The following is a 72,089-nucleotide window of genomic DNA, read 5'->3' as shown; positions in this document are numbered from 1 at the left end:
ATAAGAAAAGTGTAGTTCGAATATTCTAAATAATAGGACAGTAATATAATTATATTTTTCTACTTGAGCGATTTTATATAATAAAGTACTGAGCTACTAATGTGTGGCAATCAAATACTTAACTCAATTTAAACTCGGTTCTATATTTCCATTTGTATTTATTACTGTATAAAAGCATATTTGAATGTTAAATTAGAAAAAAGTTTACAAAGAACTTGAATAAACTCGTTCCATAAAACATGTCAATATTCTTAATGTAGAATTTTAACTTAATAGCAAAGTCCCAACCTTAACTTTTTACCTTGACCTTGACAAATGGTGAGCAACATCCCTTGGTTAGACACCATTATCATACCAGGTTTGGTCACGATCGGCCCAATAGTGTGGGCTGTAAGAGAGTATATATACATAGACTATGGCCTTGAACTTTGATCTTAATCTTGAAAAATGGTGTGCACCATCCCTAGGTGGGTGAAACCATCATAATGCAAGGTTTGGTCGTAATCGTTCCACTCATGTGGTCTGTAAGAGAATATGTATACATAAGCTATGATCTGGACCTTTGACCGCAATCTTGAAATATTGTGCGCACTATCACTAGGTGGGGGACCATCATCATGCCAGGCTTGGTCATGATCAGTCCATTGATGTAGGCTGTAGGAGAGCTATACACACAGACACACATACACGAACTCTACTACTTTACATACATATATATATATACATGCATATATATATTTATGATGAGTTAAGGGCATAATAGATTCACTAATTGATATAATAATTAAGTGATTGCTTTTGTGCTACGAAACAGATACTGTCAAGAACTGTACAAATCAATTGATGTAAAGGAATAAAATAAAAAATTATCAACATCATGGATTTTGGAATAAAATTTTTGTAATTTATTCTCTGTCTCTCTCTTTATATATATATATATATATATATATATATATATATATATATATACATAAATATATACGTTTTATTTTTTTGTTACCGTATCTTTCTGTTAAGTTACATTATTGTTTCGGTTACACGGCCGTTTTTTTTGGCCGTCTGTAGCGTCCTCAGACTTTTACAGAAATGTTCGCTATTTTGGGATGAAAGAGTGGAAGAGTAAATGAGGTCAAGTGGGGTTTGCCGTGTAGCCGAAACAATAATTTAACTTAACAGAAAGATACGGTAACACAAAATAAAACGCATATTTGCTCTACAACAGTATTGAGCATTTTCTTCAGTTTTTATTAATTACCATCTCCACTATATATATATATATATATATATATATATATATATATATATATATATATATATATATATATTTGTACAACAATGTATGAAGCTTAAAAAAGGAATATAAACTGAATGTAAAAAATTTTAATTTAAATTTAGGATAAAATCATTGAATCAATCTGCGTTTACAGATAAGATTTGCACTCAAATATCTGACGAAATAAAACCGGAAGAGATGAATGGTAACTGTAACACGTTGCATTCTACTGCTTGTGTATATCGCCGTTTATATATCACATCTATATGTAAATATTTATGTGCGCCTGTGATCGTGTATAGTGTTTGTGATTGGATACTACGTGTCAATAGGTGTGATAATCTAGTGTGTATAATGTTTATTGCGAGTGCGTGTGTGCATCGGTGTTTTAGACATTCAAATGACAGTTGACATGTAAAATTTATTGTGCGTCAACGAACACGGTTCTTTACAAGGACGAATAACATTTTTGCAGATGTACAATGAAAAGGGTTTATATATTCTTTTTTCTGTTTGGTTCTCCCTGACGAGTCTGTAAAAGCTGCAATGAAAACTTCTTCTACCCGAAGGAATTACAGTCGGTACTTGGGATTATATTTTATACAACTTTATTTCATGATGTTTCTCGTCACGTAGTTACACGCATTTTCCTCTTCTACATTTTCTATAATGTCCACCATTAGTGTTTGCATGGACTTCAGCGACAAAATCTCTTCCGAGCCGACTCCCGTCCGTTCTCTGTCTAACTTCCCATCTGAATAATTCTCCTTTCTTTGTCTGCTTACGTATATATATATATATATATATATATATATATATATATATATATATATATATATATATATATATATCTTTGTTTGCTAACTGATGTCGCAGGTCAATTTTATGATTATTCTGAATTAACTTTTGTTTTGCTAAACACACATTTCACTCCCCCTTATATAAATAAACCCTGCAACATTTTATTGATTAAAATGTCTATCTTGCTTAATTATTTATGTTAAATTATTTAAATTTCACGACTTAGAATTTAATTATTTTATTTTTCCAAAAATGTTTATTTGCTATCGAAATATTTTAAGAACACACACACACACACACACACACACACAAACGCGCGCGCGCACACACACACACACACACACACACATATATATATGTATATGTATATACACAAATAATATGTAAATATATATTAGTTAAGCACCGTTTGGCAGCAATCTTACAGTAAGCGGATGATCTGGACAAGTTAATTAGTTTAAATTCCAGCAAAGTTTGATTTACATTTATATTCTCTTTAAAATACGTCAACAATATTTTAATGAATATCTACAGGTATGTCGCCCTTAAGTTTTGGTATTGATTTAGTATCTGAGCCAAGACGCTTAGAAATCTTCCGGCAGTTCACGATAACCTACCTGAAAGCTTGCCCGAAAAAGGCGACGCAACTACTGTCAGACGATGAATTCAAAATGCTGAAAACAAAACATTGACACAAGTAGATATAAATTTCCTCAATTATATTTATATGAAACGAATTTTAATTAAATCGTTTTTTTCAACGTAGGTTTTAAATAAATAAGTTTTTGTTTAAAACAGCTATTAACGAAAAGAATATACTTTTTTATTTTCATGAAAAATATCTGTAATATCTACGCTTATTTATTGTAATGATACTATTTCAATTAAATGTCTTTTTTTTCCAACGTCGATTTTTCATAGGAAAAACCATCATCAAAATATTTTTTTCTATTAAAGAAAATACCAAAAAGATATTTTTCTTATGAATGAAAACATCGGAATATTAATGTGCCTTCGCCTTTCCGGATTACTCTTTCGGCAGCTTACAGTAAACTGTCGGATCATGCCGATGCAACCTTGGGTCAAGACTGGATCCGTACCCAAGTTTTAAATATTATCTTCATCGGAAGGGGAGAACAAGCGTAACTAAATTATTAAATGTGTTCAGGCATTTTTATTATAGGCTGTGTCTGTGAATCGTTCAGACAGTTGATCTGTGACGATCTGCGATGAAGTAGAATTTGATCGATTCTTCCGCCAGAAAACCTTTTTATTAATAAACATTTTTTTATTTTTTTGTTATTGCTTTAATTAGATTTCTCGAAAATTTCTTCGGCACAAAATAATAGTTGGATAAGTTGTGAACAGTTGCAAAATAGTGATTAATCCCAAATCTGTCACAGTATAAATATTAACATTTGTTTAAAACGTTGTTTCTTAGAACAACTAAAACTATAGCAATCTTCAGAATTCTAAAAGAACTGCACAAAATAGAGAAATACTCATTAAATATTCATTAAATAAACAATTGCCCATCAGATGCCCATCGGATTATCCATCAATTTGTCTGTAACGCTGGAATTTAAAATAATATTTTATCTGTGCCACGAAACTGCTTCTGAACATAGTATTCAAGTCGAATATAAATAAATACTTGGATAATAAATTCCTCTTAACATTGTCTTCTTGTAATAAACCTGTGTGTTTCAACGAATGCTATAATACATACTTCGATTTACTTTATAACAAATATCCATACACAATATCAACCATATCGATCCAGTAGTTTCCAGACAAAGAGAACGGTCGTACTTTTCGGTATGATAAAATAATAACCGCCTTCGCCTCTTTTTTTCGCCAGCCTAGAGCAGAATCGGCGAATAATTTTTGTTCGCTCATTTGTCTGGAAAATTAATCTAATTAAACAACTCTAAGGTCAATCTAAACATTATTAGATTTATCCAACAGGAAAGGTTAGAGAGAGAAAGCGAAAGAGAGAGAGAGAGAGAGAGAGAGAAAGAAAGAAAGGGAGAGAGAGAGTGAGGGAGAACGAGAGGGAAACAGAAGACTCAACAAGCTAATTTAGAAGACTTAATGAACACATGTACCGTTTTATTTCCAACCTGGTTTTCTCTTTATATATTTTCGGCTATTCCTCATGGTACTTCCATTTCTGTCTATTACATATTCCCACTAGCATTTAATCATTTTACTCATTGTTTTCCGATCTCACGTCTATTACAGAATTCTTATATAATAACGTGTAGATAAATCTGACACATCTGAAGAATATTCGTTCCTATTTATATAAATGACAGAAATATTACATTTGTTCGAGCCAATCAAATATAAAAATAGCCAAATATCAGGAAGACACGATGTTTATCGGAATTTAATAAAGCGCCCCATCACTGTTTTCACTAGGATCAAAGCACAGCATTCTTCTTTGTTTTGTCCATAAATCCCGATGTGTATCCCCACTTGACATAGACTTAGTTTGGGTGAAGACTATTTTTAAATGGAGGAAAGTATCTGTCCATGGCATTTATGACCCCCGCTTTGCTTACTTGCCAGTAACTTCTAATGTAAAGGCAATTTTCGCAACTGTGCTGTCTCGGCCCTCAGTGCCTGTTCAAAATAACCCGAGCCACCATTTCTTCATTTTGTTCTTTATCAGCGGATGCTGTTGCGCTTTCGGATGTCATTACTGCAGTTCCGGCGTGGTATTTCTCTTTTGTTTTTATGTAGTATTCCTACTTTTTATTATGTCCTTCGTTTATTACTTTTAATATTTAATAATGGAAGAGATGATACGATGGAAAAAGGTGAGGCTGAGTAATAGGTACAGTATAAAACAAGAGTGAGACCTAACGCAATATAGAATGGGAGGCAAATATTGATGGAGACATACTTAGTAAAAGGTGAGTTATAGCATTGGTTATACTACTACTACTACTACTACTACTAGTAGTAGTAGTAGTAGTAGTAGCAGTATTTAGAAGTGAATTACATACAACTGTTGTGATGGTGCAAATCTATTTACCAAGGTTACCGACAGGGGTGGAGAATACTGGAAATCTGAGGAGACTTCATATCACTCGGACTCCAGGGGAAAACCACCGGTTGTCATCTGTGAACAATCTCTGATGATGACCTTTGTGAGAATTACTAGTGAGTGATTAAAAAAAAATAATAATAAGTAAAATGGTTGCCATATTGCCCGGGGAGAAAGTGGGAACGAGCCCCCACTCTTCCACAAAGTACCCCCAAGACATACTCATAATTATCAATTATTGATAATCAAGTGTTACTCCTGGCCATCTCGTATGGCTTAGTCCCTAAGCCCGGCGGACCTGTGTTACTGATAGGAGGGGGTCAATAACTGAGCTCTAAAAACCAGTAATTCTGGGCAGTTGGTGCTCGATAGTTTGACCATTTAGGAGAATGAAAACTATGATGTCAAACACGTATGATGTCTCCCAAAAAATAACGTAAAGGTGGTTTTATAACGTAAAATTCACTAAACTTCTTATGAAATTAAAATTTAAATAAAAATATTGAGAATAACAGCATGAATGGAAGTAAGATTCAAAGTGAAAAGCTCGGCAAGTGTATCTTGCGACTGATAGAAAGAAGTGGAGTAAGAGATTAAAAAGGCGATCATTGAGTGCACTTTTAGAAGCAGTCCTCAGAGCTGGAATTGGAGACGATTAAAAGACATGTGACCTTAAAAGCAATGATAGGTGATACGGCAAACGAAAGAGATGTTTAGATTGATGAGGAAATAGCAGAAAATAAAGTGAGAGATGTTGATCAAGCAACAGGAAATGAAGGAGAAACAAGGGGTGAATTAATTTGTAATAATAGAGAAACTGAATATAGTGGAAGGAAAATGAAGGGATAGAATCATGTTTAAGAAACTAAAGTTAATGACGCAATGAAGTATGTGAAATGCAGGACGATCACAGGAAAAATAACTCATCACTTGTGTGGAAACTGCTGACATACATTTTGGAAGATGATATTTACCGATATCTTGAACAGCAAAAGATTTTACCTGGGGAACAAAAGAAATGTAGACCAGGTAGTATAAGGACTAAGGATCAATAGCTTATTGATGTGACAATACTTCGACATTGTATATCTACAAATATATGCATATGATGGATATATTACTGCTGAGCATATGATCTGATTCCACATAGCTAGATTAAGGAATGCATGGAACTGTTTAGAATGAATCTGCGAATTTCTTGGAAAGACGTATGAAACAATAGAATGTGTCAAATAGAGAAGATCCTGGAGAAGTTCACATGAATAGAGGGAGTTTTTACATCATTTAAGTATGCCACTCAATTCGTTCATATTACGAAAGGTAAATGCGCATATAAGTGGGGAAAGAAGGAGTACTGGATGAAACATTTATGGATGATTTAAAGTTGTATGCAAAGAACAAAGAGCAGCGAGTGAGTACTCTTCAAATGTTCAGTAATGGCATAAGTATGGACTTTGCTAAAACGCAATGCAGTGCTTTGCAATTAAAAAGAGAGATACGGTGTTTTTTTTTTAGAAACTCGTCCATTTTTTATTTGGACGTATTTTTTATTTCTTTCTTTATTATTTTTTAATGTGTACATAGTTTACTGTTTTTAAAAAATAATAAATAATAAAATAAAAAATACGTCCAAATAAAAAATGGGCGACTATCTAAAACAAAAACAAAAACAAAAAAACACCGGATCTCCAAGGTGGAGACGTTAACCTTAATATCGTTTAAAAATAATCAACAACAAAAACTACGTAAATAGATAAACGATAAAAACTGAACAGTAAATTGTCTATGGCATCATAGCGTAATGGATTAAGACACTGGATTGAAATACCTATGGTCCGCGGTTCGAATCATAACAACAGTCAAGCTACGCTGAAGAGGGTTAGGGCCCCGAAACACGCATGTATGTAGATTACTGTTAAAAAAAAAATAAACAAAGAAAAAATACGTCCAAATAAAAAATGAGCGATTTCTAAAAAAAAAAAAAAGAAAAAAAACACCGGATCTCCAAGGTGGAGACGTTAACCTTAATATCATTTAAAAATCAACAACAAAAACTATATAATAGATAAACGATAAAAACTAAAATGTAAATTGTCTATGGCATCATAGCGTAACGGATTAAGACGCTGGACTGAAATATATAAGTTCCGGGGTCCGCATCCTAATAAATAAATAAAAAATACGTCCAAATAAAAAATTGGCGACTTTCTAAAAAAACAAAAAAAAAAAAAAAAAACAGAAACAAAAATCACCGGATCTCCAAGGTGGAGACGTTAATCTTAATATCGCTTAAAAAATCAACAACAAACACTATATATATATATATATATATATATATATATATATATATATATATATATATATATATATATATATATATATTCAGGAAGAATACCCTTAGGTCCATATGCCATTTTGTTGTTTTTTATGTATGTACTTTATTTTAAAAACATATATGCGAGGAACTATATATCAAAATATTAGTGGGAACTGTAATTTTTTTAAAATGAAGTAGCCTATATATATATATAATGTTAAAAGTCCACGTATGCTTCTAGGATAATAATTTAAAGGTTATGAGGGTTTTTTGAAACATGAAAAACGAAGTTACGTTTTGTATTTGATATTTTTATTGCTATTTTTTTATATTTCAAGCGGACCTCCGCTCTTGGTCACAAAAAAGTATCGAAATAAAAAAGAAAAAGAAAACCGTTAAAAGAATTGGAGATTTGTAGCGTGGACAGCGTTCATTCCTAGCAATCATGTTCGAAAAAGTTCACGTGAATTATTTTAACCGTTTGTTGAAGAAGATTGTGTTTTTTAATATTTTTTTTAATGTTGCAACATAAAAGCGTTTAATTCAAACGGCAAAAATGAGATGCAATTGATTCAATATGTATAATGGAATAGAAATGAAATTGTTAAACGGTAAAAATAATGTAATTAGTTATGAATAATAATAATAATAATAATAATAATAATAATAATAATAATAATAATAAGAAGAAGAAGAAGAAGAAGAAAACTACTGAAGATTGCAGAGTTAGAGAAAATGTCGGCTTTTTTAATGGTGAGTAAGAGATAAAACTAATAATAATAATAATAATAATAATAATAATAATAATAATAATAATAATAATAATAATAATAAAACTACTGAAGAGGGCTGTGTTAGAAACGATGTCGGCTTTTTTAATGGTGAGTAAATTACGTCCCTCCCTCAATAAAGATGGGACGAACATAGATAAATAAATAAATAAATAAATGAATAATAATAATAATAATAATAATAATAATAAAAAATTAATATTAGCAAATAATTAAATGAGATTACAAATAGTCTCGGTCCTGAAGGAAAATTCTCATACACAGACCGAGGATAATATCAGAGCAGGTACTTAAATGTATGTGCTTTTGGCTCGAAAGTCACTCTGTGTGTATTGATAATAATGACAATATTTATATAATAATAATAATAATAATAATAATAATAATAATAATAATAATAATAATGACAATAATAATAGTATAAATAATAATATTTATATTCAAACCATAAACCAATAGTAGCTTTTACATAAAAAAACATGTGCATAAGCGTGCAGGTATATATATATATATATATATATATATATATATATATATATATATATATATATATATGCACAATTAACACCCATATATACGCATACACACCAATACACAGTCATATTCAAGGACCAAATTTATAGAATATATGCACCCCCATACATATAATGCATATATAAATAATAATATGCATAAACAGATACGCACGCATGCACACACATACACTCATATATATCCATACACATGTATATGCATACAATGACATGTACAGGTCCAGGCATGCATACGTGCACCCATATGCATACATACATGCATGCACACATACCCATATGCAAACATGTACACACATACCATATACACACATAAGCACATACACGTGAATATATATATATACATATACATATAGAATATACAAATACACATACACGTAAATACACATATATACATATATATACACACATAGAGAAAATAAAAAGGAACAAACCGTATCGTGTGTTCATCGACGTTTCGTCTTTATTTCGAGACTTCCTCTGGATGAATGAGATTAAGAAACAAAAAATACCAGTACAAAATATTTGAAAATGTTTCACGTGCACAGTGTGACGCAGTTCTATTTTAGAGAAACGGAAAAAAAGACGTTGGAAATTCAAAAAGGAGGGGAAGGGCTGGCGCTGTTAAAGAGAAGAAATTTTAGTGACGTCATATAGTCGTAGAAGCTCTATAAAGTCATCACGTTATGTGGTACTGGAATGTTCCTAATTGCTATCGCTCTTTCTGGATCAGGGCGTCGACTATCTTTACTTATTATTTGTCCTACATACTTGATTTCATCTAGACAAAACTCACATTTGTTTTCTTTCACCTTGAATCCGTACTCGTTTATTCTTGTGAACACTTGTTTTAAATGCTCTATATGTTCACTTATGGACGCGCTCCTTATGATTATGTCATCCAGGTATGCACAAGCACAATCTAAACAGTTCAGCATTGTGTCCATTTCTTGCTGGAATATCGCCGGCGCGACTTTTATCCCGAACGGTAATCGGTTATACTTGAATAACCCTGTGTGTGTATTAATGCATAAAATCTTTGAGCATTTTTATTCTATCGGTATTTGCAAATAGGCGTCGGATAAATCTACTTTTGAAAAATTTTTCCCACCATTTAGTTTGGCAAAAACCTCTTCCGGGCTTGGTAAAGGGTAATGGTGATCTTGTAGCATATTATTTAACCCGCTTGAAAAGTCTCCGCAAACTCGAATTTGTTCCGATTTCTTCTTTACGTACACCGTAGGCGCTGCCCAAACGCTAGTTTCGATTTTCGATAAAATGCTCGTTCTTTCAAGTCTGTCTAATTCGCTATCTATTTTGTCTAATCCAGCGAACGGCACGTTCCGTTTTTTCTTAAATACTGGTGTTGCATCCTTTTTTAGCTCGAACGAAGCTTTAAATTTATTACATCTTCCCAGTCGCATAGTTAATATTTCTGGGAATTCGTTCTTTAGTTCATTTTTAATATTTTCTGACGTTGTGGTGCAGCTGGTTATTTTTTTACAAAAAGCGTTCATCGGTTTATCCCAAAAGTTGAATGTTTCAATAAAATCTGTGCCCAATAAATTCTCGCTTTCTTTAATTACGAAGATTTTCAATTTCTCCGTCGTGCCATTTAATTTAATGGGCAGGACGACTTCTCCTTCGAATTTGATTTCGTCTCCTGTCACCGTTCTTGCACCCTTACTTGACTTTTTCAGAGTCGGTTTATCCAGTTTTTTCCAAGTGCTAACGTTTATTACCGACATATCTGCTCCAGAATCAAGTTGAAATTTTATTTGTTTGCCGAAAATATTAACCAACACATATTTTCGTAAATTGTCTTTCTCTTTGTCGTTTGTTCTCATTTGGTGTACTCTATCTTTTGTTCTGCCACAAATCCTCTTATGTCCGACTTTGTCGCAATTGAAGCATCTGATATTTTTGTAAGGACAATCCTTTCCCCAATGTTTTTCATCACATCTTCCGCAATTATTACTTGGTCCCGATTTTCTATAGTTCCTTTGACTTGAATCGTAATTTCGTTTTCTGTAATTAGAGTTTGAGTATTTATAACTCGTGTAATCTTTTGGATTTTGACGAGTCTCACACTTTCTTTGCCCTGCGTTTTTGCCAGATTTTTTAATCTTTCTTATGTACGACACTCCTGCTTCCTCTATATCTCTGGAGTCTTTTTTTAGTGATACTGCCATTTGACAATCGTCTGCTAACTTTTGCAGTGTCAGACCTTGTTCTGTCTCTAATTTGGAGAGAACGCGTCTTCGGATCTCTGATTTTTTTTAGAAACTAGCTCCTGTGAAAATATTAAACAGTTGAAGTCGTCTACCGTAAGTTCTGATAATTTAAAATTGTCGCAGTGTTTATTCACTACTGACGCATATGTCAGGTAGTCCTGCTCCTCCGTTTTCTTAAGGTTCATACACGATCATCTCTTGTGAAAAAGAGACATGTTCTACGGTCTCAGCGAAGTCTAACTGATTCGTTCTCCTTGGCAATATGAAATCAACAAATTTGCAATGTTCACTGGTACCAAGCTTTCGAAGTAATAAACTTTGCGTTTGACTAGCTTTCTTCATACCTCTTGAATTATGCCTCAAAAGTTTTATCCTCTTCCGGTAGGTACGTGAACACATCTATGCTATTCACAATTGTTGCGTTGGAAAAAGTCGTATTGCTTTCCTGTGCAGAATTAGTCGTTAATCTTTCCAACAAATCTTTTTGACCAAGTTGCATTTGCTCTATACATTTAAGAAGCCGTTCATTCTGTCTTTCGTCTCTTTCTTGTAGTTCTTTTTTCTGTAATTCGTCTCTTTTTTTGTTGTCTTTCGTATCTTTCTTGTAGTTCTTTTTTCTGTAATTCGTCTCTTTCTTGTTGACGCCTCCTCTCTACTTCGTCTCTTTCTTGTTGACGCATTTGTATTTCCGCGAATAACTAGATAAGATCCTCCATTTTGATTTTGTTTTTCAAATTAGTAAATCAGTCACTTTTACAATTTCCTTTCTTTAATAACTACGAACAACCGATTCCTTTTGTTACATTATTAATTACGTACAAGAAAGAAAAAATCCCTTCTTAGTACACTGAGAAAAAATACTTTTTTTTTCAAAACAATCTACCTAATTATTTCACGGTATCCTAGCGAAACACTTTTTTTGTGCACTTTGCAGAAAGGGTTCCTGTAACTTTCAAGTTTTTTTTCTCGTAAGCCCTTGTTAAATAAAGTGCTTGCTGTTTTTTTTTTAAGTGTCCCGGGTTTTGAATTTCCTTTTCAAGTAGTCGCAAAAAAATCTTGGTATTTTGCAAGTATCGAGCGCTTGAATATAGCGTTCGATAATTTCGTAGTTGCTGCGTTTTAAACATTGAATTCCCGAGTGAATTTTTTTCCAAATCTTTGACGAGTAAGTATTTCCCGAATACCACTGTTGAGTTTGATAGAGTAAAACTTTTTTTTCGAAATCCCGTCGCCACTGTTGTGTCTGTATCAATAACAACACGAACGCAGAAAGTAAAGGTAAAACAAATATATTAAGAGGAAAATAAAATACATATTTACAAAGGTGCAGTTGGACTGCAGTTGGAAGATTGTCCGGCAGAGGGCGTGTTAAAGTCTTTCATGGAGCAACCGGCACATGCGTCTTGCCTATCCGGCGTTGGAACACAGCTCCCCGGTCTTGCTGACTTGATACCTTTATCTATATCTTGTTCACTCACGTATGCTAATTAGTGGGCGTCTCCACAACAATAACTATATGAGGACATCTTATCCTCTTAGATTATTAAGAAATTACAATTCGTACACAAAAATAACATAATTAACCAAACATAATGATTTATGAATGTAATAGAAATAAAAAAATTGTTCTTTTATGCAGTAGCTACGACTTCATTACTCAATAGTCTGCGAGTAACATTTTGTTTCGCCGAGAAGTTACTTACCCCACTAATATAATGAAAATATTTATCTATATAATTAAATATTATAATAAAATACTAATACTTGAAATATTATATAATAAAATGGAATATAAAATATAATGCAAAAATAAATATTAATAACGCATAAAGTAAAATAATATATAATATAACATAAAAATATTACTTTAATATTAGAAAATACATAAGTCCAGTTCAAACAGACAAAAGTACATAGAAGCTAGAAGTAACGTTAAGAAAGAAATAGCGACAGCTAAGAGGGAATTTACGGAAACCACTAAAAAACGCATCGAAGCACAAAAATTAGGAACTCGTGACTTCTGGAAAATCTACAACAGTGTAGTAAATAATGGGCAATCAACGATTCCCCCACTAACCAACAATCACGAGGTTCTTTGCTCAGCAACCGAGAAGGCTAACATGCTTGCCAGTCGGTTTGCCTCCAACTCTACACTGGACCCTTTAAACCACCCCCTACCTGACTTTCCTATGCGGGCAGACGCCAAGCTAGACGATCTGGAAATCACCCCTGCTCAGGTGCATGCTATCATAAAAAACCTTGACACTTCCAAAGCATGTGGACCCGACCTCATCCCAGCTGTGCTATTAAAAAAGTGCTCAGCCGAAGTAGCTCCAGTTCTCTCCAAACTCTACAACAAATGCCTTAATGAATCTTGCTTTCCGAGCTGCTGGAAAACTGCTTCTGTGGTACCAGTATTCAAGAATTCTGGCGAAAGAACTGACCCATTAAATTATCGCCCTATTAGCCTCCTCCCACTTTTTGCCAAAATATTTGAGACCTTAATTAACCATGCTCTAGTCCAGCACCTTACAGATGCTAAACTTCTGACCGACCATCAATATGGATTTAGACAAGCCCGTTCCACGGCAGACATCCTCACTGTAATCTCTGAACGCATATACCATTCACTGGACAAAGCGGGAGAGGGCAGAGCGGTAGCTCTAGATATATCTAAGGCTTTTGACAGGGTATGGCATGAGGGTCTCCTCAGGAATATTAGATCTTACGGTATCACTGGTAGAATACTTAACATAATTAAATCCTTCTTAGATAAGAGAAAAATCCAGGTTGTCCTCGACGGTCGTACGTCTAAACAATATAATATAAATGCCGGAGTGCCCCAGGGATCTATCCTTGGTCCCCTGCTGTTCCTGATATTCATAAATGACCTCCCCGACAAAACTGCCTCTGAGATGGGTATATATGCTGATGACACCACACTCTATAGCAGGCACGACAGGAAAACAAATGAACATATATCTAAAGTAATGGCAGAAATACTAGAGGATGACCTCAAATCAGTAGTGGAATGGGGACAAAAATGGATGGTAACGTTCAATGCCACCAAGACAAAACTGGTTTCATTCAATAATTACAGGAAACCTTCTCTACCACCTATAGCAATGGCCAACAACTCTTTAGCTGAGAGTACGTCTTTCAAGCTCCTTGGCCTAACGTTCACAGGAAACATGAGCTGGAACAATTACATCGAGGGCATTGCCAGGGCCACTGCGAGGAAGGTGGGCTCTCTCTACCGTGCTAGAAAACTTCTAACACCCGAAAGTATCCTGTACCTCTATAAGGCCACTATTCGCCCATGTATGGAGTATTGCTGTCATATTTGGGCCGGTGCATCGGCTACTAGTCTCTCTCTCTCCTTGACAGGGTTCAAAAGAGAGTCGCAAATCTGATAGGCCCTAAACTGGCATCAAAACTTCAGCCTCTGTCCCATCGTCGAAACGTTGCATCCCTCTGCCTGTTCTACAAGTATTATAATGGTGAATGCTCTGAAGAACTGCAAGCACTTGTGCCCCCACGACGTGAACACCCTCGACAGACTCGACAAGCTACAAAATCCCACCCCCACACTGTAGAGATCCCTAGATGTAAAAGATCTTTCTACTCCAGTAGTTTCTTCCCCAGAACTGCTAGACTTTGGAATTCCATTCCAGGTCACTGCTTCCCCAACTGTACTGACATGCATAAGTTCAAGTGCAACGTGAACAAACATCTCGCTGCCCTAATCCCTACATAGTGCCCCAGTAGATGTTTCCCCTGATAGTAGCCCCCTACACCAAAGTGGCAATGTGCCTTGTTTGGGGTGAAAATGTAAAAAAAAAAAAAAAAAAAAAAAAAAAATGAATATATCTTTTAAGCGTTTCTAGAGACTTTAAAAATATAACTGAAAAGTATTCTCTTTTCATTGGTTCGAGAAGGTCCTGGAGCATTCTCCAGCGATTACTATAAATAGAAGACTATATAAAAACCAGTTACTGATTAATACACCAAATGAAAATGGGACATAAACTTGGGACAGCCTTCTTGCTAAAAATCATTAACTCCAGCCACTAACAAGAAATGGAGGAAATCTTGGTCGTATATAAGCATCCTGAACGTTCAGCCTAATAACCACTCTTTAAAAAAGCCACAACAGAAAACATATTGGTAAATATAGATTTTCCTGAATTTTGATATTGACAAAAGTAAATCTATCTGTAAATGGTATTTAAGTATTTTTGACTCATGGCGATTGTTAGAAAAAAAAAACAAAAAAAACTAATCCTCCTCCTTAAATTATTTTGTTTACTGTAAAATAGTTTTTGTTATTTTCTTTACAATAAATCTATTTTCTATATAACTCCATTCTCTGTTTTTTTTTTCACTATTTTTACTTAATAATATAAATGTTGTCGGGAATATCTCTAGACACACAAAAACGTAACAATATATATATATATATATATATATATATATATATATATATATAAGTTTTGATCTTGAACAATAAGATTTTTCACATCCTGTTGTTCCATTTATAGAGTACTTGGAAACATTTCATACTGGAGATCTTAAGGTTCCAGTATCGATTTTGGATTTTATCTTTTTGGGAATCTCTACTATTATATAAAAGTAATTTTGTGTCTGTACGAATTTCTTCCGCATAGGTCCGAAACAACTGAGCCTCTATTTTGAAAATTTCATAGAAAGGTAATTTATGTCTGGCAGTGATCTTAGATAGGTTTTGTACAGAAGTTTATCCGATAAATATCAAAAATCGACAAATATCCGATTATAAAAATAGTCTTTCTCTCTTATAATTAAAAAAATAATTTTTACAGGGGAATGTTTCACGTGACACCGACTAAGAGAAATAATAAAATCTCAGCAAATAATTTCTAAAACAAAAACAAAAACAAACAAAAAACACAGGTTTATTGTCATCGGGAGATATAGCTCAGTAGTAGAGCATTCGACTACAGACCGAACGAGCCTATGTTTAAGTCTGGACGTATTTCACCATTTTATTTTCATTTTGTCTTATTAATGATCAATTTACGATGAAAGAAGTACGATTTTAAATCGCCGTAAATCATTTACTCATTTGCATATTTAAAAAATTATATATTAATCAGAAGAACTTTTCAAGGGCATACATCGTCAAGCCCAAATATCAACTGAATTCATATTGTAAACAAAAACAGACGGAATTTGAGGAACGAAACTATCATTATTATAGTTTTAATTTTATTTTTTTTGCGAATTAGTCCACCAGGCAAATTATACTTCGTAATATATAATAATCAATAGAGGATTGATTCTATAGTAATACATACGCAATCTGCATCAATGAAATATAACGTATAAGCTTATTGTACGACCGGACAACACCGGACATCCAACTAGTAATGCAATATTCTCTATTCTAAAGATAGTTTGATAAGAAAAAAATCACGCTGTAAGTATTACATTCCAAAATGAATAGACGAGCAGAATCACTACTTATATAAAACTAGCCTGTGTGCTCGGCGTTGACAGAGTGTTTGTAGGTGTGTGTTGAGCGAAAAAAAAGTTGTTGTAGGTAGGCTCGAACCCGTGACGAGAAGGCAGAAAAGAAAGTGGAGGTGTGTGTATTACACAATGTGTTAGTGTGTTGGTTGAGTTAAAGAAAAAAAAGAAGGAAAATTGCGAACGCAAAAAAGTAGTAAGTGGGCTCGAATCCGTAACGCGCCAGAAGAGAAAAAGGTGAAAAAACAAACAAACAAACTGTCTTACCGAAGGTGCCTATGGTAGTTGCAACTTCATGAGCGATCGAAATAACGCCTTTTAAGCGACGTCGTGGACGCAGTGGTTAAATAACTCGCAAAAAAATGTCAGCGAAAAAAACGACTCTTTCCTGTACAAAAGTGCCCAGTTAAGAGTAAAAGAATTAATATTTTTGGCCAATTCTTCGGTATTTGTCGTCCGTATAGTCGAGCTTTAAAATGGTACCAATCACGTGAAAATCCATTGCGTCTGTCGAAAGTTTTAGGCAGACAGTAAACATACATACATACATTTAAACAGACAGATGAGATTTTTATTATAGATGTCGCCCAATCTGCATATGAGCCTGAAGAATTGTCTATTTATGATGCCTAAGACAGACAAGGTTAAGTAATCTGGATTAAATTGCCTCTAACTCGTTTGTTATAAACAATCGAAGAAGATCGATAGGAACATCGTAAACACAAATTGCTCCGATTTCCAAACGGAGAAACTATGATGCAGCTCAGAAAGTTATTGATCGATATCGCTACCAAGTTGCTTTTGTAAAACGAAACAATCGATGCTTAATAAATAAACCTCGGTTCTGGAAACAAAAAAAAAAACAATTATGACAAAATACAGCTTCAAAAAAATGAGCATGACTGACCGTTTGGTATAACATGAAACATAAATGATAGAATCAAACACATAAACAATATCTGAAGGTCGTCACCTTCTACAGAAGAAGCACGAGATTATGTTGAAGGTTATGAACGATATTCACAAATTCGTCAAAGAGACAAAATGCCAATCCTTATTAGATTTACAAAAACTTATCAAAAATGTATAGCATTTATCTAGTCCAATATTGTAAAGTAATAAGGAATTTCGACTGTAAGTGGCATGTCGATAACATTGTTCAGCAGAAAACTGGACTATATAATAAATTGCTTCAATCTAACGATTTCCTGCACCATACATTTAATAACAAGTATATGTACATCACAGAGAAAGGAAGTTGCAACAATGCATACAAAGATTGACAAAAATGTAACTTCATGAAATGGGTTTAAAAATGTTAAAACACTAAAAACGTCAATTACATATAGTCTGCTGTTATACGTACACATTCAGAAAATTTCATACAAGTTCCCGCGAGTAACTTACGCCATAAAGTTATTAAAAAAACCTTTATTTAAAAAGCTCAAGACAATATATACGAATCCTTATGCGTGATAGTTAATGCGGTTTAATTTCGTTTCATTTGTTTTAAGGCATATCAACCATCTATGCCTTATAAAGTTGTCAAATATAATTCTATAGGTATGATGATTATATCATCATAGATCGCATCTTCTCTCTCTCTCTCTCTCTCTCTCTCTCTCTCTCTCTCTCTCTCTATATATATATATATATATATATATATATAGATATATATATAATTATTCGTAATTGGAAAAATTAAATTCCTCTAAGTTAGACGTTTGGGTGTATCAAAACCAAAGCAAAATATGATGAAAGTAGAAATAAAATAGATAAACAGCATAATTTATCATATGCTATCTCTTCACACTGAAACACTTATCACAATATTCTGTAGATCTATATTAAAAAAAACCTTGTTAAACTTTGTGACATATTTTCATTCTATGGAGATCAGGCGCGAACGAACGCCCCATAATTTTATTATACCTTATTTTTTCAAACTGAAACATAATTATCAAAGTATACTTCCGCAGATAAATATGAAAAGTCGTTATTAAAGTTTGTGCCTATTTCTATTCTATGGAGGACAAGCGCGAACGCAGACCCCAGAATTTTATTATACCATCCCTATTTAAGTTAAAACATACTTATCAAAGTATTCTTATGTACATCTATATCAAAAACACTTGTAAACGTTTTTTTTTTTTAATTTTTTAAACTTTTTATTTCCATACTTTGTGGACCAGATGCGTACGCAGACTCCACAATTTTAATGAATCATCATTATGCCAGATAAAATATTACCCATTCCTGTGTCTCGATACATCTTCTATCATTATATGTGATCAGTTTTCTATAATAGTCAACCATATAGGAGCCTATTCGTGACCAAACACACACACAGACGTTCAGCTTTATATTATAGATATATATGAGAATGTGTGAGGACACTTCTCAACCTATATACTCAACGAATTTTTGATCTACAGATTTGAAATTTGGTATTCAGCATATTCAGACATGTAGAAAACTTTTTAATCCGTTTTCCTCCGGAAATAAGGGCTGCTAAGAGGTCAAAATTGAAAAATTGTTACGTTGTAGTTTAATTTCTAATCTGTTTGCAAACCGTTTCAAATATGAGCTTGCATTAATAGTTTTAACATCAACAGATTATTTCTGTTAAAAATGAGTAACTTGAAAACACCTTAGGAAGTTCATGTCACGCTGGTCTAATAGTTACCTCACTGGTAATAGGTTTTGATTTCGATCTCAGTTCGAGTATACTTTTTTTCTTTTTACAGTGTTGGGCAGTTAAGAAAAAACCCATAATACTCGCACGCACATGTCTCAATATCTGTATAATTAATAATATGATATTTACGCGTATTTTACGACAAGCGGCCAGCTAGTCTACATATCTATGAAAGTGATAATGTGTGTGCATGTGAGGACACTTCTATATAACGTATTTTTAATCTACAAAATTGCAATTTGGTACATAGGATATTCAGACATATGGAAGACGTATTAATTCGTTCTCATCCGGAATAAAATGGCTGCTAAGTGGTCAAAATTTTTAAAAAATTGGTACATAGATGTGATAGTGTTTCATCTGTTTGTCAACTGTTTTACGAATGCGCATGTGCAGCCGGAAAACATTACAGCTTTTTTATGTTAAGAATAAGGAGATTTAGAAAACAATTTTTGCAATTCATGTACAGGCGGGTGTAATGGTTATCATACATGACTCACTGTTTTTATGTTTTGGTTTCGATCTCAGCTCGAGTTTTTTTTTTACTTACAAAAAGCGAACTTATTAGGAAAAACATAAAACTCAGCTTTCCGGTTTTTAAATTTTTTCAAAAAGGTATTTATCATTAAGTATAATACCTATGGTGTTTCTCTTTATGATAAATAAGAATTCTGCATGAATTTAAATATAATATTTATACGTATTTTACAACCGGACGGCTTGCTAGTATTTAATAAATAAATGGGTTTTGATAAAGCTCATATTTTGTTTGGATGCCGAAAAAATAGCTCTTTGGACAGACAAACCAATAACACACAGCGGATATCAATTTATTAACATTTTTATGAAAATAGTGTCCATTATATTTTAAAATAGGGAATAAATACAAAGTCACGTGGAGCGAGGTCTAGACTATAAGAAGGGCGAGGAACTGTCTTGATGCCCATCTTGGTCAAAGTCTGTGAAAAGGATACAATTATGGAAAGGTGCACTGTCTTGGTGAAAATGCTACTGATCCGATTTGAAGAATGATAGCCTCTTTTGACAGAAAATATTCTTGAACTCCCTTAAAACCTCATCATAGTATTTCTTGTTGACTGTCTGTCCAGTGGGAACCCAGTGCATAAAAATCATAACGTGCTGGTAAAAAAAGGAGTATCATAAGTTTCTTAGTGGATTTGTCCTGTCTGTTCTTCTTACGTCTGGGAGAACCAGCATGCTTCTACTGGAAACTTTATATCTTAGTCTTTGCGTCATAGATCTAGTTTTGATTTGAGGCTACCAGATCATCAAGAACTACGTGATCTGAATTGATCAGCTCGACAATCTCCCTGCCGTCATGACAAAGTCTTTCTTTCTGATCTCCTCTGAGCACCCTTAAAGCCATACTTCATGTAAATCTTCCGTATCTTCAGTTTCTCGCGTATAATTGTGTGTAAGTTCCCACACTGACATCAAACTAACAGAAAATAATATATCTAACTACACCTAGGTTTAAAGTAGGCCAGCTTATCACAACAAAAGAATATCTACCCTTCCCATAAAGCACACAAAGAGAAGGGGTGAACCGGAGGTCAACTGCGCCTTTGTCCAGTAAGTGACCGCCCATTGGCTGATTAGGATGGACACGTTGGCAACTAGGAAGCTGATTGGCTGACTAGAAAATTCAATAGCATGTGTGCATGTATAAACGTACAAAAACCGCATATTTTCGCATTAGCCTGACGAATTCTCATGAGAATGCAACGCGAAATATTCTGTGTAGCTTAATTACCATATATATTTTCATATTTTACTACCTTGCTCTAACTATATATTGAGCACTGTTTAAGTAAATACTGAAAATTTACGCAAAAAATTATATCCTCGTATAGAATTTATGAGATTAAATTAAGTGTATATATATATATATATATATATATATATATATATATATATATATATATATAAATGTAATCGACTCTCTCATCGATTTCGAGGTATGACTAAATTGCTCGGAAATCTATACAGATGGTTTGTTTATAGTGGTGAAGGTTTCGTGTAGAACTATCCACACTTTTGGGAATTACTGCTAACCTCCATCGGTACAGATGACTGCCACATGAGAGAGTACACAGTAGACCACAAGTTTTTACATCAGAGTTTCCTTCTCCCAGATACATGCCTTAACGAAAACTGGGGGTAAATCTTTGCCAGTGAATTAATGCGCCTCCAGATACCAACCTGGAAATTTCTACGACTCGGCGCGGTATATACAGCGCCTAACTTTCCCAAATGGTCACACATCTGGTACTGTCCAGTCTAAACGTTGCTTAACTTCGGTGATCTGACGGGAACCGGTGTGTCAACGTGATTGTGCCGTATATAAAATTTTATTTATGTATTTTTGTCTTTAATTCAAGCCATTATATAAAATAAATTTATAAAACCAAAAGAAGGTTATTTTGAGGTGCATTTGTAAACTACAATTTTTTGTGGACTAAGTCACTGCGGGGCCAAATGATGCGGTCGACCCTAGCGCAACGTGAATCGCTTAATAATACCTACCAGTTTAATTTTAGTGGTCCCTAATCGGTATATATATATATATATATAATTAGATAGATTGATAGAAATAAAACAGATAACAGCCATTAATACTTCTACACGATTATTATCTAAATGTATACAACTATCAATTTGCAATACTTATCAGAGGTATTCCGATACAAAATCTATGTAAGAACACTCCCAAACATTTAAGTGCATTTGTGTGAAATTTAAAAAAATAATCCGTCCTGCTGTTTTCGAGTGTATAGGGAACGAATTCTCACACGCACATACATAAAATCGAAGTACCTTTTATATATAATTAAAAATAGACATGACTATGTTTTACAATAAGTATTTTTACAATTTGATTTAATAACCACATTTTATAAAAATGTTTTCATTATGTCATAGAATTACTTTTTTACGTTGCTTTTACCCTTAATCTTTAATACTTTTTATAGAGTAAGCTTTGTCTCTCATACAGTTTAATCCAATACATTCTTTAACAACGCATTTACTTCTATTTTTGTTGCAACTTATGAACCTAAATAGTATATTTGTGTCTAACAAATGTCGTGTTTATTATTACAAAGTTAATTCTCTATTGGATATAATACTGAACCTAAAATATAGTAGGGATAAAAAAGTGACTTTGGTGCCATAAGCTAGAATCGAAATCACAACATCTAGCGTACCAAACGTGCCCTCTAACGATGAATATATTCACAGGCCATGGAAATAACCAAATTGTAGAAATGAATTGAATTTGGTCATATCCAGAATGAAGTCGGCAACATGAAATGAATAGCTTGCATTTCAACTTACCGATAGATGTCTATACGCGTTATTATCCATCCAAATAACCATTTTACTTGCTATAACCCATATTTGATGCATGGTTACTGGTTTCTACTTGTACGGCATAATCACGTTGACACACCGATTCTCGCCAGATCACCGAAGTTAAGAAACGTTGAGCCTGGCGAGTACTAGATGGGTGATCATTTGGGGATTCTAGGCGCTATATGTGCTCTCCGCTTATCTCGGCATTGTTTCCCGTCGTCCTGTGCCTAAACTTGCCACTGGTATGCAATAATATTGACTCAGGAGAGGCGTGGTTGAGGACTGCTCAACTCTTGCCACATAAATTTCACGTGCAGGCAGCCTTACAGTGGGTATCCATATTCTGTCAAGACTGAAGGAAGCCACTATTTCATACTTATTTCAGTCATGTTAACAGTAATTTATGAGTTTATCGGTTAAATGTTACACATTGACTGAAACATACACACATATACTGTTTTATTTATATACACTTTTCTGACTCTTAATAAACATCCAGAGAAAGTGCAACGCATTGTATTAGTACATATATAAGAATGTTTTTTAATTCACGGCTTTTATATCTGTCAGCGTGTTTCGCAGCAACAGGATGGTGCGAAGTTATTTGATATATACACAGATCAGAAGAAACCTTTATATAAACGTCGGATACTAAACGAATTGTTTCCATACTAAGAATACAGCTACTTGAATTTGGTCGCATAAACAACAATAATAATAAGAAAAATAACGACAAAAGCATGATGAAGTTAAAGCAGACATGTGATTGAAAGCGTCAACCACAAAACTTAATGGCTCAGATTATTTATCTATTTATTTCTCTACTTGTGTTTGCATCGGGCCCGAACAGAATGAGGACAGCCGGTTTTGTCGCAGCATTGGGTTTCATGTTGTTTCAAAAACAAGACTCGCAAAAGTCGACTTTCTCATGGGGATCAGATTTCACTCCTGCTAACTCCCTACACCCACAACAAAACAGAACTTATAACTTATGTCATCATGCATGTTCATATATATATATATATATATATATCACTTGACTAAACGAAATCAAAATTAGCAATAAAAACGAATATTTTCTTAAATACGGATTGACGAGTCAGTTATTTAAGGACAGTTTGAGTTAAATGGTACATTATTTTTCAGTTTAATCGTCGGCAGCGGAGAAGACTGTCTCAAAACGCTTTAGCGACCATATTCTAGTCTGTAACGCCAAACGTCTCAACGATGGCAGCCTTTAGAGAGTCGACCGTATTGTGATGGTGCTTGTTAGTCTTGTCTTAGATCTCGCCCCAGAAAAAGTAGTCGAGGGGATTATAGACAGATGAGGACGGCCGCCACATCTTCTGATAAGGAACTTTGCTGAGTAGCTGAACTTTAGTCGTATTCGCCTTATAAACAAAAGCGAGGTTATGTTGGAAGATTAAGTGCATTCGACAGCGGCTTCATTGACAAGGCTTCACCCCGACTTGCAGCACATATTTTTTTACGTTTTATCACGTGATGGTTTTTGCTGCAGCACCCTTTATATATATACTAGCAGGACCCTACGTTGCCCGGTCGTAGCGTGACCGCTCCGTCATATGAAATTAAAGTACGCCTGTTGTTTATTGTTGTTATCCGTGCGTACTAATCTGTCGGGCAAGGTATGGTTCAGGGTAGGATATTTATGTTGGCAAGACTGGAGTTTAGGTGGCAAAATACTCTCAAACCTTATATCATTGAAAACGAACTAAATTTGTGTAGTCACCTTTACGTTACCATGGAAATATGTAAGCGGTAGTGTAAAAAAACAAAAAACACATTAAAAACAGAATGCTTTCTTTAAATAATAAACAATTATTAGACATTTTAAACAATACATACATAATTTTATATATATTATACACAATAGAAATAGAACAGTTTATAATTTGAAACAATGTGAACCTCTTTAGAGTTTTATCTTAACAGATACAGGCATTTTATTTATGTAAGAAATATTGTTTACAGAAAGTAAGTTTCTTACCTACTTGCGTTTCAATTTATTTCAAAGTATTTAAACTACACACAAATATTTTTCAATATACAGTAAAACTCCTTTAATTTGAACTTCCTCTAAAGTTGGACTTCCTCTCATTTGGACTTCTTCTAAACCTGGACATTCTCTAAACTTGAACTACCTCGTCATTGAAATTGTATTAGCATATTTGATGCGGAGTCGCAGTAAAACTGTTTACATGGTTTAGTCAGATATTGCGCAGAAATGTTAATATTGGTACTATGTAATTAATGTAGATTAGCTATTGATAATTGATTTACACTAACTGTATTTTTTATCAGATTGCTATATTTAAAATAGTGTAAAACAACCCATCAGAATAGCTTGCAGCTGACTTTACTCGAAAAACGTCAAATTATAGAAAAATTAGATGCTGGAGTTGACAATAGCGTTTTATTCAGAGATTATAAGATTGGAAGAAGTACGCTGTTTTACATCAAAAAGAAAAAGGAGGAAATATTGAAGGCTGTTCCTTTCTCTCCAAATAAAAGACATATCAAAAGAAGGACTATTCGCAGACCAAAGCAAGTTGAATTCGATCGAATATTGCATGAGTGGTTTGTAGCAAAACGGAATGAAGGTGTAGCAATATCTGAGCCCATGTTAATTGCTAAAGCAAAATATTTTAAGGAAGAGTTGAATATCGCAGAAGATATAAAATTCAGTGAAGGCTGGCTTAGGAGCTTTAAGAGTAGACAATGGTATAAGACAATTAACAATGTCAGGCGAACAATGGTCTGCTGATACACACGCAGCATCAAATTATTGTGACAAATTCAAGACGGTAATTGCCGATTATGGTTTAACCCCAGAGGATGTTTACAACGCCGATGAAAGTGGCGTAAATTGGAAGTGATTACCTACAAAAACATTAGCCGGATCCAAGGAGTAGAAAATAAAAGGATTCAAATTAAATAAAGGAAGATTAACAGTGATGGTATGCGCTAATGCTTCTGGGACTCATAAACTTAAGCTTCTTGTCATCGGCAAATCGAAGTGTCTCCAAGCATTAAAAGGAGTTTCGCTTTTGCCAGTATCCTATTATTCTTCACAAAATGAATGGATGAATCAACAGTTGTTTAAAAAATGTTTTTTGCAAGAATTTGTGTCGGTTGTCCAGAGGCGTTTTCTTGAATTAGGTAAACCTGATTCAAAGTCCTTGCTTCTGTTGGACAATTGTAGAGCACATCCTCCTGAGTCAGACCTAGTGCCATCTTGCGGGAATATTTTTGTGTGTTACTTACCACTTAATGTGATTTCTCTCATCCAACCTATGGATCAAGGGATTATTTCAAAACGCGGATTTCATGAGCAAAGCTTCTTTCTTAGAACTGCACGCCTGTGGAACTCTCTTCCGTCTGCCTGCTTCCCTCCGGACTACAACTTGGATGTCTTCAAGTCTAATGTTAACAAATTCCTAATGAACCACCCCCCTAATTAAACACTTCATAAAATCTCCTCACTAACGTGATGTACTTGCAATAACCCTTATCCCTGAGTGGCTTCCGGGCCTTGATAAGTGGTGATCACTGTGTAAAAAAAAAAAAAAAAAAAAAAAACTTAAAATGTTTCTACAGAAATGATTTCATAATGAATATGATAAATAGTACCGTGAGTATAAGCGATTTTCTTCGCCATTTTACTATCAAAGATTCCATATTTTCTCTCACAAGTGCATGGAATCAAGTTCGAGCAATCACATTAACAAAAGCATGTGGTAAATTATGCCCAGCGTCAAAGGCTTCTGAACTGAAAGAATCAGAGAATAGATCTGGTCTAGAAAAAATTCTTGAAACCAAACGGTTACTGACCAACCACGCTGTTCTTAAATCACTTAATGCAAATGATGTTAAAATATGGGTGCAAAAAGATGAGGAAACTACTGATCAATATCCTGAAGGCAGTAATGGTGATGAAAATAGGGACGGCTCACATTCTTTTGACTCTAATGTAAATAACCAAGAACACTCTGATGAAGTAATATCATGAAATAATGCAGAAAAGTCTATGGAGACGGTTATAACATTTCTAGAAAAAAGTCCTTACTTTAGTGACAACTATGTTTTGCAAGCAATGCCACTCCGAAGAGATATAATCATAAAGAAGCTACAGAACCAAGAAATTGTAGATTTTCGTGATCGCTTACGGAATACAATGGCAGAGCCCGAGAGCTAAATCGATGAAAATAGAAACTTCAATGAGACTCATTCAATGAATAAAAAAAACTATATTTTACATAAATGTATGATTTCTGTAGCTGATAACTTAGGTAATAAATACCTAACAAGTAAGAGTAGATTTAATTTATTTTCAATGTTTTTGTTCCTGGTAATGATATTTAACAATTCTTACTTGCAATATATGGTAAACTCAACTTAATATATACTTGAAGTATCATATAGCAATGAATTTAATTGACTATTTCTTAATTCTTAGAAAATTAAAGTTAACTGCAGCACATTTTTTTATCACGAAACTTGAACAGCATTCTCTAATTTGAACGAAGCGGATGTTCAAATTATAGGAGTTATACTGTATATACATAAAATAACAACTGAATATTTCTTTGTGACATATTTGCGTTAAAAATAGAAAAAACATCTAATATTAGTTATTACCTGTGCGAGCTCCCAGAAAAAATGTAAAAAAAAAATTAAGCAACTCTCCTATAAAAATTGAAAATAGCATCGAGTACCCTTTCGAGCGCAAAAAAAATGAAGTTGTGACGTTAAGGGTCTTCCCAATAACGCGTTTAAAATGTATCTGTAGGCGTGAATAACTTTGCAACCCAAGTAAAATGAGTACGAAAGTGTAGCACACTCGATAACGACGTTTTTTTTACATCAGTTTCATTCTTCTAGATGCATGTCTTAATGAAGACTGGGGGTACATCTTTTCCACTTTTCCAGTGAATTAATACGCCCCTCAGATACCAATCTGGGAATTTCTACATACAATGCTTAACCTTACCAAATGATCACCCATCTGATACTTACAAGGCTCAACGTTGCTTAACTTTGTTGATCTGGCGAGAACCGGTGTGTCAACGTGATTGTGCCGTGATTGTATACCAAATAACTGTTACTATATTAGTACTGAGACCACCTTCAAAGTTTTTTTAAATCTCTGATAATGATTGCTGGGTCTGTCTTTTATCTTAGGAACAATGGGGTTATTTTAATATTTCATTACTTTCCAAATACTTGCACTCAAATTATCGATAATAATATTTTCCTCGACCCGTCCATGTTTTACCGTGATCAATTTCATGAAATAGTTTATGCTTTTTAAATATTTGTTGTCTGATTTTTTTTTCTATTTTCCGTTGGTACTTTCCCATTCTTTTGATGATCTCGAGTATCAGTCTCTTTTTTACATGTATTGATTTATTTACGCCGTCTACATTAATTATTGAGTAGAGAAAGATTAGCAACATCTTCTTCTGTAAGAAAAGGGTGTGGAAAGGGGGAAACTTTGCTAATTCAAACTTAGACGGAAACACACGAACGACATTATGATTTTGAGAACTAAAAATACAAAATGACGTAAATGTTGTGTATGCATAGCAACGAAAGTATCTCGACTGATAGTATTGTTTCCACATATGGCCCGGTGCATCTACCACAATCCTATCCCTCTCAGATAGCGTCCAAAAAAGAGTTTCCAATCTAACAGGTCCCACTTTGTCAATTTTTCTCAACCCCTGTCCTATCGCCCCAGTCTGGCATTTCTATTCCTGTTTTACAAATATTTTAATGGAAATACTCTGATGAACTCGTTGCATTTGTGCCCCCTCGGTGTACATATCGCCAACAAACCCGTTTATCAACAAATCACACCCCTTCACTGTTGAAGTCCCTAAATGTCAGAAAGTTTTCTACTCCAAAAGTTTATTTCCTCGAACAGCTAGACTTTTGAATTCCCTTCCAGCTACCTGCTTCCCTCACTGTACTGATATGCAAAAGTTTGAATGTTATGTAGACTTACATCTTGTTCAATCTTTCCTAGGTATGGTCCAAACTAGTAGCCGCTTACGTTCACGTGACGATATGCCGTGTTAGGGGTCAATGTAAGCAAAAAAAACAAAACAAAACAAACAACGCTTCCGGTAGAAAATGCTTGGCTGCATCTTATTTTTGTTGCTCGATTCAAACTATGCGTTTGGCCATAGCAGTTTTTATTTCGAATCGAAGCGGTAGGCACCGACAGACGGAACCTTTTATAATTATGAGAGGTCGTATGGAAAACAAAACGATAACAAATAAAAAAAAAAGCAACTTCAAGTTATATAACATTTTCCATGTGACTCATGAATGTATTTAACGAAAAAGTATTCACCCACGTGGCGATGGAAAAGGGATTATTTTATGACAAGTTCAAGGAACACTTGCTGTATATTTGGTAACATGATAGGTTTAACGAGTAACACACGAGCACAAACATGTGACATGTTATTTCATCTCTCTTCTTTTTCTTTCCCCAGCCCCATTTCTCTTTACTTCTTCCTCTCTCTCACTTTCTCTCTCTCTCTCTCATATATATATATATATATATATATATATATATATATATTATATATCTCAATATATATATATCTCAATATATATATATATCTCAATATATATATATATATATATATATCTCAATATATATATAGTCTTGGAAGTTTTTAACTTTTAAAACTATACAAAAAAATATTTTTTATCATTCGTTAGAAAACCATCTAGTCAGTAAGTCATTTAATCACCTGCAATCACTGCATCAACTCGCTCTCGAATTTACTATAATACCAATTATTTATTTTTCAAGGGATCATCAGTTGTTTACCATGAAACACTGTTTCGAGGATATATATATATATATATATATATATATATATATATATATATATATATATATCCCTGAGATGAGTATTAGCTTAAGAGAGCTTGATATGGATATCTTAAACGGTCCTAATCATCGGGCTTGAAACCGACGGTAGCAATGACTTGTCTCATCTAACAACTTTCTGTACACAAGATACAATATATAACTACGCTCTTATATTCTTATATTTCGGATTTTCCTTTTAATTGAGCACTTTGCTGGATTTCTTGTTCCAAAAAAACTAATCATATATATATATATATATATATATATATATATATATAATCATTTGCTTGAAACGTACTCCGTATATATATATATATATATATATATATTAAATTGTAATTCAATGAATTTCAAAAAACTCTCATTGAAATGAAATGAAGTGGTTGAGTTTCATATCAAAGAATTTTTATTATTCTAAGCAAGACAAAGAATGCTTTAGAAAGTTTATCTCCTTAACCTATAGGGTTTCGATGTCTACCATCTCATCAGAGGAGTGAAAATATTAGCAAATAGTTATAAAGGTATGCACCCTATTTGCTAAAGTCAGTGAGACATGGAAAGTCAAAGTGAAAACATTATATTTATCAGAAGTTCTGTGGCAGGAGTATTTGTAGAAAAAGGATATGGATATGACTGTTTTTGTTGATCCAACTTGTTTGGTAAAATCCATATTATATGTTCTTTACATCCGTTTGGTAATAGTTTCCAAGTTATATCCTGGGTAATCCGCATAGCTGTGTATATATCCGAATCGGGCTAGTGCTTGTTTAAATTTGTCTTGGGTCCAGCCGAAAATAATTTTGAAATTATTTTCGGCTGGACCCAAGACAAATTAGCTACGAGGCTACGAAGTCTATTTTGAACTCTATCAAGGCAGGCCAAGTCCTTTCTAGCAGCTCCTGCCCAGATGTGGCAACAGTATTCCATCCTTGGACGTACCTGGCTCTTATATAGATAGAGAATAGCATCAGCAGTGAGATATCTACTGGATCGATAGAAAGATCCCACCATTTTTCCAGCGGCCTTGGCAACAGATTTGATATACGTGTTCCATTTAAGATCAGGAGTAATTGTCAAGCCCAGAAGCTTGTCAAAACTTGAGGCCTCCTGAAGACGAGAGCCATTCATTTCAATTGATGCCAGATGTGGATCAAAATGTTGATGATGTAAAGAGAGAAGCTTGGTTTTAGATGCATTAAAAGTAACCAGCCACCCCTTTCCCCATTGTACCACATGTTCAAGATCAGAGGAGAGAGAATCGGAGAGAACTTGGTCGTTTACTGTCTTAGATGTGCTACATAAATGGTAGTGTCGTCAGCATAGATGTCTACAAATGATGTAAGGATGTGATTTGGAAGATCATTAATGTAGATCAGGAAAAGAGTTGGGCCTAGGATGGATCCCAGAGGGACACCGGCATTAATACTACGAGCTTCTGATTTTTGCCCCTCAACTACTACTCTTATGAATCTATCAGAAAGAAATGATTTAATAACTGAGAAGACATTTCCAGCTATACCATAGCTAGTGATCTTATGAAGTAAACCTTTATGCCATACCCTATCAAAGGCCTTAGATATATCAAGAGCAATTGCTCTAGAAATGTGGCCTCCGTTGAGAGATTTGCTAATCCTATGAGATATAACTGTAAGCACATCTGCTGTAGATCTAGCAGAACGGAAACCATATTGAGTGTCACTAAGAAGGTTATTTTTGTTGAGATGGTTGATTACTTCTGTATTTAACACAGATTCCAGCAACTTACTCATGACGCACAGGAGACTTATTGGCCTGTACTGAGAGGGGGATGAGCGATCACCTGAATTCTTAAATACAAGGCATACTGATGAAATTTTCCAGGGAGATTGGAAACTATTCTCCTTAAGACAACGTTTAAACAGTTTTGTAAGTATGGGCGCTAGTTCAGGTTGAAGTTTTTTTAATACTATAATTGGAATACCGTCAGGGCCAGTTGTTTACTGGAATCAGGGTTTTTGATTAGCTTGGCAACATCACGTACATATATTTATGCCAATCGTGATGGATTAGAAAATCTTTCTCATAATATAATTATTTTTTATATTTAAAAGATTTAAAAAAAATAATTTTTGTATATTGTGAAAAAAAGCCAAGCTGAATTACGATTCCAGAACATACATAGTTTAGTAACTGGGAAAGAACGGCAGGGTGTGTCGATTACATAAACAATGTTATTTGACCAAAATAGTTTATTCATAAGTTTTTATTTTTAAGGAAACCTTCTAATGAGTATGTGACTAAATATGCAGCAATAACATCATTTTACAGACTAATGTAATGGATACCTTTTGAAAGGTAACAAATGACTAATTGGGAGAACTTAGGGAATTATTAGACAACACTATATATATACACACCTATCTATCTATATGTGTGTGCGCGCGCGCGTGTGTGTCTGCTTCTGTATATATATATATATATATATATATATATATATATATATATATATATACTAGCTGTACCCTGCCACGCGTTCCTGTGGCTCAAATTGGCGCAATGGAAAAAGTTCCAAAATGAGAAAAAGCATGTTTCTTATAGGTTTAAATTTCCATTTTGCATGGGTACACTTTTTTTGTTGTTCCATTTTCTTAGCTGATATAGAGATTTTCCGGTTTGGTGACTCTTGAATATGTAACATAAATTGTCCATGTGAAAAAAACAGTCAGTGTGTAACTGTAAGGCCCATAATTGTAAAGATTGTTCCCTGTGCTTTGTTGATGGTTATTGCAAATGACAATAAAATTGGAAAGTGCAATTTGCTAAAGTGTAATGATGTATCCGGTGGAATCATAGGAATGCATGGAATGAAGATATATTCATCTGTGAAAGTTCCTGTTAAGATTGCTGTTTCTATGATATTGTTTGTTATTTTTTTTACTGCAAGCTATGTGCCATTGCAAAGCTTGGATTGGTTTATATTTCCCAACATCATAATTAGTACACCAAATTTCAGTTACAATACATGCGGTGGCATCCCTGGCAAATATAACTGTTGGATAATTAACCACTTTATCTGCTTTCACAACAGTGTCGATGGATTTGTATTTGACTACCTCACTTGGAATTTTACATTTAATTATAGCGTTAAGTTCATGGACATCTTTGTATTGACCTGCAAGAATAGCTCATTCACTCAGTCAAATTGAATTCTTATATTTTGAATATCTGCAAAAACCTTTTAAACTAACTATTCTTTTGATGAAATAAAATTACAGAAATTACAAAAGTTAAAAGTCAAAAAATTTTGCCCTTAACTCTGATCAGCTGGCACTTTTTCGTACCCAATTTCCCACAAGTGATGCAAAAGTTTTTGTGCGGATCGAACAGTCTGCAACTGTACATGCATATTTTGAGTTAAGTTTAATGTCTTCACATGGAACAAAAAAGTAGAGTATTTGAGGCAAGCATTTATTTCATCTGCTAATGTTGATTGAAGAATAACAGGTAACATTTGTCTGAAATCTCCTGCAAGCAATATTACTGCATTCCCAAATGGTCTGACATTGCCACGCAAATCTTGCAAGGATCGACCAAGAGCCTCAAGTGATTTTTTGCGTACCATTGTGCATTCATCCTAAACAATAAGTTTGCATTTCTGCAATATTTTTCCCCATATTGGATGTTTTGGAGATGTCGAAGATGAGATTTTTGAAAAGCTGAATGTTTTAAAGTAGAATAAATAATTCTTCTACTTGGCAGCAAGGTCGCAGGTATTCCTCATGCAGCAAGGGCTAAGGCTATGTCATTTTGTTACCAAATGGCTGCCAAAATCAATTTAATTAGAAAGGTTTTACCAGTTACTTCTGGTGCTGTTCAAGGTAGCAGTAATTTCCAAATAACTTCTATTCTCACAGTCAGTAAATTAGGTGACTAAAATAGGATTTATCCATGTTTTGACAATGCCTTATTCACTGTAATTAATTTAGGAGACTAAAATAGGATGAGGGATTAGAGATGGACAGATAGAGAGGAAGATATATAGATAGAAAAGAGACAGTGAGAGGAAAATAGAGAAAGAGAAGGAGATAGAGAGATAAAGAGATTGATAGATAAACAGAGAGAGAGAGAGAGAGAGGTGGAGTGTTAGAAACAGAGAGGGATTAAACAGAGGAAAGGAGAGAGATAGAGGGAGTTAGAGAGAGAAAGGGGCTCAAAGAGAGATGGAGAGGGTGATATAGAGAGAAAGATAGATTGAGAGAGGGGAAGGGAGAGATGGATAGAGATAGATATTGAGAGAGGGGGAGAGAAACAGAAGGTGAACTACACTTCACCGTTTTTTTCCTCGTTCAGTAGAGAAGAAATTTTTCGAGACTGAGGCAATTTTAATGTTTTGTTATTATCCAGAGTACCCCTTTTTTTGGGGGGGGGGCTAGATTTTCCTCGCATTAGAAACCGACCGGGTTATCTGTACTTTCACTTAACAAATTAATAAAAGAAAAACATATTGTAAAATTTGAATTTAACAGGAAAATACTATTTGAAAAAATAGCACGGTAACATAAGTGCATAAGTGCCACTTTAGGTACTCCTTGGGCGTTGAGTTCCATGGCGACCAGCATAATTATTTAATGGTCGATCCCTTAGCCCCCCTCCCAGTCAAGGCTAATGCATGCGCATGTAACATTTTTTTTATTTACTGACGTTGGCTTAGTAACTAAACGATTTATTGATAATTTCGTAACCCTTAAACGCATGCCGGAAGATTTAAATTGGTTCATTATTGTTGTAATGAAAAAAAAAAGTTTCATTCAACACAAAACCAAAAACACATATTAATGATAAATGATTTATTATTCTATTCATTGAAATTTACTAATTTTTAAATTAAAAATTAAAAGAAAAAAGTTAATAAAAAAATAGTTGCTTATGTGCGCATAAACAACTTGTTTTTTTTTTTTAGATTAGGTCCACCTTATAATCACCCCCCTCCCCAACCTCCTCATATTAAGAACAGCTTCCGGAATAAACACCACTTTTGGAGGGGGGGCTATTTGAAAAATTTAACTGATATTTGTTGTCAGCATACCCACCCGAAAATACTATTAAAAAAAAAAGAGGAGGGGTTCAGTGCCCGTGGCAGAGAAGTAGATTTATTTATCAATAAAAGTTGCGGAGAAGTAAATTTATTTATCAATAAAAGTCGTCATTTAAAAAAGAAAATTGTGGAGGTGGACCTAAATGTTTTGTTTTCGCACTATTCAACAATTTGTTCATCTGCGCATGTAAATTAAAAAATATTTGTAAAAGTGAGAAGTTATTAGTAAATGATTTAGTTTTTTTTTTAATTTATTATTTTTTTTTTACATTAGATCCACCTCCACAAATGTTAAGAACGGCTTTCAGAATAAACACCCCCAACCTCTCCATGTTAACAACGGATTTCGGAATAAACACCATTGGGGGGGGATATTTAAAAAAAAAGTCGATAAAAGTCGTCATTTAAAAAGAAATTTAAAATCAAATGTTTGTAAAAAGTGAGAAATTATTAATAAATGTTTAGTAACATTTTTCGGTGCTAATGCAGAGAGTGATCTGCGCTATTTTTTAAATCGTGTTTTTTTTTAATCAATTGTAAGGTTAAAGTACAGAATAGGTACAAAACACCCTCCCCCATGTTAAGAATGGCTTTTTAAATAATAACGTTATTATTTCAGCATGGATCACTCTCTGCATGAGTATCCATTTTTCTTTTAATATTCATAAAAAGTAAAACTTTTTTCAAAATAAATAAATAAATAAATGTTTGTAAATGTGACAGATAATCGTTTAGTTACGGCAACGTCAGTAAATAAAATATGTTACGCGCGGGGTGAGGTGGGAGACTAAGGGAGCGACTATTATTTTTTTCTACTGGTCGCCATGGAACTCAACGCCCAAGGAGTACCAAAATTTAATTTTTTTGTCAAATAAATAAATTTCAAGCAATTTTTGCAATAAATAATAGATAGCAACTTCGTTAATTTTTCGACTCGCCCCAGCATATTATAAACACCCTAACTTCCCCATTTTAAGAACGGCTTTCGAGGTTTATGGAAGGGCGTTTTTTTTGTTTTTTTTAACATGGGGGGTAGGGTGTTTATAATACGTTGAGGCATGTCGTAAAAATGAAACAATTTAGAAAAAGTTAAAACAAACTTTTTTATGTAAACAATGCCGTGAAAATAAACTAAACAATTAAAACGTAATGTTTCATGAGTGAAGCCTTAACATAAATAAAATTTAAAAAACATAAGTACATAAATGAATTTAAAGTTTTAAAATATGGGATTATTATTATTTGTGTGTGTGTGTGTGTGTGTGTGTGTGCTAATGCAGAGAGTAATCCGCGCTATTTTTTTTAAATCGTTTTCCACGTTTATAGTTTTATGATATGTTTTTATTCAATTGTAAGGTTAAAGTACAGAATAGGTACAAAACACCCTCCCTTCCCCATGTTAAGAATGGCTTTTTAAATAATAACATTATTATTTCAGCACGGATCACTCTCTGCATGAGTAATTTTTTTTGTTTTTTTTTTACTTATCGAATTAACAGAAAATGAAATCTTTCGTCAATTCGTGGCTGTGAAATGAATCGAACCGGAAGTTCAGTTTTATCAACAGAACAGATTCGCAGTAAAAAAAAAATATATTTATTTTATTTAATATTCTAATTTTAATAAATCGCGAGGTAAATTTATTTCAATAACATAAAAACATACCTCGACTCTAAAGATGGGTTGTCTGAAAATTTCAAATAAATTGGTAACTTAGAAATAGGGTTTTATTTGTTTAGAACGAACCAACTTTACATTTTTATATATATAGATAAAAATTTAGTAATTTAAATTTTATGACGTGAAATGGTTAAATTACAAATCTTGAAATTTTTATTATATGCAAGACAAAGTATACATTTCTATTAGTATATTTCCTTAACCTATATGTTTCGATGTTTATCCATCTCCTCAGAGGCGAAAATATTAGAAAATAATATAATGGTTTGTACCTAATTTGCTAAAAACAATATAAATAGAAAATCATAATTAAAAGTTTTTTTAAAAAGTTTTTAAATATCATAGAGTAAGGAACATTATATATTGGTTCAAAATAATAAAGAAAATTGATTTCATATCCGTGTTGATGGGTAGACATCGAAAACCTATAAGTTAAGGAGATACACAAATTGAAATGTATTGTTTGTCTTGCATATAATAAAAATTTCAAGATTTGAAATTTAACCATTTCACGTCATAAATCTAAATTACTAAATTTTGATTTATTTGCTCTATCTGGTATATTGAGCAATTTTTATTTAGCTGGGATTGTTCAACCAATAAGATTTTGTAACACTGGGGAACACTATGTTTTAAACTTTCTGTTGCAGTTGATTTTTTAACTGATTCTGTAGGATTTTTAGGCGCTGATTCCAAATCTTGAATTAGTTTTTCTTCATAAGCACTAGTGCTCATGCAATTTGAGATAGATGAAATAGTCTAAATATGAACTTTCGTAACCCAAATCTAAGCATTTTGAGATTATATACATAGATAGATTCTAATATTTTATCTGTCTTCTTTTTTCCAGATCAAACATGGCTTCCTCATCGAGACATCACTGTAGAAACAAGCCTGATGCCTTCTGTTACATCTGTGGTTGCTACACACTCCATCATCAGAGACGTAACATATCCTTGTTTGTGGAGCGAGCCTACAAGGCTTATTTTGAAGTTCATCTTGGTGACCAAGACAAGCAATGGGCTCCTCATGTTGTGTTTCACGATTGTGAGGAAATGCTCCGAAGCTGGACCAAAGGAAAACGCAATGGTCTGCCTTTTGGAGTTCCAATGATTTGGCGAGAACCCACCAACCATGTAACTGATTGCTACTTCTGCATGGTAAATACAGCGGGTGTAGGCAAGAAAAACAGACATGAGATCGTATATCCGAACATTTCCTCAGCTATTCGGCCTGCTCCGCACTCTGAAGAAGTTCCTGTTTTTTTTCTTTTTTAATAAAAATCAAAGATTGCATAAAATCTGTAGCTTGCAGAATAAAACTAACTTCAGAATTGAACTCAGCACACTTCAATTGACTAAAAACAAGTCTTTTTTTAAATGCAACATATTGAGTGTTCCCTTGTGTAATCACTGGATTTGCATTCCAGTAAATCTATTGCATTGCTTTATTCTGAAGTGTATATATATATATATATATATATATATATATATATATATATATATATAAGATGAGGTTCACCACTTACCAAGGCCCAATGGCCACTCGGGGATAATGGTTATTGCATGTACAACAATCAATGGGATAGTGTAGTAATAGTATTGGAGAATTGATAAAGTGTCATTACTTAAGGGAGCGGTTCATAAGGAATTTGTTTACGTTGGACTTGAAGAAATCCAGGTTGAAGTCGGGAGAGAAACAGGTAAGCGATACAGAGTTCCACAGGCGAGTAATTCTAAGAAAGAAGCTTTATTCATGGAATCTACGTTTTGATTTAGGCACAGATAAGGGGTGGGGGAAATTATAGACGGTGGTTTTAGCTAGTCGGGTGTTTTTTGAAAAAGATTGGCGAGGGGGGGACTAGAGAATGGAGTTCAGACGAGCACTTGCCATGGAAATTACGATAAAACAAAGATAGGCTCGCTACGTCTCTTCTGTGGGAAAAAGATTGCAAGGAAGAGAAAAGGGCATCTCCCACCAAGCCACGAAGTCTATTTTGTACTCTGTCAAGGCAGGATAGGCTGTTTTTAGCAGCTCCTGCCCAGATGTGGCAGCAGTACTCCATCCTTGGACGTACTTGGCTTTTATATAGATAGAGAATTGCATCAGTAGTGAGATATAATCTGGAGCGGTAGAAGGATCCCACCATTTTCCCAGCGACCTTGGCCATAGACTTGATGTATGTGTTCCATTTAAATCAGGAGTAAAGGTCAAACCCAGAAGCTCATCAAAACATGGGCCCTTCCCTAGACGAGATCCATCCATTTCAATTGATGCCAGATGGGGATCAGAGCGTTTATGATGTAGAGATAGGAACTTGGTCTTGGATGCATTAAAGGTAACTAGCCACCACTTCCCTCACTGTACCACGCGCTCAAGATCAGAGGACAGAGAATCAGAGAGAACATCATCATTTACGGCCTTTGGTGTGTTGCCATAGATAGTCGTGTCATCAGCATAGATGTCAACGAAAGATTTTAGTATGTGTTTAGGAAGATCATTGATGTAGATCAGGAAGAGAGTTGGACCCAGTATGGACACCTGAGGGACTCCAGCATTAATACTGTGGGCCTTTGATTTCTGCCCATCAACCACTACTCTTCTGAGTCTATCAGAGAGAAATGATTTAATGATTGAGAAAACATTTCCAGTTATACCGTAGCTGGAAATGTTAACATATCCAAGGCCTTATCGAAGCAATTGCCCTAGAAATGTAGCCTTTGTCGAGAGATTCGCTAATCCTATGAGATATAACCGTTAGCACATCTGCTGTAGATCTAGCAGAACGGAAACCAAATTGCGTGTTTCTAAGAAGGTTATTTTTGTTGAGGTGGTTTACTACTTCTCTATTTATTGTGGATTCCAGCAACTTACACATGACACCCAGGGGACTTATTGGTCTGTACTGAGAGGGAGATGACTTTTCACCTGAATTCTTAAATACATGGCATACTGATGATGTTTTCCAGGGTGTTGGGAAGCACTTCTCCTTAAGGCAACGCTTAAACAGTTTGATAAGTATGGGGGCAAGTTCTGGTTGTAATTTTTTTAACACTATAATTGGAATACCGTCAGGACCAGTTGCTTTACTGGAGTCAAGGTTCTTGATTAGCTTGGCGACCTCACGCACAGATATTTGTATGTTGCATAGCGTGTTGTCTGTTATAGGAGGAATATGGGGAGTTGATGGCCTTCGTCGCACAGGGTAGAATTTGCTGCAAAGTTTTTGGCAAATAGTTTGGCCTTGTCGGATGCTGTCGAGATGACCTGTGTTCCATTACATGTGCTTAGCTACTTTGGATTTACGGATTGAGCATATAGTTCTCTTGCATTTTTTATTACTCTTTTACAGTGGTTGCTGGCGGTCTTGAAAGCAGCTTTAGTTTCAGTGCATCTATTACGTTGGTAGCTATGGAAAAAGTCATTTCTGTGCACGATGGCAGCAGCACATTCAGGAGAGAACCATGGCTGGCTGTTAGGTTTTTGTTGGAATTTTTTGGGTGGTATGCCTACAATTAACCATTCGATCACGTCTGATAACATAGAGGACGCATCGCACACACACACACACACACACACACACACACATATATATATATATATATATATATATATATATATATATATAAGGTACATCATGTATATATATATATATATATATATATATATATATATATATATATATATGATGTACCTTAATTCCACGGAGACGGATAACAGATACAACAACTTCTTATGTCTATTACCGCTGAAGTAAAATGAGAGGAGCGAGACTGCTTTTATTCTCGCATGTGACGTTATAAGAATTTTTCTAACAAGTCTAACTCTTATAAAAACAAGTAGAACAAGTTACAAAGAAATCTCCTCGGCTTAATCTCATTATTGACAGATAATAAACATCTCTATCGCTTTTGAATGTAAAGCTAAATATACATTTAACTCGTGCACATTAACCCACAGCCACCATGAAATGAGCGAATGGCGCTTAGTGTGTGCACAGAAAAAAGAACTTATTTGACGATAATATGATCATATTATAATCATCGTTAACAATTCTACTCGTATGCTTTTTATCACACGATTCAAGACAGAAAATGACAGTTTCACATAATTAATGAAATAAATACGTTTTACCACAGTAAAGGAAAACAATATGGTCATATACGAGGTGCCTTAAATAAGTTTCCAGACTTTTTTCATATGCGCACTTTTATTGATAGTACACACATGAAACTTTTATTGATAGTACACACATGAAACTTTTATTGATAGTACACACATGAAACTTTTATTGATAGTGCACACATGAAAGTCTAGTTCCTTTCGAAGTAATCACCTCCGGCTACAATGCAGTTGCTGTGCCGTTCCAACATATTATTAGAGCCCCAATCAGTCCTCTCGTGTGAACGTGTCAATGACTCTCGTCACAAGGTCTTTCATCACCTTAATTATCTCATAACGACGGCCTCTAAGGTTTTTCTTGAGCTTACAAGAAACAAGGTCTGGACTATAGGGAGGGTGAATGTTTTGATGCAATTCTTTATCAAATTGTTTCTGACAAAGATGGAGTTGTGGGCTTGTGCATTCGCGCAAATCTTCCGCATCTTCAGTTCCTCGCGAATAATTGTGTGTACAGTCCCCACACTGACATCAAACTGAGCACTTATTATCTCTATAGACACACGAAGGCCCTTATTCATGAAATTCTTTATTTGACCGATCAACTCTAGTGTTCTGACTTCTTTACTCCTCTCACACCTCTCATCATCCTTTACAAATTTCCTGCATTCATTGAATCTCTTATGTCACTCAAAACTGAAGCGTGATTCATGCAAGGTATCTCAAACATTCCATTTTTCCAAGCTTAAAAGAGTTTTATTGCATATTTTTCTTCTGAAGTGTCCGCACGTCGAGATAACATTTTTGAAATTAACCAGATGTGGCACTCAAGTTTTAGTAGGGTGTATTCTAATTTTTGCTGTAGCTGTTTATATGAGCTTGAAATCATAAAAATTGGTCTGTTATTTTAAATGCCTTTACAAAAATGTCTGCAAACTTATTGAAGGCACTTAGTTTGAGGATAGGTTCTCAAACTTGGGCATGAGGAGAACATTTTCCTTCATTGTTAAATATTCGACAAAGATAGACGAGAGATGAGAGCTTCTATAGGCTGCCCAACTAACTGGGAGGTATTTTGTTAGTAAATATTTCGATTACTAATATTAAAGATTTGTCTAACTTGTTCTTTTTGGAAATTCCGACACTGACCTGGCGGCCATTATTCAACTATTTCTTTTATTATTCTCTACTTTGCGTCCATCTCATTGAAATGACGTCTGGTGATAGTTTGTTGGCACTTGTACATCTCAATTATAACATTTGTAACAGTCTCGAACGATTCTGAAGTCTTTAACTACATCCGGAAGAGACAGACATTAATCACATCTTTATAATCACAAAGAACTGCTTACGAACACAAATAACGATCTTCAGACGACAGTATTTCGATTGATGCTCTGCGAAGAGAGTGCGGCCATTTTCGCTGAGTTGCTTAAAAGGAGACGACATTTTAGGAAATAATGCAACTTTGTGTGAAATTATGAACTTATATAGTCCGAACGATTGCATTATTTGAAATAAGTGTTCATGTAACTGATTAAATGAACAGAGAATCGAAGTAAAAAGGAGACAATAAAGAGGGAAGGGTGAACGTACAAAATAGATGAGTGAAATAATATAAACATTAGAAAGCCCTCTCTGGATCGACGAAATATTGATTTCTACATAATTATATATCTTTTACTATATATATATATATATATATATATATATATATATATATATATATATATATATATAATTTTTTTAAATTACATTTTTACCCCAAACAAGGCACATTGCCACTTTGATGTATGTGGGGAGTTGGGCAACAAGATGTCGGTTCACGTTACACTTGAACTTCTCAATGTCAGTACAGTTGGGGCAGCAGGAACCCGGAAGAAAATTCCAAAGTCTAGCGGTTCTGGGGAAGAAACTACTGGAGTAGAAGGTTTTAGTACATCTAGGGATATCAAATGTGAAGGGGTGAGATTTTGCTGCTTGTCAGGTTTGTCGGGAGTATTTACGTCGAGGGGGTACAAGCGCTTGCAGTTCGTCGGATAATTCACCGTTAAAGTACTTGTAGAACAGGCAGAGGGATGCTACATTTCGTGGATGGGACAGAGGCTGAAGCTTAGATAACAGTTCAGGACCTATTAGATTGGCGACTCTCTTTTGAACCATGTCTAGGAGTGAGAGACTAATAGCAGATGCACCAGCCCAAATATGAAAACAATATTCCATACATGGGCGAATGGTGGCCTTATAGAGGTACAGGATACTTTCAGGCGTTAGTAGCTTTCTAGCACGGTAGAGAGAACCTACCTTTTTCACAGTGGTCCTGGCAATGCTCTCAATGCAATTTTTCCAACTCATGTTTCCTGTAAACATTAGGCCGAGGAGTTTAAAATATGTACTTTCAGATAAAGAGTCTTTGGTCATTGCTATTGGTGGTAGAGAAGGATTCTTGTGGTGATTGAAGGAAACAAGTTTAGTCTTGGCAGCATTAAATGTGATCATCCATTTTTGTCCCCATTCCGCTACAGATTGGAGGTCGTCATCTAGTGTTTCTGCCATTTCTTTAGATATGTGTTCATTTGTTTTCCTGTCGTGTCTGTTATAGAACGTGGTATCATCAGCATATATACCCATCTCACAGACAATTTTGTCAGGGAGGTAATTTATGAATATTAGGAATAATAGAGGTCCGATGATAGGCCCCTGAGGCACTCCTGCATTTATGTCATATTGTTTAGATGTACGGCCATCGAGGACAACCTGGATTTTTCTCTTATCTAAGAAGGATTTAATTATGTTAAGTATTCTTCCAGTGATACCGTATGATCTGATTTTCCTGAGAAGACCTTTGTGCCATACACTCCCCTGCTTTGTCAAGTGAATGATATATACGCTCGGAGATTACAGTTTGAATGTCTGCTGTGGAACGGGCTTGCCTAAATCCATATTGTTGGTCAGTCAGAAGTTTAGCGTCAGTAAGGTAATGGACTAGAGCTTGGTTAATTATGGACTCAAATATTTTGGCGAAACGTGGGACGAGGCTAATGGGGCGGTAATTTACTTGGTCAGTTGTTTAGCGAGAATTCTTGAAAATGGTACCACAGAAGCAGTTTTCCAGCAGGTAGGAAAGCAATATTCATTAAGGCATTTGTTATAAAGTTTTGAGAGAACCGGAGCTTTTCGGCGGAGCACTTTTTAAATAGCACAGCCGGGATGAGATCAGGTCCACATGCTTTTGAAGTGTCAAGATTTTTTATGATAGCATGCACCGTAGAAGGGGTGATTTTCGGTGCATCTAGTGTGGCGTCTCTCCGCAAAGAAACGTCAAGGAAGGGGGTGCTTAGCAGGGTCCAGTGTGAAGTTGGAGGCAAACCGACTAGCATGCGGGTTAGTCTTCTCGGTTGCAGAGCAAACAACCTTATGATTGTTGGATAGTGAGGGAACTGCTGATTGCCCATTATTTACTACACTGTTGCAGATTTTCCGAAAGTCATGAGTTCCTAATTTCTGTGCTTCAATGCGTATTTTGGTGGTTTCAGTACATTCTCTTTTAGCTGTCGCTATTTTTTTCTTACAGTTATTTCTGGCTTCTGTATACTTCTGTCTGTTTGAACTGGACTTATGTCGGTTAAATCTGCGGTACGCATGCTGCCTTTGCGCGATTGCATCTGCACAAGTAGAAGTAAACCATTGGGCTTAGTGGGGCTTGCTATAAAATTTCGGCGTACAAATATGTGCTTACAATTGCTGTTTTGAACCATTCGGTGGTCTCATTTGCGCACTGTTCAGCAGGAAGTGAAAAAATATTTCGTCATGGGACGTCTCTGATGCGATCCCTGATAGCTTCCGAGTCAGTCTTTTTATAATATCTCGTTGTTTTGAGAAATCGCTCTTCCGTTTTTGGCTCTAGAGTTTAGGTGGATTTTAACTATTATCACTAGATGATCAGTATTCCCAAGTACGCCGTGGGCATTCTTAACACAACCATAGGGAACTGTGGTCAGAAACAGATCTGAAAGTGATGCTTGTTCTTCTTGCTGGTCTGGGAAACGCATTGTAAACGTACCATCTGTGATAGGGAATGAGATATAGAGAAGCTATGTGTTGTGCTACCAGCTGCGTCTGAAAATCTAAGCCAGTTGTTGTGGTGGACATTGAAGTCACCAAATACATGCACTTGTGCGCTAGTGTCAAGGAAAGTGTTGTATCTCTGCTGTCAGAGACTTTGTTTATTAGGGAACAGTACTGGGTCGAGGGACAACGGTAGAAAAGTAAAAGCATCTAATATTATGTTGCATGTTAATCTAAAGCACATAAAAGCTTGACCGTCCGATTCTTGTCTTGTTTCTCTAATCAAGGGGAGGGTGTTTTGAATATAGACTCCAAGCCCGTGCATATGTCTGTCAGAGTCCTTACGGCAGAGTGGACGATATTCAGGCATGTTAAATAGTTGGGGGGATGAAGGAGTGTAGGTTAGTCTCACTTAGTACTAAGATATCCGGGGTGTTTGTTAGGAGAAATGCTTCAACATCATTTAAATTAGTTCTAAGCCCACGGATGTTCGTAAATGAAAAATGGTTTTGTTTGAGTTTTGTTCTGGTTTAAGCGTAATTTTAGATTGTAATGTCATTTTTTTAAGAGTTTCAGTTTAAGTAAGAGGAGCTGAACAAATGGTTATGCAGAATACTAGACATGCAATACAAGTAGACCATCAGCTAACCCTCCATCTACTAGGATTGTGGTCTCAAGAAAGCCCAGCGGGGATGGGTGCAAGGTCCCTTTCCATACGCAACATGGCACTACAAACATTCCGATATTAATCAACTGTTGATAGAGCAGCCGCTCCAAGTGCTATCAAAGAGTTAGGGCGCCTGTACTACCAGTCGGTACACCACCCAGGAACTATCAATCCGGTACTCTCAACCCATCAGTCGATGGTCAACCCAGTCTACTAGTACTAGTACTGGTATTATGGCATTCAAGCACTCCCAAGTACCCAGTTTAGAGGGATGGGATGTGTCAGGAGAGGGGAAAACGGCGTTCATTGCCCTAGTCAGGACACAATATCGACCACTGAGTGTTTCTGTCGAATCCTTGTGATTCGACCTCTGCGTCTGGCTAATAGGCAAAGAAGGAGTATGGAAGCCGGGCGATCCACAGTGCCTATCTACCCCTTAAGCAGTTTATGTTTACAGACCGGTAATTTGTTTGAGTTACCAGCCGAGACGGATGATCTGGGTCCTAATCCAGGTGTTTCTGCGACCCCGCATGGGTAGTTAATGTTCCTGGGTTAGTATGTAAATGTTATATATCTACGGGAAAATTACACTCCTCAAAGTGAGTAAGGGACATTGCTATTTCATTGTTACTGGAGGAAGGGGTGAGTAAAAGTTCATGCAGTGGAAGCAGCTATATTTGCAACAGGTTAGTTGCAAGGAGTTAATATATGGTTGTATATTTTTCCTTTAAATTTAGATTTTTTTTCTTATTTTTATGTTGGTTTAGCAGTAGGATAACGCGTTACCGAATGACTTGATATTAAGAATTAACTAAAAATGTGTTGTCCAGGCTCTGGGTATTTTAGATGGCAGGAGGGTTAATATATATCTTCAATGTAAATACAAGTAACGTTAGTTTTGATATGGAGTACAATACAGTGCAGGTATAATTGGAAGTAAAGTTATAAGCTATGTCGTGTTCAGTATTTTTTCTTATACATATAAATATACCTATGTGCACACAACAATGCACATACATATACATATATACATATATATATATACATATATATACATATATGTATGTGATCGTTTATGTATATTCATGTTTATTTAATTTATTTATTTGTTTTTTTTCCTATTGTTATTGTTAGTTTTAAAGCTATTTTGTATCGCTATCCTAGAGTAAGTTTTATTTTGTGAACACAGTTGTTTGCTATTTCCCGCCTAAAGTTTAATAGATTTTGAGGTTCTTTAAAGTACAGGATAGAAAATTTTTCATGGAGGCATAATTTACATGGGTCGTCTAAATGTCTGCATGTGGTAGCTTGTCTCATTATTTTCCATTCGACTACCGGCGAATGTCCGCTTTCTTTGAGTTCCCAGTATTTATTCGCTAGTGTTGTTTTTAAAAAAAAAAAAAAGAAAAAAAAAGGAGAACGACCACCTAAAACCACTAACCTAGTTCTAAAACAGATCCTTTGTTTGATAAAATGCATGCCCATTGGCTGGTAGGAAGGGCGCGGTGGATACTAGAAAGCTGATTGGCCGACTAGAAATCCTCAACATATATAAAAACAAGAAGCAACAACAGAATTCGCGCATAAGCCTGACGAATCCTATAGTTGGATGAAACGCAGAATATTCAGTGTAGCTTAATCGCCATATATATTTTATAAAATTACTAACTAGCTCTACCTACGTATTGAGCACTTTTGAAGTAAATACTTAAAGTTTACGCATAAATCTATACTTTCGTATATTAAATTTATGCGAATAAATGAAGTAGGTATATATATATATATATATATATATATATATATATATATATATATATATATATATATATATATATATATATACAGCCTTTGACACTTTACACGACCGGTCGCCACAGTCGATTGAAAATTTCGTGGGGCGACTAAAAGTCGTAAACCACTCGACCGCCAGTCGATAAATTTTTTTAAATAAAGAAACGGGACAAACTCATTTATTTTACGACTCTCAAATTTGCGGTGACTTAGAATGACCTATGTCTCATAATTTGTGAATTCTTTCATCTCTAGCTGTGAGATCGTTGGTATATCGTATTGAAAAAAGAGTGGTCACGCTAAAGGTCAACAAGAGGTCAAATTTAAACATTCGGCGTGTAGTCAAAATGTCGCCTTCATTTAGCTCTATGATTTTGAAATTCATTTGGAAAAAAATTCTTCGACGCTACAACTACATACACTTCATGCTTACAAAAATAAAGACGAACATTTGAAAGAGGAAAAAACGCATCGTTCCGTCAAGCACGCACCGAAAATTAAATTATACAAGTAAGTAATCATATTTTTCTCAATTATATGAATTCAGATATTTGCATGCTCTCTTTTGCGCAACTTTCAAAAAATCATCGATACCCAATTTTAAAAATAATATTCTAAATTTTAGAATGTTGTTCCGAGGTGAATTCTTTGTTTTAATAGAAACAAAAGAGACCAATTTCTGTTCTATATCAAAGTTTTTTTCCCATAAATTAGAAAGAAAATTTACCGTTTAAATTTAAAAAGGATATTAAACCATGCCGATTTTCTAAGAAATCTACCTCATTTAAGCTAAATGGCATTTTTTTTAATATCGGAGATTTCGGGCCACGGAGATCTCGTAGCAGATTTCAGTCCACAATCGTGAATACCCGGGGATTTCGTAACACTTTTTTTTTCAACACCCACGATTAAGACTAGATATTATAATTTTTGTATGAAATTTTATGACATAATTTGGGTATCGGAAGAATAGTTTGTTGATATTTTTATTAACAATAAAGAAGAAAAATATAATTAAATTGCTGTAAAATTATTTACTATTATTGACTAAAACTAAGACATAAAGTCGGACAAGTAAAAATAGGGGGGGGCGAGTAAATTTTCCCTCACACTCGACCGGCGGTCGAGTGATTTTTTTTTTCAAATCTCAAAGGCTGTATATATATATATATATATATATATATGATTAGTTTTTTTGGAAAAAGAATTCCAGCATAAGATAGACGAATATTGGCTGAAGAGAGCTTGATAAGGATACCTTAAACGGGCCTTATTATCGGGCTTGAAACCGACGGTACCAATGACCTGTCTCAACTAACAACTTTCTGTACACAATATATATATATATATATATATATATATATATATATATATATATATATATATATATATATAATGTGTGTGTGTTTTAGAACGGGAATGCACGATCTCTACTATAATATAAACAGAATTTAATATGAACCGAAAGGACTTTCCCATTATATAAAAAATAAGGGGGTGCAATATTTTTATATTTAATGGGACATGCTCCCTCAAAGTTGGGAGATTCTATTCATAAAGGCTGTGGATAGGAACTGTCGAATCAAATTAATTTACATTCTGCTATCAACCAATCAGAAACCAGAATTGCTCATAAAAATGAAATCTTTTAGTATTCCAGCACAAAAGTTTTCGTGTAAACACCAAAAGGATCTTTTGCTCTTTGGCTGCAAAATTATAAAGTCCAGAACCTGCTGATCACCGAGAATTCGTCATCCCCGGGACTTGTATAGAACAAGTATCCATCGGAAACTCTTCTGAAATTAAACATGGCTTTCAATTCAAGATTATATATATATATATATATATATATATATTACTATTATGTCGTTTTAAACTTTTCGTTTCGTACATTGTTAGGTTAAAGTACAATTATTTGGCAAAGACCCGTCCTACACATTTTAATAATGCTTTCTATATCATAACTTTATTTTAACACGGTTCATAATGGTTGCAAAAATAGTTTTTACATGGAATAGAACAAAAAATAAATTATTTTGATTGCTAAGCTGCCATGAAGGTGTGCTCCTTTGACGTTAAATTTGTATAAGAACAATCTTACTTTTTAAATTCCTTTTTCCCATACTTTTGATGGCTGCTAACATGCAATGAAATCAGATTTTGAATTCTTTAGGAATAACGAAGCTGAGTAAAAAAGTAACATTTTCCCTTTTTTAGTAAGGATTTTTGAGTGAAATTAATTTTTAAGTGTAATTATGTTCATTAAGCAAAGATAAGTCTGGCCAATACCAGATGCATGACCATTTAGGAAGGCTAGCCGCTGTATGTACCGGGTCATAAAAAATTCCAGGTTGGTTTCTGGAGGCGCATTAATTCAATGGTAGAAATGCATCCCTAGTCTTAGTTACGACAAACATCTAGGAGAAAGTAACTCTGATTACGTCGACAGCAGGATGTTGGATGGCCATGGAGGAGAATAAATCTCTAGCAGATCAACGGTTCTATGGTATTAAGAGTTACGTTATTCGACTGCAGCTATGCGGATGATCTAAGGACAACGAATGATTGTACACAAGCGAGTCAAATGCCAGTACGCTGAGGAAGGTATGGAATATCCACCCCATATGTTCTGCCAAATTCAAAATCATGTGATGTCTTCAGAGGAATCGGACAAACAACAGATCGAAGCCTATGGGAACACTAACTATGATTTCATCAGCGGCATGAACATGCAACATTACAAGAAGTGTTTATTAAATAATTATTAGATGAAAGCACAGAATAGGTAATTATGCCCGTATCTCACCCGTGTTTATAATGAGTAAATATGTCTTTTCGTTTATATTTTATAATTTTAACCGTATCTAGTGTATAGTAAATTGTAAGGTGAAAGTATAGAATACTTCTTTATGCCTTCACCCATCCCACGTTATGTGTGCTTCATCGTTACTATAGAACAAACGTGTTTCTTTGTTCGTATTATAAGTTAGAGGAAGAGTCGCGGGAGTAAATCATAAATTATTTTGCCATTTTGAAGAAATTTGCGTGAAATCTTGGAGCTTATATTTAAAATATTTGGTGTTTCAGAGAGTATTGATATTTTTTGTCCATACAAAGAGTGGAATGACTGGTTGGTAACCGAACAACTTGAAGGAAATCTATGGAAACTTCCTCCATACATACAGAAAATCGGACGATATTTTTAATGGCAAAAGAACTATTATATTGGGAATAAGGTGAAGAAAAAAAAAGAAAAGAATGAGACAAAAGCCGCAGTTACGTAACGAATCCAGAAGTGGTAAATTGTTATTTAAGTTGTAATTATGGCCCCATATAGAAATTAATAACCCACACAGTGGATGTAGCTCGACCATAATTATGGTCACATATACTGATTATAGGGTTAGTAACCAACACACTGGTTGTAACTCGACCATAATTATGGTCACATATAATGATTATAGGGTTAATAACCCACACACTGGATTTAGCTCGACCTTAGTGTTGATGACAAGTGACGTATTGAGTTATACTGAATGGGATGGACAAAGTTGTGTATTCTGAAGTATTCTGGACATTGGAAATGATCGATCACCTCTGATCATGGGCACTGTAGTTAACGGTTTAGTTGTATAGAGCACCGTCTATACCAGTGTAGTTTGAATCTCATATATTCTCCATAGTAAAGGATCATTCATGGGGTTCTTTGACGTTTTTCTGGAGATCTATTCCAGGAATGCTGAAGTGTTAAGAGCTTTGGAGTCCGAGCGAGTCTGTATAATAAAACAGGTAACTTCTGTAGAATTTAGGACTGACCACATGAGACATTGTTAATGAGGGGTTTCTTCTTGTATACTCTTATGAGCTATGAGTTATGAGTGCGAAAGATTTTATTGTAATCAGTTAGATCAATGTGCTAGTAAAAAATGCATGAGTGTGCCTGAGTTTTGTTGGTGCTCATGGCGAAAAGGGTTAGAAAAAACCTATTAGACGATAGTAAGTGAGTTGTGTGGAAAGCTTCGGATTAACTATGCATAGGATTACTCATGGAACAGTCGACATTTATCGTGAAGTGTTTAAATTCACACCACTGAAGAATGCCATGGCCGTAGAGGAATTCTGGCTTGATTAAAATGAAGATCGGTAAATGGCTAAAAAAATTTGAAAAAAATAATTGTGGATGGAGTCTGACCTTTTTTTTTGCCTCGTGGTGTGTGGAAAAATCTTAAGATGGATTTTTAGTATGAAGTGAAGCGATATAGCAGGCTGCGAACATACGGTATTGACCAAGTAGTTTAATTAGTTACGAATATGCAACGTACACAGCTAAGCTTAATATATTTTCAAATATACAGTTTTAAAACAAATAGATATCAATGCAATGTTTGACAATAAATGTATGTCTTCAAACAATAACGTCATCATCATATCGAGCAGGTTAACTATTTACTTCCACAATTCTCTATCTGCCATGACCTTTGGAAGTTCTGCAAGTTCCTTCTTTTTCCATATTTTTAAAGCTGTTGACACGGAATGAAAACATATTTTGGTTAATTTTGGGGTAGAAAAGCTGGGTAAGAAAGAGAATAGTTACCTCATTATTGATTAAGATTTTCAAATTACATTAAGTTTTAACAGTAGTTGTGTTCATTAAATTGTAAGATGAAAGGAGAAGATAGTTAATAATGCCCCACCTTCCTCATGTTTGCCGAACCAAATTGAGTCTTTCCTCTCACAGGTATCTATCTTCCATGGCGTTAGGAAGCTTTTACAGTTGTAAACTACTGTCTACTGTAAATAATTGTGTGTACGTCTTCACAGGTCTTCCTACTTTAGCGATTCCGTGTTTAGGATCTAACAGATCAACATCCTTTTTTCTGTAGCAATGTCTGGCATCTCGTGTTCTTCTTTCTCTTATCCTAAGAAATCCTATGCAACTGACCATACAAACTGTTAATGGTTTAAGTTTAACACTGCCCTTCTAGTGTAAATTCCATCTACTTTACTTTCAAGTTTGTTTTACTGAGAGTCAATGCTGGTGAACTATAAAACAGGCCCGTTTCCACTACGGTTCGAAGCTTTTCTCGAATTGTTCTGAGACTGCAGATTTCCATATAACTTTCAGCCAATTAAGTTCACTACAAGCCTTGGCTAATATGACGCGCACATCTTTTTCGGTCGATGCGATTTGATTGCCGAGATATTCGAAGTAATCTACTTGTTTAAGTGGTATTCTGTCCAGTGTTTAAATTGGGTCGGTTTGGTGGAAGGCCACATACGTTTTAGTGGCATTTTCATGCAGGCCAATCTAGACAGCTGACTATTCCAGGATATATAGCAACTTTTGTCCATTAACATTGCCATAAACAAAAATAACTGACAAAAAGACAATTTTGATTGATTTAAAACGCCAAAGATGACACAATTGTCTAGTTTGGGAAGAAGTCTTAGTTAAAAAAAACGTTATATAATGATGACGAATCGATGGAAGTTCGTCAAAGAGTCGCGAGAATGAACGATGGGCGTTCTATCAGATAATAATGTAGTAGTAAGGTATAGGTTTGACCTCTACCCGCTATGTTTTAGCCAGTCAGAAATTGTCTTCTGATAGACGGGCTGTCGCATAGCCTCCTTCCAGTCGAGAGACTGGACAGTGTCGGATCAGATAGTCTGTGTTCTGGAGGATTCCTTATACTTTAGGCAGATTAGGAAGTCTATTTGTCCCCACCTCTGTTTGTTTACTACAGTGTTGCAGTGTCTTGTACTGATCCGGTTGAAGCGCAAAGTTGGGTCTTCAATGATTTTCTCTCCTTTGGGAGTATTGTTTCTCCATTCCTCCTTCCATGTTTCAACTTGGCAGAAACCAGATGATAATAAGAGTCAGTTATGGAAAACGAAGGCAGTAATGATAATCATAACCCCAAGAAAAAACGATCCTGGAACGCGACACGATCCGAGCCGGCGTGCATGTGTTTGGAGATCGGGATAAAAGTAGAATAAAAAATTGTCTGTGTGTTACTCCGCATACATCGATATTAGGAAGGTTCTTTTATTCCAGGCGAGGAAGATTTAACAACAAGAACGCCAACGTGGAAAATGTGACAAAGGTACGTGGATTAGTTATAATAAAATTACGTAGTTTATGCGTAATGATAAGCACACAGTGTGACGGTATACAACTATCATTATTTAAATAGATACACATCGACACACTGTATATACACCACATGTAACTTGTCATCATTTGGTGCCATTAAAAAAGAACCGTGAGAAGTGTATGCATAACAAACGCATGTGTATATAATAAAAATGAAGGCTAGTGTACACATATGTGTAAAGTCATACATTTATGGATATCTAGCATAACTATACATTATTTTTTCAAATGAATAAAAGGATTAAATGAAAGCGACATCAAGCAATTCTTTAAAAATATAATAATTTATTCCAATTCGGATCAATGTGAGAATTTCGCAGGTGTGATACTAGCACGATTCTATCTTTTCGGTGATTAAAAAAAAATTACCATGAATTAATTTCACTTTCTTTCTCGCCATTTCTACTCTCTTACACACATACACATACATTCGCGTACATATATAACCACACAAATACACCGATGTCTAAATAGGCATTCGTGATCAGAGCAACACAAACAGACAAAAACTACAATTGTATTCACATGTGATGTGTAATGATAGTACAAGGAGATACAGGACAAATTTAAAAAAAAGAATGGAATAAAACTCCACTATATACCAATTGCATTTATTCTCCATTTACAAATGATGAAAAAATTACGCTTTAGTTCAAAACAACTTACTTAAAAATAGCCTTTGAACACGTAATAATCCAAGATTTTCTCTCTCGATAAGGGATATAACTCTACTCTGATAATCTCTTGAGGCAAGTACGATTATCAGGGTAAATTTTGAATTAGTTCTGTAATGTTTCATCTCACTACTAAGTGATTGGATATTTCCAAACCTTTTGAACCATGTTTTGTATTATCTGATTAGGTTAAATATACTATTTCAAGTTAAATATTAACAATTTTTTATTTTATATATATTATATAAACATATGCTAGTGTTTCATGCTTATGCAATCATCAGTGTAAGAAAATTATAATTACTGATGTTTAAGAGATTCGAACCAAGTCACAAAACCACTCTTGACTTCGTAGGCTAGCGTCTTTACTTTGATAATCGTCAACCGACGCATAACTCGAAAGGAATTAAACACCTATGAATGTTATACCGGCGAGCGTCCACAGTTGGTATTTATTTAGATAAAGTAGTCATCGACAACAATTAGAAACGATATAGTATCTCTAAAGTTGAACCCTTTTTCTTAATTCCTTTAATAGGGCTTAACCTTAATATCGTAAATGAGTTTTATAACTACAATATTTTAAAATAAATATAAACGCTTTTTATTCATATATAAACTAGTGTTTCATGCTTATATATATATATATATATATATATATATATATATATATATATATATATATATATATATCTTGACTGTCGTACAGACGGTCGGGTTTCAATCTTGGCTTGAGGTAGTTGCCTGTCTAGCCGCACTGATGAGCTGGGAAACCCCGAAACAGTACTGTATGTGGATGATTATAATGCTACTTATCTCGAGTTGAGCATATTGAGAAGTGATACACGAATTACCATTTGCGTATAAGCGATGCTCTTTGTGTAAACAAATCGAGCAGAGGTAGTTCGGACGATGTCAAAGCATCGTTAAACTCATGACTCACGCAGCAGCCACCAATAGCGTAGTGGTTAAGAGCCTTGACTGTCATACAGACAGTCGAGTTTCAATCCTGGCTAAAGGTAGTTGCCTATCTAGCCGCACTGATGAGCTGTGAAACAGCGAAACAGTACTGTATGTGGATGCCTATGAATATATATATATATATATAATATAATATATATATATATATATATATATATATATATATATATTAGAAGCTAATATATATTATATATATATTAGAAGCTAATCGCCTAACACATCGGATCGAATAAATAGGAAAAGAGACGCCTCAGAGATATTGGTCGTTGCTGACCTTAGAAGTGTTACCGCTGATAGTAGTGTAGTCTGCGTATATGTGGACTTGTATATGTATAGTTTTATAATTTCAAATTTCTGCGGAATTGCTCACGTGTGCAATAGACATAATATTCACATTTAAAAGTCAAACCCATGCATCTTTGAATGACAAAACAATTTTTCAGCATAAATTAACTCGTATATTATTCTCTTCTTCATTTAAGGCTGCTTTTGTTCGGCTTTATTATAAAGCATTTTATTGCCAATTTTATAATCGCGCTATCTGGTTATTGTGCAGGCTAGCTTTGTGGGGTTATGGATTTTTTTCATTGCTAGTGTGTTTGGCGTCGTTGTTGACAAAAATCTACTCGAAAATGTACCAGACTTTCTAACAGAATTGAATAAAGAAGAATTATCATGTTGTACTAATATGTTGTTTCCATTTTCAAATCTATTAAAATTAATTCTCCAACGCCATGATATGAAAACACTCCCAAACCAGAAAAGATGCTTCTCCAAATTTTAGAGTTCCACAAACAGTGTTTTGATTAATCTAGTCGTCTTACTTTCGCCATATTTTTTGTTTCTATCGAAATTATGGAGATAAAATTTAAATTCATTGCTGAATATCATGGTTTTTATTTTATCCTCCGGCATTTAATCCATCTTTTAATTTCCTACAACCAATTTTTCATATGTTGGGGTTTCAGTAACGGTTTTTATATACAGTTCCGATTATAATCCAATATTATCTAAATAGTTTTTAAATTTCAGTATTTTTAGCGTTTCTCGTCCATAAATGTTGTTTATTATATATACCAATTGATTGCATAAATAGATTAGGCAATTGTATTCATTTTCAGTTCGTGAGAGGGGAATCTATCACCATACTTTCCTTTAAACACGACATGCCAATTGGACTTTTATTAAGTACAATACTTAATAATTTAATGGAGAGTAGAGAACGCATTGTGGATGCGTTATGGACAGGTCCCGTTACTCTCGCCTCTCTTTTTTTGTCCCTTAGTCCTCATTTTTAATGAGTGATTTTTCTGACAAAGGGAGAAGAAAAAGCTGTATTCTAGGTTGGTAGTATTTTGGGCGAACAGTCGCCAGAGATGTCGGAAATTTTTTGTTTCTATGTCTATCCTTGTAGCCATGTCACTACTAAGGATGCTGGAGGTAAACGTTTTATCTGGACTGACGTTATCCGCCTGATAGTCAGGGACCCGAATCTGGGATTAACCACTAAGGAGGCTGTCCTATCAGCAGGTGCAAAGTACTGGGGGTGCTGTATTGCCATTTGATGAATGGATTCTAGACCATGCAGTAGCTACTCTCGATGCCATAATTTAAAAAATTATTCGTTTCTTTTTCTCTCTTAGTTTCGCCTCTCTGTCCTGCTCTAAGCAAGTCTGACGACCTAGTCCACAAATTCTAAAACTACATCATGACAAGTTTCAAGATTAAACTCAGATCTCCAACTTCCAACGTAGACTCCAACTACCATGTCTCCTCCAACATCAGGGGTCTACATTCTAACCTTCCAAAGGTTGAAACCCAATTACAAGAGACTAAACCAGACCTTTTATTTCTGAGCGAAACTGACATTGGAAAGGCTATTTCCTTAGATGAGTTCGTAATTAAAGTACACTCTAACTTAACTTCCAAATCTGACCCCCATATCGCCATGGGCATGGAATATTAAAGATGGCTTTTCATGTGGTAGGAACATCTTCAGAGAAGATCCTAACTATATGAGCTTCCGGGTTGCACTAGCTCACTCTACTGCCTTTATATTTACTCTCTATCGCCCCTATAACAGCGAAGTTACTATCTTTAAAAGCATATCTGAGAAAATTGATCAAGGTCTATCAGCTTATCCTTCAGCTAACATTCACGTATGTGGAGACTTCACTGTTCACAATGTGGAATGGTTGACCTACTCAAACAAGACCGATGATGAGGGGAGGTTCTATTATGATTTCTCCATTGCTTATTACCTCACTCAGATTGTTCACGAACCCACCTGTGTGCCCGATACTGACGGCCAGTATTCGAGTCTCCTCGACCTTTTTCTCACAACTTGCCCTGAACTACATTTATATCAGATCTACCTTTGCGTTCCATGTTTAAAAAGATGTGTCCTCCATAGTATCAGACCTAATGGAGTGGCGGATTGTAGGTATAGACCGTTTCATACCCTCGAAAAAGTTCCAGCAAAAACCTAACAGCCAGCCATGGTTCTCTCCGGAATGTGCAGGTGCCATTGCGCACAAAAAATCACGTTTTCCATTGCTTCCAACGTAATATATGTATAGAGACTAAAGTCGCTTTCAGGGCTGCCAGCAACCATTGTAAGAAAGTAATAAAGAACGCAAGAGAGCTGTATGCTTAGTCAGTCAAGTCCAAAGGAGCTGAGCAACGGATGGGTACCGACCAGTTTTGGCAAATAGCAAACATAATCCTGAACAGAAACGTGTGCTCTATCCCAACTATCATCAATGGACCTGAGGTAATCTCGTCAGCATCATACAAAGCCAAACTCTTTGCCAAGAACTTTGCAGCTAATTCTACTCTTTGCGACCAAGACCGCCAACCCCTAATATTTCCTCCTGTATCAGAAAACACGCTATGTGATATACATATATCTGTACGTGATGTTGCCAAGCTAATCAAAAAACTTGATTCCAGTAAAGCAACCGGCACTGACAGTATTCCAATTATAGTACTCCAAAAACTTCAACCAGAACTAGCGCCCATACTTATAAAACTGTTTAAACGTTGTCTTAAGGCGAATTGCCTCCCATCACTCTGGAAAATCTTATCAGTATTCCCTGTATTTAAGAATTCAGGTGATCGTTCATCTCTCTCAGTACAGGCCAATAAGTCTCCTGTGCGTCATGAGTAAGTTGCTGGAATCTGTGTTAAATAGAGAAGTAATCAACCATCCCAGCAAAAATAACCTTCTTAGTGACACACAATATGGTTTCCGTTCTGCTAGATCTACAGCAGATGTGCTAGCAGTTATATCTCATAGGATTAGCAAATCTTTCGACGGAAGCAACCTTTCTAGGGCAGTTGCTCTTTACATATCAAAGGACTTTGATAGGATATGGCATAAAGATTTACTGCACAAGATCTCCGGCTACGGTATAGCTGGAAATGTATTCTCACTTATAAAATCATTTCTCTCTGATATGTTCATAAGAGTAGTAGTTGATGGGCAAAAATCAGAAGCTCACAGTATAAATGCTGGAGTCTCTTTTCCTGGTATACATCAATGATCTTCTAAATCATTCTCTTATATCATTCGTAGACATTTATGCTGATGACACTACCATCTATAGTAGCACAGTTAAGACAGTAAACGACCAAGTTCTCTCCGATTCTCTCTCCTCTGATCTTGAACATGTGGTACAATGGGGAAAGGGGTGGCTGATTACTTTTAATGCATCTAAAACAAGCTTCAATCTTTACATCAATAACGTTCTTATCCCCATCTGCCATCAATTGACATGAATTGCTCTCGTCATTGGGAGACCTCAAGTTTTAACAAGCTTCTGGGCTTGACCTTTACTCCTGATCTTAAATGGAACACTTCATTAAATCTGTTTCCAACGCCGCTGGAAAAATGGTGGGATCTTTCTATCGATCCAGTAGATATCTCACTGCTGATGCAATTCTCTATCTATATAAGAACAAGATACGTCCAAGGATGGAATACTGTTGCCACATCTGGGAAGGAGCTGCTAGAACGGACTTGAAGCTAGAATAGACTTCGTAGCCTCGTAGGAGATGTCCTTTTCTCTTCCCTACAACCTCTATCTCACAGAAGAGATGTTGTGAGTTTCTCACTCTTTATAGTTATTTTTATTGAAAGTCTTCGTTTGAGCTTCAATCTATGGTCCTCCCTCGCCAAACTTTCACAAGAAACATTCGTCTAGCTGAAAACACTACCAATAATTCCCGCCCACTCTTTATCTGTGCCTAAACCTAAACGTAGATTCCATGAACAATGCTTCTTTCTTAGAACTTCACGCATGTGGAATTGTCTTCCGTTTTCCTGCTTTCCAGCTGACTACAATATTGTTGTCTTCAAGTCAAATGTAAACAAGTTCTTGATGAGCCGTTCCACTTCAGTTAACAAATTTACCGAATTTCCATTACTAACGATTACTATATTGTCCAATTGACTACTGTACACGCTTAACCCTTATCATCGAGTAGTCTCTCGGGCCTTGATAAGTGGTTATGCCTATGTAAAAAACAAAATTGAAAATTAAATAAGAACATTGAACATTCTGTTCTATTTTTTTTGCCAATATTCTACATGATAAAGTATTATCGCCGGAGATTTCCTTATAAAAATATATTATTCCTTGGGAGCTTTTTGGTTTGCGCTTCTCCGTTAGTCAACGGTGATGCCATATTTTTCATGTTTTTTAAAATACCTTTTTGTACAGTAAAGAATGGGTTCCTAAATTCCTTAAATAATTTTTCGGCGTTTTCCATGCCTAGAATTTCACCTTTAATTTGATCAGAATAATATTTTCTTATGATCAGTTGACCGATATTGACACTTCGGTGTCCAAAACAAAAAATACGCCTGGAGATATAATTTACGAGTTTACGCATTTACTTTTGAGACAAACATACACACAACATTTTACTCTCTTATTATCGTCTGTAATTGCTTATATACATACTCATTTAAATTTTCCCAACCTTTCTCACTGAACTTTCTTTCTAATATAAAAACAAATAAACAGTAACTCATTGATAACTTTTAATAGAAATAAAATTTGTATAACTGATCGGAGAAGTTTTGATTACGATTTTTAGACCTGTATATTGCATCGCTTTTAATTTTCACCTCGCCTGGGTTGGTGTATCTGTTACTAGCCTCGCAACTCTAGATAAAGTTAAAAAAAGAGTCGCCAATCTAATTGGTCCCACACTATCAAAGAAAGTCTAATTTCCGCCCTGGAAATGTGCTATCCCCGTGTCTGTTTTACAAGTATTTTAATGGAAAATGCCCCGACAAACTCCAAACACTAGTACGCCATCGACGTAAATACCCCCTATAAAAACCCGACAAGCAACATTGTTGAGATCACTAGATCTCGTAAAGCCTTCTACTAACATGACTTCTTTCCTCGAGATGCCCGACTTTGGAATTTCATGCCGGGCCCCTGCTCCATTGACTGTACTGATATGCAGCAGATCAAGTATAATGGGAACAGGCATCTCGCTACCCAACTCCCTACATATTATCGCTGCAAATCTGACCCCAAATAGTAGCACCTTACGTCAATGTGACACTGTGCCTTGTTTAAGGTGAATAAACAGTAAAAAAACTAGCAAACAGTAAGGTTTGCTTTGCTAAAGATCTTTTCTTAATTAGATTTATTCCGTATATATATATATATATATTACCTTTACGGGGCCGAATCTCATTATATATAGATTCCCTAGCAAAAAAAAAACAAAAAAAAACACACATTATCAGTTTCAACTCTATGAAAACGATTTAGCCTCTGGCTAAACAACAATGTCTTTATCACCCTTGCTTAACATTCATGCTTCTTAATGTCACATTTTTTTTAAAATTGTAATTATTTCTTTCTCCTTACATTTTTCTGGCGCTTTCGAAGGATTTTTTTTTTGTTTTGTTTGCTTATGTAGCTGAAGCCATGGTTGTTCCTGAGCTGGATTTCGTGTTGGACTCGCACACATCCCCTGAAGCTGTTCACGTGATCAGTTGAGAGGAGCCATGGCACGTCCGTCGATTTTGATGCGCTTGTTAACACGCAGGCGCAGACTACTGCATGCGTGTAATATTAATCTTGGCTGCGATAAATGTCAAAATGATATTCTCTTTCTCACTTAAGGAAGAAAGTCGCGTGCCAACGTTTTCAGTCGTCAGATATCAGCGTTGGAAGGTCAAAAGGTAATATGGGAGGAGAATACCAAATCGATGTCTAAACAAGACACGGACTCAAACATAATAATAATAATAATAATAATAATAATAATAATAATAATAATAATAATAATAATGAAAACCACAAAATCTTTTTCGGATATGGAAATAATGACAGATAAATCCATCCAAGCGAGAAGACCGGACGTCATGATAATCAATAAAGAAAAAAAAACATGTAAAATTGTAGATTTTGTTGTCCCAGCCAATCACAGAGTGAAGAGTAAAGAAGCAGAAAAAAGGAGACAAATATGCGGAACTTGCAAGAGAACTAAACAAAAGAAGAAACCTAAAGAAAATCAACATAATATCAGTAATTGTTAAAGCATTAGGGACAGTTCCAAAGAACTTGGAAACAAGACAAGCAGAAATAGGAATTAAGGGAAAGGCTCAGAATACGCAACGGACAGTAATGCTGAAAACAGCGAAATTTTAAAGAAAACCCTCGGATACAAGAATGATTATCACCAATCGGGCATATAAAAAATGCAATGGAAAAAATCAAAAATCAAATCAAGAAAACTGAAGCTACGAAGTTGTCGACTGGCTAGTACCTCCACTTCTCATCTTCCTCCACTTCCCCTCCCCCTCCCACTCCCATCTCCCTCCTCTTTCCATCTCCCTCCTCTTTCCATCTCACTCCTCTTCCCATCCCCATTACTTTTCCTCTACCCATATTTCTCACCTCCCCTCATTCTAAATAAAAAGGGGGAAACTATAGTCCTAGCCGATGCTGGCACTACACCAAAGAGTCGAAGGGTCAAGGAGGATGGAAAGACACACGAATGAAAGCACTTATCTGAGCTCTACAGGATAAGGGCGGAGGGGACTGGGACGTTGAGAAAGCTTATTGCCACCGAAATTCAAGTGAAGTCCAATGGTTATTGTTAGCGAAAAATCAACAGCAAGTCACTGTTGGAATGGCGAAAATTTATTTGCAAATGTTGTCAAAATAGGTAAGGATTACTGGAAATTTGGAGAGACTCCAGGAAACACCACCTGTCTTTATCAGAAAGCAATCTTTTGTGAAAACTCTTAGTGAGTTAAATAACAATAGCTTACAGGAAGGAAAACTGAGGCTAAATCGCAAATTTCACCGTCCCAGCAGACCACAGGAAAATTTTCAAAGAGATGGAGAAACGAAGCAAATACACGGAATTGGCCAAATTGTTGAAGGGAAAATGGGAGGTGAAGAAAGTTAGGATAACACCAATAATATCAGGAGCAGTAGGAACAATCCATAAAAATTACGAAAAAAAGTGATTGAAATGAGAAAAATGGCCGAAAAGATACAACGTAAAACGATAGTAAATAAACGGCTGAAATATTAAGAAAAACCCTTGAGTTCAGAGACTAATACACATTAACTATAAACTACTACTACTACTACTATTAATAATAATAATAATAACAAATATATTATTATAATTATTATTATAAATTTGTATTCAATGAAATTGTGAACATTTGTTTTCTTGATAAACTAAAGGTTACTTTATATCATCATTAACAAGATGCACTATGTAACTATTGAGTTATAGCGTGAATCTTTAAAAATGATTTATAAGCTAAATAAAAAATATTTACTGAGGATGACCTTTCCTTTTCTGTTACTATCAACAAACCAAATTATCATCTAGTGAGTCAGCTCGCCCAATATTTAACCAAACCTGACACACAGTTACATAAAGTTAAAGTATTGCTCACTTCTGAAGGTCTCAATACGTGTTACGCAACCAAATGTCAGTTGTTTCTTTCTGGGTAGTTGATATGTATTTTACAGCAAATTTCATCCTCTATAATAAAACTGCCGTAGAGCAGTTGCTTAAGATCGTAATAACATAAATGAATAAATAATTTTAAGCTGCGTTTCTGCTTGTGCCCAAGAGATGTTCTTATTCAGAAACGTGTTGACGTCCGCCATTTAAGACAGAAAACACGCAGAGGATGAGAGATGAAAATGTTTTGTTAAGTAAGCACGAATGTTGAGCAAAGAGACTATGCAAATGAGGCATGGCGTTTAGTGTGAGGGTCAATAGATTAATGGGAAAGAAAAAGAGATAAGAGATAGAAAGAGAGAGAGAGAGAGAGAGAGGGGGGATAAAAGTGGCATACAGGAAGACAAAGAAACAGAAGAGAAAAACAGGTACAATAAACCATCTATCTAACTATTTATCTTATATATATATATATATATATATATATATATATGTGTGTGTGTGTGTGTGTGTGTGTGTACAGGGTGAGTAACGAGAAACGGATGTTTTTAAGGAAAACAAAACTCTGCAAACAAAAATTTTATAATATACATAAAAACAATTACTAAATTTGGGAAAGCAAGACGAGTTCTAAAAACATCCGTTCTTCGTGACTCACTCTCTCTCTCTCTCTCTCTCTCTATATATATATATATATATATATATATATATATATATATATATATATACACTTATTTACTATAGTAATTATTAAATTGCTACAGATACTAGTATTTCATCCTTTCGAGAATCATCAGCGAATCATCAGATTCGAACCCGGCGCCAGAAGCTATCCCTGGCTTCATTAGCAAGGACCTAATCCATTCGGCTATCGTTTAGAGAAATGCTGTTGAATTAAAAAATATTGCTTTTTACGTCTGTAAAAGTGATCTAACCATTATATGATGATCTGCACATAAGAGATAAATTGACTGATTTTAATTCAACTGAAAGTGCTCAACGATAAGAAACGAGTTTCATAAATGGGCTGACACACACACACACACACACACATATATATATATATATATATATATATATAAGTGAAAATGTTTGTGTGTGTGTCTGTCTGCCTGCGTGTGGTGTTTACACTTCCCTTCCAAATAACTTTCTTAATTTTCGGTATACAGACTTGAGATTGACAAAGGGGTATTGTTATTTGGAAAAACGTCTTAATCGGTTTAATTAATTTCTCTGTTAAGGGGTAAAAGTTCAAGGATTTGACCTTAGAGAACTCTTCCAAGCTCCTCCACTGATTTTGGGTCTAAACACTTGAAATTTTAAATATAGGTTACTTGGACATGGATCTAACTTTATAATTTGATTTAAGCTCAAAACAATAAATATTAAGGAGTCATAATTGTGGTCAAAGTTTTAAAAAATTGACCTTTACTGTCTTAACTAAATTACTTAGACAATTCTTGGTCTAAACATTTTAAATTTTACTGAAAGTGTCTTCAGACATAGGGCAAGCTTAATCGTTTTTTTTTTTTCTGAAAATTTTGCTTCCAAAGGGGTCAAACTTCAAAACATTTTTACCATTGCGGTCTCTAGCAAACTATTCAATAAATTTTGGGTCTAAACATTTGAAATTTTACATAAATGGTATTAAGACACGCAACAGGCTTTTAAATCAGTTTTTGGACGAAAATGTGTCTGGCAAAAGGTCAACGTTTACGGAGTTGACCCGTGCAGACTCTACTTAACTCTTCCGCCAATTTTGAATCTAAACACTTGAAATTTTAGATGTAGGTTACTTGGACATGGGCCAAACATTTAAAGTTTATTTGAGCCCAAATCAATAAATGTTAAGGAGTCAAAATTAGGGTCAAATTAAAGAAAAAATGACGTCTGCTGTCTCTACCAATTTTGTCTATGGTAGTAAAGGAAGGCTATTATATAGAAAGGCATTACCATACATATTCACTCTTTTTAAAATATACATATGCACATAAAGATATGAGCAGTACATTAGGCCCGAGTAAAGCCGGCCACACTGCTAGTATATATATGTTCAATTAAAAAGCTGTACTAACGGCGAAGCGAACGTCTCTCTATTTTTTGTGCTGTGTATTTTTGGATTGTTTTACTCTTTTATTCATGTTAAATGCACCTATTCGTAACAACCATCATCATCGCCATCATGAATGCTCCTTCCTGTATATTCTACATGTACCTGTATGTGTACGTGTATGTGCATATGTATGTACATGCGTGTATGTATGCATGTATGTGCATGTTGTCATGTGTGTTCTTGTGTATGTATGTTTCCGTGCATCTGTATGTATGCATGCTTGTATGTGTACGCGTATATTTTTATTTCGATGTGTGTGTGGGATGGAGAGGACTCCCAAAGGCCTTGTTAAGGCAACCCCTCTGGGTGAAGCAAATCTCTGATTTCAAAAATAAAAAAAACATAAAGCGGGCGACCAGTATCCGCATTAAGCTGGTCTGCATTTTGACTTGTTGCTGGCTATCTTGCTTATGCTTGTTGCTGGATCTCGACATTTTGAACCGAGAGAGAGACTTACCTGTCGTACAAAGCTAAAACTCTGTAACATCATCTTTGTATAGATACTTCCTCGTGCATTTGTCCATAAAATATTGTCCGTGGCCATGGAAAAATTGTCACGTGCGTAACACTGAAATGCTGGAAGCATGTAATAATTGATCTGCCATCATTCTATATACGCATATGTGTATGTATGTATGTATGTATGCATGTTAATATATGTAATAGTGTATGTATGTGCATGTATATATATTTGTATATGTATGTATATATGTATGTGTGTATATATTTCCATTTATTCATTAATTTTTGTGTATATATGTTTATGTGAGTTTGTATGTATATACGGACATATATTTGTGTGTATGTATATGTATATGTGCGTATGCATATGTATGATAAATTATCAGTGTTCGTATCATTTGTTTTTTAAAAAAATAATTATTAGATCAGGGTAAAGGTTTCGAATGAAGCAAATTTCATTTTTTTCCATCATATTTTCCCTTTTGGCAATGGTTTCAACTATTTGTTTGATTAAAAATTCGATAATATGCGTAAACGCTTACTTTCTTAAGTGTTCTTATGATTTTGACCAGGGCTGTATATATATATATATATATATATATATATATATATATATATATATATATATATATAAATTCCAGCCAACAAAATGTAGCCACACCCGAGAGCTGTTTACACTTCCTTTTCTACCCTGACGAGGAGATATGATCTCACAAATTTTGGAAAATTCATACATCTATCATTTTTGAAACTTATATTCAGCGCAATATGCTTCAAAACAAATACGTATAATTTAAAATTATTTAAATTCCTTCAATATTCTCATCGTAATTTATTTATTTTTAACTTTTCCCATAAAACACATAGTCATAACCCTCGACCTCAGCCTTATCTATTAAATATATAAAAGGTTATCTGTCTGTCTGTCCGTCTGTCTCCATATTTTCATACTCCGAAAGTAAAAGTCGCAGAGCGGTGGTAGGGGCCTCAAATGATTGGATTTTTTTTACAGACTAGCCTTTTATGGGTCTTTGGCCGGTTTAAATAGTTTTTACGGGGTCAAAAATAGGTCCAAATAGAAATTTCTTTTATAGATTTTGTAGATTCATCTCAGGTTATTTTTAATTTTTAATCTGTTCATATGTCACGTTGGCACAGTGGTAACGTTACCAGCTTTTAATACTAGTGTTTTGCTCTCAGTTTCAATACTAGCTGATGTCACTGAAATACTTTTTTTTACTTTTAAAATCACAATTCTATAATAATATATACCAAATTTGGACAAATTAAAATATCATATTTAAGCGTATTACGACCGGGCAAAGCCAGGCGCTTCCTCGCAGCTAATATATATATATATATATATATATATATATATATATATATATATATATATATTAATAAAGCCATAATTTGTTTTTGTTGTTTGTCTACAGTAAACTAGCAAACAGATTAAGAGAAACATAATATACATTTATATAAATACATTTAATTATCCACAGATATGTTTTCCTTTAGCACAGCTCTCTGACTGACGACACCTAACTGTTTTAACGAGAGCTTAATGTCGTAACCGTTACGCTATCAGCACAAGCTTATCACAGTTGGTAAAATATAAATGCATATATTATTAAACATTTCAACATGCGATGATGCTCAATACTCTTTTCTATTACTTTTTCTCTTTACTTTTTTCTTTTCGAACTAGATTATATTGATTACTTCGCAAGAAACAATAAAATATGACACGTTTATCATTAAATGAAAAAAATGAAATAAAATGCTCGAAATTCTTCAGTTTATCACTTACATGACTAAAGACAGTAATTAGATTTGATTAGGTTTTGTGTTGCTTCATGAAACAATTGCAATAGATTGTTCTGCAAAGTAACCTGCTGGTAATGAGGCATCTCTGAAACGTATCAAATAGTTTATAATTACGAACATGACACAGAAAATGGAAATACCCAAAGGTGACTGTCCATGTAATGAAACAATAAATGTTTTCTTACTAAAAAACAATGCAAAACAAAAATCTAACCAATCAAAATCCAACAAAAAATAATTTGTCTGATTTGGAATCTTCAGACTGTTTACCTTGCAGCTATATTTTGAGTATCATCCACACTGAGAATTTAATCTTTATTTCCCACAAGAGTGTAACTGGCAACTAAATTTTACACTAAAAATACAATTGCGCATTACTTAGCACTTCTATCCAGTTAAAGTTTAAATGAAAGTTTCCATTCGAAATTCTGTGTTGATTCCCGTGTTCGACAGAAATGTTCCCGAATTCAACAAAAAAGTATTCGGATTCGACAAAATAATTCCTGAAGAATGTCTGAGGTCACATCGACCGAAACGTTGTAAAAATAACATTCCAGATGAGGACAATAGAAGAATAATAAAATAAGAAGATGAACACTATGTATTATTTAGATAATTCTACTGTTCTCATAATTTTCCCAATGTTTAAGCTGATGCCACTTTCCATCCTTTTTATGAATAGCATTTCAGATAAACAGGTGATAATACCAAACTCAAATTTATTTGAAATAATACTGTTGATTAATTATGGCATACATGTGAGTATTTTCTGGAGGTTAAACTTTCAATCCTGACTGCAGGCAATAATACCTTAGAAGAAAAGAAAAGTTACACCATTCGAGAAATATCTTACCTTCATAGAATCCAGTTCAAAATTCTGCACAGGTTTCTAGATTACAACAAAAGATTACCAAGTTCGAAAAATTCACCTGAATATGGTTAGACGAAACTTTTTGAGAATCGTAATCAAGATAAGAATATTAGTCCGAATAATCGAATAATCCATTAACAGACACATTTTAAGATATTTAACATACGCGTATAATGATGAAGATTTTGTTTCAGTTCATTGTTTGACTAGGACCAACGGACAAAGCATACTATTGGTATATTAGTACTCAGTCGCACCTTAATTAATATGCGTTTATTCAAATATAAACGTTTTACGATTACAAATAGTTTTATTCAAACTACTTTTGATACACCGTCCAATGGCAAAGGTATACATAGTAATTATTTTGTGTATCTAAATTAACTAACTCCCATTTAACCTGCGCGTTTAGAGAAGGAAATGCTGTATAAAACTAAAGAACAATTGGTCGACAGACAAAGCTTCTTACAGGTGTGCGTAGACAGACAAAAATAAATACAGATGCTTTACAAAAAACTAAACATTTATACACACACACACACACACACACACACACACACATATATATATATATATATATATATATATATATATATATATATATATATATAGTACAATCACGTTGACATACCGGTTCTTGCCCTATCACCGAATGGAAGTAATATTGAGCTTGGCCAGTTACAGGTTGGTGACCATTGTGGAAGACTAGGCGCTGTATGTATCGCGCCGAATCGTAGAAATTTCCAGGTTGGCATCTGGGGAGCATTAATTTATTGGGATAGATACACTCCCAATCTTCACTAAGACATGCATCTAGGAGAAGGAAACTCTGATGTAAAAACCTGCGGTCTACTGCATACTCTCTCCTGTAGCAGTCACCTGCACCGACGACGATTATCATCATTATAATTGTTGTTATTATTATTACCCCCGTTATTATCCTCGTCATTGCTACCATAACCGCTACCATTATCACTATTAACATTAATTTTGAATTTACTTCTATCAGAACTATTGGTAATATCATTTTTAATGTTTATTTTTAATGCTTACCTTTAATTTTGCCTTTATTTTTATTTTCAATTTTACTTCTATTTTATTTTCATCTTTATTATTACTACTATTATTATAAATTTAATTACTATTATTTTTCGTACTATTATAATTACCCTACTATTATTTGGTATATTTTTACCACTCTCATAAGTAGTCATAGTTTTCTTACTCCTCCACTTTAACATCAATTTGTATACTTAACCTTTTGCATCAAGTTAAACGCACTCATAGTCATTACCACCCTAATCTCCGACCGCCCCCTTATGATCATACTCCCTATATCATAACAGTAGAAACTTATATATATATATTGCCGTATATTACCTTTCAGTTTTAACCCCCCCCCAATTAGAAGCAAATTTATACCCGCCATTTGCTGTTTAATCAAAGTCAAAATTACCCACTCCATAGAAAATAGAAACCCCACAAACCGTTAAAATAAATTACCACGCAGCAACAATACACCCCCTATTTAGCCATAATACATATGCCCCTGAATCTTAATACTAGGTCAAAGACCATCATACTATATATAATAAGCTTCTTCTTATTTAGAATTCAATAAAGCTTCCCCCAACATTCTATAATTCCTCTTAATCTCTTTCATTCCTAATAAACCTTACGCTAGATGCCGCATCTTCCCCATGCTACCTAGCACCTTCTCTACTCTTCTGATGAGAAGCATTAGGCTTCGAAATGCCCTGGCATAAAGAGTCCCTTCTATCCCCCAAATTTTGCCTGTATTCCATTATTAAATAAATGAGCCATTCTATATCTACCAATATATAGTTTTGTGTCTTCATTGTTGAGCTTGACATTATCCGGATAAGTCTTCTTTTGTGGAATTGAACTTTCTCTTTTCCTTTTAAATTAAGCTATATATATATATATATATATATATATATATATATATATATATATATATATATATATATATATATATATACTCTTCATATAATTAATACTTGTTAAGCTTCACATATTGTGATTGGTCTACATTTAAACAATTCTTCAATACGTTTTTAATCCTATCGAACACACACACACACACACACACACACACACACACACACACACACACACACACACACACACACACACACACAGATAAATTTAAAACGAGCGAACTCAAGAATTTAATTTTCGAGATAGGAACCACTGTTCTCAATACACTTTTACCAGCATTTTAATGACACAGTTCCTATTCCGACGCAGGTCCATGTCAGAGGTTGCTTACTTAAACTATAACACCGTCAATATCTGGAGCCAAGTGATGAAACTTACAGGTCATGAATACATAAATTCAGCTATCACAAAAATGCAATTTGCAATCCCCTCTGATCTATTCGGGATGAATAAAAATAGAAGAGATGTGTGTGTGTATGTGTGTGTATGTGTGTGTGTGTGTGAGCATAAAAAATGTTGAGTGTGCACGTTTTTAATTATTATTACGATACATATACGTATCATCATTCCGTAATCAACACTGCGAGTATAACCATTAATCCGGTCGCATGATTCGAACCCCACACACCAGTCACGCTGTAACATCCAGGCCAATTAAACTGCTATGCGGCAAGAAGAGAAACATATCCTATTATGGTCTTTCAGTGGCACACACACAAACACGAATACACACATACACACATACATATATATACATAGCTTTTATTAGTATTACATAAGCTTTTATACATGTTTATGTCAAACAAAAAACAAATACAAAGTATGTCTTGTTTTACTTCGCTACTGAGTGCTGTTATCGTTAAATTCATTAGTTGTGTCACCTCTGAAAATATTAATCTAGAATTATATATAAATATATATATATATATATATATATATATACATTTATCTTATACAATTTAAAATATTAATCTGGAATTATATACATATACATATATATACTATACAATTAAAGCGGATATTTTATTAATATTGGCGAATTAGCCATAATTAATGATGAAGATGTGGGCCTTTATTTCACAAATTAAGATAAAATCCCACTCTAAATGATGATCATGTAATCTATTTTTCAAAATAGGAGAGTAAGCAGCGCGTGTTAGTTTACATTTTTTTTTTATTCAATTTTCACCCCAAACAAGGCACAGTGACACTTTGAAGCAGGGGGCTACTATTAGGGAATTAATTAGCGGGGTCATTATGAAGGGAGAAGAGTAGAAAGATGTTTGTTAACATTACACTTGAACTTCTGCATATCATTGCAGTTGGGAAAGCAGAATCCCGGAAGGGAGTTCCAAAGACCCGCAGTTCTGGGGAAGAAACTATTGGAGTAAAAGGCTTTCTTGCACCTAGGGATCTCTACTGTAAAGGGATGAGACTTAGTAGCTTGTCGGGTTTGTCGGGGGTAGTTACGTCGGGGAGGTACAAGTGTTTGCAGTTCGTCAGAGCATTCACCATTAAAGTATTTGTAGAACAGGCAGAGGGATGCAACATCTCGTCGATGGGACAGAGGTTGAAGCCTAGATGACAGTTCAGGACCTATCAGGTTGGCGACTCTTTTTTGAACCCTGTCCAGGAGCGAGAGACAAGCAGCAGATGCACCAGCCCAGATGTGACAACAGTACTCCATACATGGGCGAATGGTTGCCTTATAGAGGTATAGGATACTGGCAGGCGTAAGTAGTTTTCTAGCACGGTAGAGAGAGCCAACCTTCCTTGCAGCAGCCTTGGCAATGCTCTCAATGTATCTATTCCAGTTCATATTCCCTGTAAACGTTAGGCCGAGGAATTTAAAAGAAGTACTTTCAGGCAATGTGTTCTTGGCCATTGATATTGGTGGTAGAGAAGGTTTCTTGTAGTTATTGAAGGAAACAAGCTTAGTCTTAGCAGAATTGAATGTGACCAACCATTTTTGTCCCCATTCCACTACGGATTGGAGGTCATCCTCTAGTGTTTCTGCCATTTTCTTGGATATGTGTTCATTTGTTTTCCCCTCATATCTGTTATAGAGAGTGGTGTCATCGGCAAATATACCCATCTCCGAAACAATATCATCACGGAGGTCGTTTATGAATATCAGGAATAATAGAGGTCCAAGGATAGACCCCTGAGGTACTCCCGCATTTATA

The sequence above is a fragment of the Euprymna scolopes genome, chromosome 5 (genome assembly GCF_053919585.1).
Source record: "Euprymna scolopes isolate OS-2025 chromosome 5, ASM5391958v1, whole genome shotgun sequence".
In the NCBI taxonomy this organism is placed as follows: domain Eukaryota; kingdom Metazoa; phylum Mollusca; class Cephalopoda; order Sepiida; family Sepiolidae; genus Euprymna; species Euprymna scolopes.
The sequence above is the reverse complement of the archived record's forward strand: the minus strand, read 5'-3'. Positions refer to the sequence as shown.